The sequence below is a fragment of the Papaver somniferum genome, chromosome 4 (genome assembly GCF_003573695.1).
Source record: "Papaver somniferum cultivar HN1 chromosome 4, ASM357369v1, whole genome shotgun sequence".
Lineage (NCBI taxonomy): Eukaryota > Viridiplantae > Streptophyta > Magnoliopsida > Ranunculales > Papaveraceae > Papaver > Papaver somniferum.
In genome coordinates this window covers 96,740,579-96,812,667 of record NC_039361.1, presented here as the reverse complement: position 1 = coordinate 96,812,667, position 72,089 = coordinate 96,740,579, and the positions used below count along the sequence as shown (strand labels likewise).

Here is a 72,089-nt window from a genome sequence, read left to right as displayed (position 1 = left end):
ACCAATAATCCTAGCGGTTTCTCTTTCGATTCATAAAACAAGTTTATGAATTGTACTTCCTTTAAACGAATGTAAAACATTGTTTCCTATGACGAAATCTTCACCCATACCCATACAAAATCACAATAGCATTCATACGATTATGTTGATGTCTTATATACGAAGTTCAAAAGATAGACGTTATACTTCGTATTGTAATTCCTTAATACTATGTCTAACTAGAGTATGATCATTCAAAGCTTCGCATTTATGTTTTCAATATGCAAGACTTGAAAGATACATTAGGAATGAAACAGTTCAAGTCAAATATTACTAACCTCAAATGGAAGGATGATGTCGTCGATGTAGCTCTTTACTTCTTCACATTCTTCAAGTCTTCACGTAATACTTGTAAGTCTCATATCCTAGTAACTTTCTAGCTAACCTATACGAAGTTGACTATAGTAAATAATCAAGCGACTCTTTAAATGAGTTTTGATTCACTAAAATATGACAACCAAACTTGAAATACCAACGCTTAGTGGGTTCAACCGAGCTATGCTCTAACAAAAATCATATCTTTTGTTTAAACTGTTAGTTTTCTGCGACATTTGGATATGTTATAGGCAAATATGTCAAGAATTTTCATCTAAATTTTGAAGACGATCGGATCAAGCTATCATTACAAACCTTATAAAAATAAAATTCTAAGTTAGTGTGTTTATTTAAATGCTTAAAAGAATTACATCGTTATTGGGTTGTGAACTTATAACTTGTTGATAAAACGGTTTGGAATATCAAGATGTATATTGTATGATAAAATCATTTTATAAATAATTGTGAAAAAGCGGGGGTACAACAACCACACCTAATATTTCGATTAGCAATCTGTATGGACTAACTCCAATATACTTTCAAGAGAATCAACTAGACTCAATCTTAATAAAGTATATCAAAGAGTTCTATTATCTCTATTTCTCGATTCAATTCTTACTCAAGCAAATATAAATCTGCGAGTCTAATTGAATACAAGAGAAATCACTTGAACGGTACCAAAGACCAATGTTCAAGTGTCAATCAATGTAAATCAATAACCAAGGGTTGGATATTCTAATTGATTGATCCTAACGCACAACCTGTGATATTTCAATTATATAACAATATATAATATGGAAAAGAAACAACACTGAAAAAGCGGGGGTCTAACAACCACATCCAATATTTCACTTAGTAATCTGTATGGACAAACTCCAATATACTTTCTAGAGAATCAACTAGACAGTTAGATTCTATCAATATAAAAGTATATCAAAGAGTTTAAATCTCTATCTATCGATTTAAATCTTACACAAGCAAACTGCGAGTCTCAATTTAAATACAAGAGAGATAAACTTGGATGGTACCAAAGACCAATATCCAAGAGTCAATCAATTTAAATCAACAACCAAAAGGTCGTATATTCTAATTGATTGAAAAATGCACAGCCGGTATTATTTCAATTATATAAACAAATATAATGGGGAAAAGAAATAATACAGACACCAAAAATTTTGTTAACGAGGAAACCGCAAATGCAGAAAAACCCCGGGACTTAGTCCAGTTTGAACACACACTGTATTAAGCCGCTACAGACACTAGTCTACTACGACTGTAGTTGAACCCCAATCAATATCACACTGATCCAAGGTACAGTTGCGCTCCTTACGTCTCTGATTCCAGCAGGATTCTATGCACTTGATTCCCTTAGATTATCTCACCCACAACTAAGAGTTTCTACGACCCAAAGTCGAAGACTTTAATAAACAAATTTGTATCACACAAATATGATAATAAATAAATCTGTCTCCCACAGAAATACCTACAATTTTTTATTCCGTCTTTTGATAAATCAAGGTGAACATGAACCAATTGATAACCCGGACTTATATTCACGAAGAACAACCTAGAATTATCAATCACCTCACAATAATCTTAATCCACGCGGTGAAATAAGATATTGTGGAATCACAAACGATGAGACGAAGATGTTTGTGACTACTTTTATATCTTGCCTATCAGAGATATTAATCTCAAGAAAATTGTTACGATTATACTCAACACGATATAATCAGCAAGATCAGATCACACAACTACGAGAAAGTAGTATCGGTCTGGCTTCACAATCCCAATGAAGTCTTCAAGTCGTTAACCTGGTTTACAAGAAGAAACCTAAGGTTAAAGGAGAATCGACTCTAGCTTATAAAACTAGTATCACACAGGAGGTATGGGGATTAGGTTTCCCAGTTTCTAGAGTTCTCCCTTATATAGTCTTTCAAATCAGGGTTTGCAATCAATGTTAGCTTAGTAACAAAGCATTCAATATTCACCGTTAGATGAAAACCTGATTAGATTCAAGCTAATATCTTTCAACCGTTAGATCGAAAACCTAACTTGTTACACACAAATGAAATGCACGATTTTAGGTTTGTGTAACCGTACCCAAACATGTACATTTGTTGGTTCAACAGTAGTTAACCAAATGGTTAGCCATATGATCACTTTCATATCAACCATATTATTCTTCACCATAACTAATTCAAATGACTCAAATGAACTAGTTCGAGAGTTGTTCAATTGTATAAATCTTATATAACTATGCAAGACACAATCAAAGAAAAAACGATTTGATTCACTTGAATCGATTCATGAACTTTATAGCCACGGTTTGCAATTTGCATTCCTTAGTTAATATAAATATAAGTTCATAAATAATCGTCTTTAGATATAACCAACTCAAGTTCGCGGACTTAAGTTCCCGGAAGGAGTTCACAAACTCCAGCAGATATTCTCGGGATGAGAACCTCCGCCAGTTCGCGGACTGGGTTCGCGGACTGAGTTCACAGCTCTTGTTCCGGTTTTCCTGATCAACAAAGTACGCATACTTTGGTTCAAGGAATAAAGACTTATACATATATGTGTTGCCACATAATGATTATATCCAACAATGGTTGTATAATCTAAACTCTCATTTCAATCATTGAAACATTCTTAGAGGACGTTATATAGTTGTTATTCACAAACCATTTTTCGTCAAAGCCATTTTCAAAGTGAGTGAAACATAACATGACTTTCGTCACTAGGTAAAGATGAACTTGGCCAAAGCGAAAGCTTACCAACACATATTTCGAGAAATGAAACTCGGCTCAAAATAGAAAATGTGTATAATGAAAGTCTATATAGCAAAACGACTTTTTTCTTAAGATAGGAGATAGAGTAGATAGACTTTTTAGTGATAGATAAGTTCAAGTCTCCACATACCTTTTAGTCGATGAAGTTCCACCAGTTCCTTGAGTAGTTATTCGCCTTGTATGATGATCACCATGGAGTTCCTGATCCAAACTACACTTTCTATCCTTGTCCGAGACTTAGCTATAGTAGACTAGAAATCAAGACTTATAGTTTTGATCACTAACATTGACAAACATGCTTGAGATAACAACGCATGCGAGTTCGACCGAGCAGTGCTCTAACAATCTCCCCATTTGTCAATTTTAGTGACAAAACTATCAATACATATGGAATACAAAAATAAATAAACTTTTGTAGCTCCTATTCCACATGCCTAATCTTCAACATTACTCGAAATCTTCAACATTACTCGAAATCTTCGTCACTTCCAAGTACTCCAATGATCCCAAAGGTTGTAAGTTCAGCATCATCGTTGTTGAAAATCCGTAGCTATAACAATGAGAAAACAAGTATTCTCAATCATTGTTGTCCCATGTCATAGTATCATTATGCAGCATCAAAGTTCCATTGTATCACAACTTCGACAACAATACTATGGTGATATGTATCACTCCCCCTTAGTTAATACTCCATCTCACATGGAAACCACTCCCCCTTACATAATGATCCGAAAACCATATGTATTTGTAGTGTGAACTACATATTAATTCTCCCCCTTTTTGTCAATAAAATTGGCAAAGGTACGAAAACGGGATCCTAATGAAATTTCCAAAAGAGATATTTCATGACCAAAAGAAAGCATATATCAACTTGTTTAGATGCAATCATAAAGCCGAAGCTAAATGCTTTCATCAAGGAGTTTATAAAGATACAAGATAACCCATATAATATTCCACAGCCGCACTACCCACAAAGATTTGGCAATTAAGCAAAAGTTCAATTAAGAACTCTCCCCCATAAAATGTCATTCCCGAAAGAACAACAAGAGCGACCTTAATTTCAAAAGAAAAGAAGGATTTCTTTGTGCATAAAAAACCACATACGAATATGAATTTGAATCCAAAAGTACTCAATTAGATTAATCACAAGAGAACCCATAATTAATGTAATCGTAATTATACAACCAAATTAACCACAAAAAGTGATGAATTTAATTGATCATGCTCGACATAAGAGAACTTACGGAGACTCACAGTAATACATAAAATTATGGATCAGGGAAGATCAATACTGTGGAATATACAAGGATTCATTCTATTTTCCATCACTATTCGCATAATGACATACAATAAACATAATCCTTGTCAACAAAAGATTTTAACCTATCTTCCATCAAAATATGACATAATAGATATGAAAGACTTAACTTTTGACAAGGTATGGGACAATCACAGTTCACGGACGCAAACACCCATATCCCATAACACATTGCAATATATAAAACCATAAAGATTAATACTGCAAAAATTATCTTCCAAACAATTTTTTAGAATTTAAACAAATAAACCTAAAAACATGAAGATGAAAACGTTGCACATAGCTATGTGTAATCACAATAATGTCTATTCCAAACTCTTGTTATTCTTCTAAACAAAACAATAAAAGAATATTTACTAGGCAATAAGACCTTTGAAGAATTCTTTATCGTCCCCGAACTCCTTGTCGTCAACAACCATTGGGACATAAGGTTCTTTCAGATAGGAGTTGATATCAACAAACCTTCTTGACTGATGTCGAACCAGGGCCTTCTGAATCTCATGAGTCTTATACACAAAAGCATTTATTTGTTGAAGCTCCTTTTGCATCTCCTTTAACACTTCAATAACATCAGAAAACTTCTGAGAATTTGAAGGAACAACTCTAGGCTTCCTCACATTCCTTCTTTTTCTTTTCAATGTCGGAGCTAACGGAGATTTCTCTTTTTCCTTCATGATTGATGGCTTGACAATCAAATTAACATCTTTTCCATCAGAAGACATGATGCTTGGAGTATCCATAAACGTATGGGTTTGTGAGAGGAAATCACAATTTAGACTCAACAAGTAGTCTTAAGATAAAAAGAGGTTCCAGGGAAGGAAGAAGGAATGTAGGGTTACGCAATCCTAGAGAGAGTATAATTGTCGAGAATAAACCTCCATTATTGATAGACAAAAAACTAAGAAAAGAAGAAGAAAAAAAACAAACTTTTCTTAAAGACTGAGAGGTACACAATCTTGTCTCTTTTAAACAGGCACATGAGACAGGATTTACCAATCAACACAATCAAGTTGTGTTGCGGTGAACAACAATTTGTTCACCATTTTCCCGGTGAGAGGAATCCACAGACCTATGTCTATCAAAACGATTTGACCATACTTTCTTCTCTAATGGTCTTGTTTTATCCTTGGAAACTAACTTCGTAGACGAAGATAAAATCCTACATACCTCAGCGGTCTTCTGAGCAAGTTTAAGCTTATTTGCTAATCGATTTGCTCTTCGTTGAAGTTTTTGACATGCCTCAATTGGTGTTTGTACTTGTAACACTTTGATAGTCCATGACCCTTTATAGAACAATATGAGCACGTCAATCTTGGATATAAATCAGGCATCTGAGATGTGCAAGATGCTAGACACACGGTGGAACCTGAAACATCACATACAGAGTTTCCAAGAAAAGGGTCAATTTTTTCTTCCAGATTGGTTGAGTTTTCTACTGAAAGAATATCAAGATTGATGTATGTATTGCTACAATTATCAAAATCAATATTTTCACTAAGAAGTGCAACGCTTGATTTCTCGTCTTCATTAAAATCATAGCTGTCAGACATTTCATCAAGAGTTGCAGCAAGACCTTTGTTTCCAGTGTATTTCTTCCGATTTGGACACTCGTTTGCAAAATGACCAAAACCTTTACACTTAAAGCACTGAGGCATATCCTCGTCATCAGTTTCATTTGTGTCCCTGTTTCTAGGAGGAATACGATTATGAGGTTTAACTGATGACTTAGGTTTGTCTCTTGAAAACCGTTTACTTCTCTTCAATAGAAGATCTCTAAATTGTCTTGTGATCATAGAGACTGATTTCTCAAGATCTTTATCTGATGAATCGGTCTCAGAAAGATCATCCTCAGAGACATAAACACTTTTACCTTTGTCAAGTAATTTAGTGTTCTTTTGTGCTTTGAAAGCAACATCCTTTCCGACTTTGGATGTGTGCTCATGATCAAAGATCTTTAGCTTTCCAACCAACGTGTTTCTGGAAAGAGCATCAAGGTTATTTTCCTTCAACGATGGCATGCTTCTTAGAATCGTATCAAGATGGCAGCGATCTGAGAATTTTTATCACAATGTCCTTTTCAAGAATAGTCTTACCCAATGCAAAAGATGCATTAACAATTTCAGACACTTTGTCATTAAACTCATCAAATGAATCTTCATCTTCCATACGAAGGTTTTTCCAATCGGAATTAAGGTTTTGAAGCCTGGCTTCCTTTTCACTGGTATTACCTTCGAATACGGTTTCTAAGATATCCCAAGCATCTTTAGACCTAGTGCACGTAGTCACATGATGCTGAAGATCTGGGATAATGGCATGTATGATGGCATTCAAACCGTCAGAGTTTTTCTTTGCAGCAAGTATCTCGGCAGGACTGTATTCACCAATATTCTTGGGAACGTTTACATTTCCTACTGTCACAACGGGAGAATCATAGCCATTAACTACATATACCCATGATTGAAAATCACGTGCTTGAAGAAAAGCTCGCATAACAATTTTCCACCATAAGTAATTAGAGCCATTGAAGGCTGGTGGTACGTTAATAGAGGTAACACCTCTGTTCATAAAGTCAGATCGCTATAAACACAAACTTGTAAGGTCTTTAAAGTGTTTGCCTGCTCTGATACCAATTAAAAAAGAGGGGGTACAACAACCACATCCAATATTTCGATTAGCAATCTGTATGGAATAACTCCAATATATACTTTCAAGAGAATCAACTAGACTCAATCTTAATAAAGTATATCAAATAGTTCTAATATCTTTATTTCTCGATTCAATTCTTACTCAAGCAAATAGAAGTATGCGAGTCTAATTGAATACAAGAGAAATCACTTGAGCGGTACCAAAGACCAATGTTCAAGTGTCAATCAATGTAAATCAACAACCAAGGGTTGGATATTTTAATTGATTGATCCTAACGCACAACCTGTGATATTTCAATTATATAACAAAATATAATGCGGGAAAGAAATAACACATCCACCAGAATTTTGTTAACGAGGAAACCGCAAATGCAGAAAAACCCCGGGACCTAGTCCAGATTAAACACACAATGTATTAAGCCGCTACAGACACTATCCTACTACAAACTAACTTCGGTCTGGACTGTAGTTGAACCCCAATCAATCTCACACTGATCCAAGGTAAATTGCTCTCCTTACGTCTATGATCCCAGCAGGATACTACGCACTTGATTCCCTTAGCTAATCTCACCCACAACTAAGAGTTGCTACGACCCAAAGTCGAAGACTTTAATAAACAAATATGTATCACACAGAAAAGTCTATGATAATAGATAAATGTGTCTCCCACAGAAATACCTACAAGTTTTTGTTCCGTCTTTTGATAAATCAAGGTGAACAGGAACCAATTGATAACCCAGATTTATATTCCCGAAGAACAACCTAGAAATATCAATCACCTCACAATAATCTTAATCGACGCGGAGAAAAAAGACATTATGGAATCACAAATGATGAGACGAAGATGTATGTGAGTACTTTTATATCTTGCCTATCAGAGATATTAATCTCAATCCAATCATTACAATTGTACTCAACACGATAGAATCAGCAAGATCAAATCACACAACTACGAGAAAGTAATATCGGTCTGGCTTCACAACCCCAATGAAGTCTTCAAGTCGTTAACCTGGTTTACAAGAAGAAATATAAGGTTAAAGGAGAATCATCTCTAGCTTATACAACTAGTACCACACAGGAGGTGTGGGGATTAGCTTTCCCAGTTGCTAGAGTTCTCCCTTATATAGTCTTTCAAATCAGGGTTTGCAATCAATGTTAGCTTAGTAACAAAGCATTCAATATTCACCGTTAGATGAAAACCTGATTAGATTCAAGCTAATATCTTTCAACCGCTAGATCGAAAATCTAGCTTGTTACACACAAATGAAATGCACGATTTTAGGTTTATGTAACCGTACCCAAGCATGTACATTTGTTGGTTCAACAGTAGTTAACCAAATGGTTAGCCATATGATCACTTTCATATCGACCATATTCTTCTTCACCATAACTAGTTAAAATGAACTGGTTAGAGAGTTGTTCAATTGTATAAATCTTATATAACTATACAAGACACAATCAAAGCAAAAACAATTTGATTCACTCGAATCGATTCATGAACTTTATAGCCACGGTTTGCGATTTGCATTCCTTAGTTAATATAAATATAAGTTCACAAATAATCATCTTTAGATATAACCAACTCAAGTTCGCGGACTTAAGTTCCCGGAAGGAGTTCACAAACTCCAGCAGTTATTCTCGGGATGAGAACCTCCGCCAGTTTGCAGACTGGGTTCGCGTACTGAGTTCACAGCTCTTGTTCCGGTTTTCCTGATCAACAAAGTACGCATACTTTGGTTCATGGAATAAGGACTTATACATATATATGTTTCCACACAATGCTTATATCCAACAATGGTTATATAATCTAAACTCTCATTTAAATCATTGAAACATTCTTAGAGGACGTTATATAGTTGTTATTCACAAACCATTTTTCGTCAAAGCCATTTTCAAAGTGATTGAAACATAACATGACTTTCGTCACTAGGTAAATATGAACTTGTACAAAGCAAAAGCTTAACAACACATATTTCGAGAAATAGATAGGCGAGATAAACTCGGCTCAAAATAGCAAATGTGTATAATCAAAGTCTATATAGCAAAATGACTTTTGTCTCAAGATAGGATATAAATTAGATAGACTGTTGAGTGATAGATAAGTTCAAGTCTCCACATACCTTTTAATCGATGAAGTTCCACCAATTCCTTGACTAGTTCTTCGTCTTATTTGATGATCTCCATGGAGTTCCTGAGCTCAACTACACTTTATATCCTAGTATGAGACTTAGCTATAGTAGACTATAAATCAAGACTTATAGTTTTGATCACTAACATTGACAAACATGCTTGAGATAGCAACACATGCGAGTTCGACCGAGAAGTTCTTTAAAAAATTGGATATGTTAGTTCGGATGGCGGTTCCCGTATTGAGGATATACGGATAGGTGGGGCACGCCCCAAGGATACTCATGCAACAGTAGTGTGGATTTATAAATGAACGGATATACTTGTTTGAATGGCGTCCCCCGTACCGAGGATATATGGATAGGTGGGGGACGACCCAAGGATACTCGTGCAAGTGAGGTTGGCGGTCCCGTGCAGGCGGGGCACGAACCGAGGATGCTCGTGCATTTAAGAGGAGTTGATGGACGGTGAGTATAGTTGATGAACATAACTACAATTAAATCCTTGAAGTTGCACCATATACTCTTGTTGTACATATTCTGCTTGATTGGTTGACATGTTTTGATATATTTTGAGAAAGGGAATGCATTTTATTAAGCTGTCATCTCACCCCAGTTGACAATACTTGCAGATTTATGTAAGTTGGAAGTGGAAGCTAGAAATGAGTAGCTCAATGATTGCATTATTTTCTTGTATTGCTTGAAGCGTAAATTGAATTAAAAAAAAAAGTTTCCTCCCGTCAGGAGAGAGCCAATACTACACTGATATGTGGCAACATTGAGAACCTTTATGCAAGTATTACGTTGTTTAAGGTATTTAATATTGAAAAAGTGGGGGTACAACAACCACACCCAATATTTCGCTTAGCAATCTGTATGGAAAACTCCAATGTACTTTATAGAGAATCAACTAGACAGTCAGACTCAATCTAGATAAAAAGTATATCAAAGAGTTTATATCTCAATCTCTCGGAAGGAGTTCACAAACTCCAGCAGATTTTCTCGGGTCGAGAACTTCCGCCAGTTCGCAGAATGGGTTCACGGACTGAGTTCGCGGACTTAGCTCATGCCACTATTCCAGTTCTCTTGATCAACAAAGTTCGCAAACTTCGGTTCAAGGAATAAGGACTTATACATATATGTGTTTCCACAACAATGCTTATATCCACCAATGGATATATAATCTAAACTCTCATTTCAATCATTGAAATATTCTCAGAGGACGTTATATAGTTGTTATTCACAAACTATTTTTCGTCAGAGCAATTTTCAAAGTGATTGAAACATAACATGACTTTCATCACTAGGTAAAGATGAACTTGGATAAAGCGAAAGCTTACCAAAAGATATTTTGAGAAATAGATAGGCGAGATAAAATCGGCTCCAAATACCAAATGTGTATAATCAAAGTCTATATAGCAAAACGACTTTTGTCCCAAGATAGGAGATAAATAGACTTTTGAGTGATAGATAAGTTCAAGTCTCCACATACCTTTTAGTCGATGAAGTAACACCATTTCCTTGAGTAGTTCTTCGTCTTGTATGATGATTTCCATGGAATTCTTGAGCTTAACTACACTTTCTATCCTAGTCCGAGACCTTAGCTATAGTAGACTAGAAATCAAGACTTATAGTTTTGATCACTAACATTGAAAAACATGCTTGAGATGGCAACGCATGAGAGTTCGACCGAGCAATGATCTAACATATATGCTTCAATTTATGTATAAAAGTTTCAATTATGTTTGGTGTAAAATCAAATAGCAAGAATGTTTGTCAATATTAGTGATCAAAACTACATGTCTTGATTTCTAGTTTACTTATGACTAAGTCCCGGTCTAGGATAGTTGAGCTCCAGAATTTATGGTGATCATCTTATGAAGACGAAGAACTACTCGAGCAACCAGTGGAACTTCATCCGACTAAAAAGGTATGTGGAGACTTGAACTTATCTATCACTCAAAGTCTACTCTATCTCCTACTCTTGAGACTATAGTCGTATAAGTATGATAGTTTTCATACATATACATTTGCTATTTCGAGCCGAGTTTGCTCGCCTATATTTTTCTCAAAATATGCGTTGGTAAGCTCTTGATTTAACTAAATTCATCTTTACCCGTGACGAAAGTCATGATGATGTTTCAATCTTGAATATAGCTTTGATGACGATAGTCGTGAATAACGATTGTTATAACATTATAGGAGAATGTTTCAATGATTGAAATGTAGAGTTGAGATTACCAACTATGGATATAAGCATATATAGTGTGTTCGCACATTATTGTATAAATCCATGTGCCGGAAACCAAGTGTGTGTATACGGTATTGGTGAAGGAGACAGGTTGGCTACGCATACCAGCGGAAGTTTTCAACCGAAAATTTCTGCTGAGTTTGTAGTTTGCAAACTAATAAACCAGTCACCTTAGGTACGCATACCTGTAAGTGTATCCACGGAAGTTTTCGAACTGAAAATTTCTGTTGAGTTTCTAAACTCAAATCCGGTAGCTAAGGTACGCATACCCGTACGCGTACCCAAGCTGGTTATTTCTCAAATCGGTAGTTCATGAACTTAAAACAATAAATTATAAGGAATGAAATCTTTGCAAACCGTGGGTATATTGTTCATGAATTGATTCAAATGGATCAAACATATTTTGCTTCAATTGTGTCTATGAATAAAGACCTAAGCAATTGAACAACTCTTCAACTAGTTCTTATGAGTCATTTGAACTAGTTATGTGAAGAAGATGAATACGGTTAGTATGAAAGTGCTCATATGGCTAACCATTGGTTAACTATTTATGAACCAACTAAGTGTACACGTTTAGGTACGGTTACTCAAACCTAAATGAAATACATTTCGTTTGTGTGTGACAAGCTAAGTTTCGATCTAACGGTTGAAAGATATTAGCTTGAATAAATCAGGTTTTTCATCTAACGGTGAATATTGGATGCTTTGTTACCAAGTTAACTTGGATTGCAAACCCAGATTTGAAAAGTATATAAAGGAGACATCTAGCAACTGGAAAAACTAATCCCCACACCTCCTGTGTGATACTAGTTGGTTTTGCTAGAGTCGATTCTCCTTTAACCTTAGGTTTCTTCTCGAGACCCTGTAGGTTAACGACTGAAAGACTTCATTGGGATTGTGAAGCTAGACAAAACTACTTCTCTTTTAGTTGAGCGGTCTGATCTTTCCATTTTCTATTGTACGAGTTCAATTGAATAATTGACTTGAGATTATATCTCTGATAGGGCAAGATAAAAAGAAATCACAAACATCTTTGTCTCATCTTTTGTGATTCCGCAATATCTAGTTTCGCTACCATATGATTTAGATTATTGTGAGGTGATTGATAATACTAGGATGTTCTTCGGGAATATAAGTACGGGTTATCAATTAGTTCTTGTTCACCTTGATTTATCAAAAGACGGAACAAAACTCATAGGTTTATCTGTGGGAGACAAATTGATCTATTATCGTAGACTTCTGTGTTATACAGATTTGTTTATTAAAGTTTTCGACTTTGGGTCGTAGCAACTCTTAGTTGTGGGTGAGATCAGCTAAGGGAATCAAGTGCATAGTATCATGATGGGATCAGAGACGTGAGGAGCGCCATTGTACCTTGAATCAGTGTGAGATTGATTAGGGTTCAACTACAGTCCAGACCGAAGTTAATTTGTAGTAGGCTAGTGTCTGTAGCGGTTTAATACAGTGTGGTGTTCAATCTGGACCAGGTCACGGGGTTTTTCTGCATTTGTAGTTTCCTCGTTAAAAAAACTTCTGATGTCTGTGTTATTTCTATTCCGCATTATATTTTGTTATATAATTGAAATATCACTGGTTGTGCGTTGTATCGATCAGTTGTGAAATTCAACCTTTGGTTGTTGATTGGAAATTGATTGATCCTTGGATATTGGTCTTTGGTACCATCCAAGTTTATATCTCTTGTATTTGATAAAGACTCACATATTTCTATTTGTTTGAGTATAGATCAAATCGAGAGATAGAGATATTAACTCCTTGATATACTTTTTATTAAGATTGAGTCTGACTGTCTAGTTGATTCTCCTAAAATTATATTAGAATTAGTCCATACAGATTGCTAATCAAAATATTGGGTGAGGTTGTTGTACCCCCACATTTTCAAGAATTGTTGATAACTGCACCAATTATCAAGTCATCGGATTGGAGTTTTCCGTTTGAATTAATGTGTGAAGCAAGTGACTATTCTCCCTGATTTTCTCACTGCAACCTATTCCATCTACAACACCTTCTCTGCTCCCATACATTCCAGCACCAACGAGACATCAATGGCATCAACATCTTTCTCTTCTTCCCTTCTCACCATCAACTCGAACTCTACTCGTCAAACTATGACAAACTGGTAACAGTTCCAACTCCATTTTTATTCTCATTCGAAAATACCGCAGCAAACATCTCCATCAATCACCGGCAGCAGCATATCACCATTCTGTGGATCTAAACCATCATCGTCAACTGCCGGAATGAACACTTCCAAGCTCTTCTCAAATTCTTCCTGCTCGATAGCCAACAACACCACCGCGATCTCAAGTCCAACACGAGCATCATTCTTCTCCATCTTCTTAACCAAAAACTACCAAAACTCACATCACCTTCCCTGACCTTTAATGGAATCTCCACAGGGACGGAGGAAACAAGGGACAAATGGGGTCCCAAGACCCCACTTGATTTTGAACTTTGGATAGAATAGGCTTGATATTTTCATAATTTTAACGAGTTGCGGGGGCAAACATTGTGGTAGAGTTGAAACTTCTATATCTAATGGGTCATAGTGCAACTAATACCGGCTTATATCTCGTTTTATCACCCGACTAAATAGATCATCTAACTGGTCTTCACTTGAAATATGCTGCAACTCTAGAAATCCACTCTCCACCAGCTCTCTTACAATATGATATTGTATCTCTATGTGCTTTTTCCTAGCATGGAAAACAGGATTAGATGCTAATGCCAAAGCACTTGTATTGTCACACAAGAGTAAAGGCGGACTGGTAACAGAAATATGTAAATCATATAATAAATCCACAAGCCATTTTAACTCAGCTGAAGCAACAGATAAACACTTATATTCTGCCTCAGCAGAAGACTTAGAAACAATAGGTTGTTTCTTAGAAGACCAAGAAATCAAATTAGAACCCAAAAATAATGCATAACCTGAAGTGGATCTCCTTGTATCTGGACAACCTGCCCAATCTGAATCAGTATATGCTCTTAAGGTTGTCAAACTGCTCTTCTTCAAAGTAATACCAACACCAAGTGTGCCTTTAAAATACCTCAAGATTCTCTTTACTAGTTGCATATGAATGTATGTAGGTTTATGCATGAACTGTGACACATAATTCACAGCAAAACAGATGTCAGGCCTAGTAACTGTTAAGTATTGTAAGCTTCCCACAACAGTTCTATATTCACTAATATTGTCTAAGACTGTACCATCATGTAAAGAAACCCTTGGATCCTTGACTACTGGTGTGTCACATGACTTGCAATCCAACATATTAGTTTTATACAATAACTCCGATGTATACTTTTTCTGGGTTAAAACAAGAGAATCATTATTTCTAACAGCTTCAATTCCAAGAAAATAACCCAGATTTCCAAGTTCATTCATTGCAAATTCTTGTTTAAGAGAAGTTATCAAAGCATCAATCATCATAACAGAACTTCCAGTTAATAAAATATCATCCACATAGAGCAATAAAACAAGTATTCCAGACTGAGAATGAAGAACAAACATAGAATTATCTGAAACAGATTTCTTAAAACCATAAGCAACAAAAAAGTACTAAATATATGAAACCAAGCTCTTGGAGCTTGTTTCAACCCATATAGACTCTTTTTCAGATGACAAACAAAATCTGGAGGATAATCAGGATTTATGAACCCTTGTGGCTGAGACATGTACACATATTCATCTAAGAAGCCATGTAAGAAGGCATTACTTACATCCAATTGCTTGACTTGCCAATTATGAGTAATATCCATACACAAGACAACTCTCACTGTTGTGCACTTTACAACCGGACTAAAAGTTTCATTAAAGTCAATACCATCATATTGATTGTAGCCTTTTGCTACTAATCTAGACTTTAATCTATTAATAGACCCATCTGATTTCCTTTTGATTTTATACACCCACTTGGAACCTAAAATATTCATATGTGATTCTGGAGCTACATACTCCCATGTATCATTATCGTTTCCCAGACGAACAACTTTTTTCGATTGAAGATTCAACACCTTGGTACGCGGATATAGTGAATTACTTGGTAACATGACAAGTAACTAGTACAATGTCTAATTTTAAAAATCTTAAGCTTAAGAAAATAGCTAAGAAATATGTGTGGGATGAACCATACTTGTGTAAAGACGATATTGATCAAATTATCCGCAGGTGCGTACCTAATTCTGAATTTCAATATATTCTTATTTGTTTGTCATACTTATGCGTGTGGTGGTCACTTTGGTTCTAAACATACCTCTTTCAAAGTACTTGAAAGTGGATTTTATTGGCCGACTCTATTCGAGGATGCATATATTTTTTGCAAATCTTTTGATATATGTCAAAGAACGGGCAATCTAGGTGCTCGAAATCAAATGCCACTATCACGAATTCTTGTTGTAGAAGTATTTGATGTGTTTGATTTTATGGGTCCCTTTGTCAATTATAATGGAAAATTTTATATACTTATTGCAGTGGATTATGTTTCGAAATGGGTGAAAGCTAAAGCCCCTTACTAATGATTCTCAAGTTGTTTGTGAGTTTGTGAAGGAATATATTTTCTCTATACATGGTACACCAAGAGTGGTTATCGGTGACGAAGGCTCACATTTTAAAAAATCCTTATATGTGTTACTCAAGAAGTACAACATAACACACATGATTGGTACACGTATTATCCACAAACTAAATATCGAACTGTGAGATTACATTCATTCTTGAGAAAACCTTAAACATTATACGGAAAGATTGGAGTTATAGGCTTAACGATGCACTTTGGGCATATAGAACGGCGTACAAAACACCAATTAGTATGTCCCCATATCGGTTGGTTTATGGAAAAGCTTGTCATCTTCCAGTTGAACTTGAACACAAGTCATATTGGGCGATAAAGATGTTCAACATGGATTATAACAATACGGGGAAACAAAGGAAGTTACAACTCAACGAGCTAGAGGAGATACGAAATGATGCTTACGAGAGTTCTCGTATTTACAAGGAGAAGACAAAAAAATTCCATGACAAGATGATTTCTCGAAAGAGTTTTTTTGTGGGTCAAAAAGTTTTTTTATTTAATACTCGTCTTTGATTATTTCTTGGGAAGTTAAGGTCCAGATGTATTGGACCGCATGTTGTTACTAATGTTTTTCCTTATGGTGCAGTTGAGATTACTAGTATGACTACTGGAATAACTTTCAAAGTCAATGGTATAAATTGAAGCCTTATTATGAAAACTTCTCTAAGGAGAATGTAGAAGTAACGAGACTTGAAGATTTTCTCCCTCTGGAGAAGTAGCATAATTGGAATGCCAAGTCGAGTTGAGGATATTAAACAAAGCGCTACTTGGTAGGCAACCCATCGGTTTTGTATTTCTATCTCTTATCTTTTAATTTTTTTTTATTTTTGCATATCATATTTGAATTATTTGGAACTAGTGGTATGCGTAATATTACCATCATCGTCTTCTAAGGATGTTTCAAGACGATTAACCGAGATTTTTAGAACTACCGGATACATGGAAATTAATCATGTAATCAACGAAATGAGTGCAACCTATCATCATTATTTAGCGTCAAAAAAACTCGATGAGGTTCTCTACACTTGAAGTGCAGTATGTGAGTGTTTTCCCTGTCTCCATCGCCTAAACAAGCGTGGAACGCAAGAACTATCACATATTTGCTGAAAGGAAACATCCTCTTAGAGTATCTAATCATGTTGTCGAGTAAATGGTTGCTTATCTTAACTATTGCGTTAAATATATATAAAAATCCTTTAACGACATTCATACAAGTATTGTGGGTAACATCGTTCATTTTTGTCAACATTTGCACACACCATTATTCTATTTCCATTTTCTCATCTATCCATGTGATTTCAATATGCGAATGTTTCGGCAAAATTGTTGAGAAACATTGCAACAAGTACGATGACTATCTTAGTAGAGTTATGCAATCAGGCTGAATGTCACACGTAAGTAATTGCTTATGTGTGATGATTGGAATGTATGTGGGATGTTTGTAGCTAAAGAATATTTGTAGGCTAATTATCTTATTTGATACTACTTTGTGTCTATCCTTAGTAGTTCTTCCAAGGCGATAAATTGGAGTACGTTTTGTGGGTATACCTCTTGTAAGCCCTCACGATACTATAACTCGTCTGCTAGGGACACCTGAGGGTTTAAAGGCATGTTGCATTAGCTAAGTGTAACCGTACTCTCAACGAAAGGGAGTTGTTGTATTTAGGATTAGTTTTATTTTAGTTTGCTCGAGGACTAGCAAAATTTAAGTGTGGTGGAATTTGATAAGTGTATAATTCATATGATTTTAGTGTCAATTCTGTACTTGTTTTAGCTATTATTCTTGCATATTTTCGTATTATTACTCTTGTCTTATCTTATTTGTATCTATTAGGTAATAATCCAAAAAGTATCTACAAAGTGCTAAAAATCTAAGAATAGAAGTATTCCAAGTATCCAAGTGCCCCAGTTCAAGAGAAGTGGAAGAAGTGCAACGAAAAGAAACAAAACGCTCAAAATCAAGAGACGGGACAAATACCAAGATTAAATCATTCAAACTAAAAATTTATCATCACTATATTGAATAGAATTCAATTACAAAAAGAATGCAAAAATAATGAGGTCATTCCGAGTTTGGACGAAGAAGTTATGCGCAAAACGAGTTTATCGAATACCGACGACAATCCAGTTCGCAAACCGGTGTAACTGAAATTTCAGTTTTAAACAGGGTTCTCAAACGAGAGTACCTGGATTTTATTTAAGGCATGGTTCGCAAACCATGAAGGCCAAAATTCCCGAACTATTTTTAGGGTCTTTCATTCGTAGCTTTGGGTCGGGTTCCTTAACCGACTTAGATACTTGAAAGCCAAGCAATGTAAACCTATATAAAGAGGTATTACGTCATGAATAAAGATATATCAAGGGATCACGAAATTCTAAGTCTTCGAGAGAAGAAACAACACACGGAACAAAGGCTAGGGTTTCAGAGCGGTTCTTCAATCGTAACGATATCTCTAAATTTTTCTTATATGTATATCATGGGTGTTTATACATCCATGAGTATCTAAACACCTATTGATTGAGGATGAATTCTAAGTTGTAAATAAGATTTCATTTAGTATGTGAATCTAAACGTGAGACCTTGCAGAGGGATTATGTAAAGCAATCGCGTGTGAACACAACCTTAACAAGTAGACCGAGCGTGCTGAGTCTAACTACTAGGATCAAACCTAAATTCACAAACCCTAAAGCATTCGACTGAATTACATCTTGTAAGCGCACCTTAAGGTGGTTCAGACGGATAGAATCTGGTGACTAAGCATAACTGTTATCCAGTGACTTAAGGAACTTTGAGTATAACTAAGCGTAGATGTTATTCTACGCTTGGTGATAATCTATGACTAATGACGAATCGATGAATATACTACTTCAATGAATATTTACTGACGAAGAAGGATTCCTCGATCATATCTCTCTCTATTGCTTACAACTTAATACTTTCAACTGCTTTATTTTATTTTATTTATAATCTAAAACAAACACCGCCACACCCCCCACCCCTTTTTGACACTTTGACAACTAAAACTCACTGCTCTTGGTGGGAACGATCCTTGTTTCCATTATATTACCAGTTAATTGTATGGAAATAGGTGACTTAATTTGTTGTGCCTAGGATATCCCGTACTATTTTTAAGGATATTCTATTTCTCTTCTAGTTTAGTTGCCTGTTTATTTACTTTCCAACCCTGGGTTTGTAATTTTGTTGCTCATGAGCTTGCTTAATGGGCTAAAACGATCAATTCCTTTATGTACTGGTTTGTTCCTCCACTCTGGCTCTTAACAATTGTTGAGGGGGATCATTAGCCTTTTTGAAGGCCACTGTCTAAATAATAATAATAATAATAATAATAATAAAAAAAGACGATGTTTTTCCAACAACCTAAATCATAATATTTATTGATATGAGGGCCTAAAATCAATCCAAGATTGATATTTTTGCAATATCATTGAGGATCTTCAATGTTTCTCAGTAGCAAACTATATATATCATTTACTAATTTTCTATAATAACCTTCATCTTATCTCATACTATAATAAAGAATAGAGGTCCTTTCTCCCGTCAAAAATTTTCTTCTGTTTCCAGTGAAAGGATTAAGTTACCCCTTCATCATTTTTTTCGCCTGCACATGTTTTCATTGATTTCGAAAAACCAGGGGTTAATATAAACGTCTTGTTTCTCTTCTTTATTCTTATCGGCACAAAGATCCAATCCCAAGTACCAACCCCTTTCTTCATCATCATCAAATCGGACCATGCAGAAAATTCGACATCTAAATCAAATCAATTCAATTCTAGGGATTTAATTAATTTTTTTTTAAATAAACCCATTTCAATTCTTATGATTTCAATTGAAATATGGGTTTCACTCTAACCTAAATTTGTATCGACTCCAATTTCACAATCAATATTGTTAATTCTAAGTAACCTATAAGGACATGCTACACTAATTCATTTAATTGCTACTTCCTTTATATTGGTTAGATACTATGAATATTCTTTTGACAGTTAAGTATTGGTTGTGATGGTTAAATTGTTAAACCATGTATGATGTTAGCTTGAAAAAACAAAAACAGACTAAAAAGCTGTAGATGGTGGATTTTCGACAAGGGTTAAAATCGTAAAACCATAATTATACATGCTCCTGATCCAGCAATCAGATGAGTATTGAGGCTCATGTCTCTCATTGAAGCATGAAAGCTCATGCCATGAAATCTCTGACTGAGAATACTGTCTCTCAGAGTATATGTAGATGTGTAGCCTCTCAGCTGAGGAAACGGCACATCTCATGAATACTGAGCCATTTCAGTAACTACTTCTATATAGAATCGAAATATTGGACGGCTCCTAGACAACTTGCCTGCTAGTATAGAGAAATAACGTCTTCAGGGTGCAACAAGGTTTTCCCTGACTATATAAAAGAGATATGACGTTTCAACAAGCTCATATTTCTCAATTCTCAGGTAATTAATGCTCCTGGACAGCATGCCTGCTAGTATAGAGCCATCAATTAATTATCTCTAATCATTAACTGAATATTCAGCAATATTCTACGATTCTTCGTAATATTTCGTCACTTCAATTCATGGTTCTTCCCAGCAGAATTCCATGGGTTAGTGATAAATATTAAACGTACGGGCATCTGAGACGCTATCGAGTAAGCTCCGACCAAAATGGTGCAAGTGTACTCAGCAATAATGCACAAACGAGCACTTGAATGCACGAACGAGCATTCCAAAACACAAAGGAACGACGAACCTATGCAAATTAGGAAGAAAATGATAAATAATAAAATATTAATTGAGGCGCCAGGGGACTGGGCCCACCGGACGACCGGTCGTGCCGTGGCCAGTCCCACGTCCAATTTTATATTTTATCATATTTTTATTATTTTCCTTGATCTCATGAAAGTCCTTTTATTTGAGAAAATCTCCTTCGTCTCAAGGAAACTCCCTAGTCTCATGGTGTTTCCTCATGTCAAAGAAATAATAAAAATAAGGAAAGGTGTCGTGGGACCGAGCTCACTAGCCGGCCGGCCATGCCCTAGCCGTGGCCGGTCCCATATATCATGGTTCCTTATTATTTTATTATTTCCCTCATCCCATGAAAATTCCCTGATTTCATGATATTTCCCTAAACTCATGAAAATTATGTAAAATTAGGGAGAAAATGCACGGGACCGGGCTCATTGGCCGGGCGGCCATGCCCTAGCCGTGGCCGGTCCCACATGCCCGTGTCTCATTATTTTAATATTATTTGTTTCCCTCATCTCATGAAAACTCCTTCACTTCAAGGAAACTCCCTAGTTTTAGCAAACTCCTTGATTTCATGATATTTCCTTAAAATCATGAAAATAATATAAAATCAGGGAAAGTGACATGGGACCGTGCCCATTGGCCGGCCGTTCATGCCTTCGCCATAGCCGGTCCCACACTTCATGACTCCCTGTTTTATCATTATTAATTACATAATCTCATGGAAATTCCCTAACCTCATGAAATTCCTCAGTTTCATGGTATTTCCTTCACTTCAGGGAAAATACATAAAATTACATAAAATTGGGAAAGGTACTGCGGGACCAAGCTTTCTAGATGGCCGGTCATGCCCTAGCCGTGGTCGGTCCCAGACCTTGCAATCCTCTATTTTATTAATTATATTTCATCATCTCATGAAGATTCCCCAGTTTCAGCAAAACCCTGAATCCTTCATATTTTCTCAAAATGTTGCTCAAACGCGCATCAGAAAATATCGAAATTCTCAGGACCGAGACACGAACATTATGGTGACCCGGGCATGTCTCCTTGACCGACAAAGGATGAACCTAAGGCTTTCAAGTAGCCGGTCCCGTATGTTTTAATAATCTTGACCTAATTTGCTCAACTGCTCATATTGGGTCCAAACTTTTCTCAAACAACTGGGAGTTTGCTTAAACGACCATCAGCTGGTACCACGACCATCAAGAGTGATGTAGTTTTAAAAGTGGTAGTAAAGTTCGTTCAACTCGGACTCGATAAGATTGGGTTCTAGATATAAAATATATAAAACACTAAAAATAAAGAAAATATACATACAAAAGGTTTGTCGCAATATCGAGAGAGACTGAGACTCAGGATTCCACCAAATTCCATTCATGTGATTCAAATAATAATTCCAATCAATTATAGTTCAAATATGGACTCTTGTTCTTTGCCAAAAATAGATTTTTGAAAAGCAATGACTGTAAATCACAAGCATGATGTATCAAAAATACATAGACCAAGCATACACCATCAAACGAAATCACACCCATTCAATAAAAATCATAAATCGATTAAAAATCAATGCAAATAGTCATAAAAGAATTATTAGAATTACCACATGCGTGAAATAGGGCTTCCTCCGTCATCCCAGTGTTAGGGTCTAGCTTCTCATATCAAAAACAGGCTCAAAAGAATAAATCATGGCTCAAAAGTTGTTTTTATTGAAAAGATGATATGATTCAGAATATGCAACGACGTAATGGCGTTACAGAGTTCACTGTTACAGGAAGTGTGGCTAACTGAAGATAAATGTGGTTGTTCAGCTGTTACAGAGAGAATACTGAAGCAGTGTTGCGAATTTGAGACGTTGTTCTTATTTGCAACGTTGTTCTTCAGCACCAGCAGCAGCAGCAACGACATGCTTCATGTAATCTCTGATTCTCGCCTCCTGAGCTCTCCTCTCGACCCCAAACTCTCGACACCTCTTCTAGGGACCCTAGGAAACCTATTTATACACCACAAGGCGAATAAATCTCTCCCAAATCGCTTCGAAATCTCTTCTTTCCTTCCTTGGCAGTCACGGAAATAATTCCTTCCCTAATTCGTTTCACGTGTTTCTGAGCTTTCCCACTTATCTCAAACTCTCCCTTAGATAGATACCAATCTTTGGGAAGTTTTGTCTCACTTTAATCTCCCTAGAATTCCAAAAATAGCACCAAACAGGGACCCGTGTGTAACTTAACCTTGATTTCCTTTTTCCGGCTATTCTAGCCAAATTCAGCCCATGAAATCACCCATATTAGCATTGTATATCCATATCACGTCCATCCCATGAAAATAGGCCATTGAATCTCATTAAAACACGTCCAATAATTAGGGATGGCCATTTGCCCCACCCAAACCCATCCCCGTGGGTACCCGCCCTTATTGGGTAGGGTTTTACCCGTACAAACGGGGTTGGGGTTGGGTATGGGTAATACCCGAAATTAGTGAAGCGGGGATGGGGCGGGGACGGGATTCTAGGTCCCCGCCCCGTACGTTCCCATTTTAGGATTTTATTTTTTTATTAATTATTTATATTATATTTAAACTAAGATATTATATTATATTATATTATAAAAGAAAAGGTAAAAGTATAAGATATCATTAATTATTTATATTATATTTAAACTAAGAAATTATATTATATTATATTATAAAAGAAAAGGTAAAAGTATAAGATATCATTAATTATTTATATTATATTTAAACTAAGAAATTATATTATATTATAAGAAAGATACTTGATAAGACATAATTAAGAACTAAAATGAGTGATGCTCTTTTATAGACCAATTTGTTTTTCTTTGCTTGTTTTACGATGAATTTATGAGTTTGAAATTTTAAATTATTATTATTATTATTGGTTGAACTTAGGTATTGATTATTAAATTAACTCATCATATTTGAGCTTAATGTTATGGGTAACCCGTAAAAAACCCGCCCCGTACGAGTATTTCCCATACCCGCCCCGTCCCAGATCAAGCGGGTAATGGGGAGGGTGTGGGTTTTTTTTTTTGAACGGGGCAGTGACTGGGATACAAGATCCCCACCCCATACCCGCCCATGACCATCCCTACCAATAATCCAACCCTAAATCTGCCAGGCGTAAAAGCTAGTTTTCCCGCCAATTTTCTTCTTTTGAATTTGGGAAGGAAAGTGACCTCCCCTTTATCCAGTCCCGGTCTCCCTTTAGCACATGCCCGAAATGGGTTACCCTTATCCAAAGTGAGGGTCCGTATAGTAATTTTCTCCCACGAGCGCAAAAACCATTTTTTTAGCCAATTTCGCCGCAAAAGCTTATTTCTCCAAAAATACCTACAGGGACATAAAAAGCCATAATAAATATAAAATCGAGCACTAATAATATATACAATTGAGATTATATAAGACACATAAATGCGTCTATCAAATACCCCCAAACTTATTATTTGCTAGTCCTCGAGCAAATCAAATAGAAAATAAAATCCTAACTCACTGTCGCAGGCATCGTCGATTGCATTTAGCGTATGCAATAAGCCTTTAAACCCCTAGGTGTCCCTAGTGGCCGAGTTATAGTCTCGAGAGGGCTTACTAGAGATATACCCACAAAACCTTTATACTCCAGACCCTAGCTATCTACAACGAACCTTGGAAGGCACTAAAGAATCTCCTTGGTTGGCATACTTATTGACTACATGAAGAAGTACCCTGATGCGAAATTCCAATTGTTGTACACGAGTTTGCACTCAAGCATACTAAAATTCATATAAAGTGACAGATCTCTACTCAGATAGTTGCACTATGGACATCATATTCGGAGTCAAACTAATCACATGGAAAGATTAAGAGATGGATATAGAAAAACATAGATGGTTTTGATGTTTAATAAGTGAACGGCGTTTCCCATATCTGTCTGAAGGCCTCCGCCAAAATGAACCGTTCCTAATGGATTGAGATATTAGCCTGACTAATATCAACACACTGGCATATACAAGGGAACCAGTGGTCGATAACCTAACTCTAGGTCAACACAACTGGCATATACAAGGGTACCAGTGGTCGACTTTATTGAATTTATTCCTTTTGGTCAAATGGTCTGGTATCAATATTTTCTCACTTTTTTTTCTTCTTTTTTTTCAACTTTTTGGTAACTACCATTTTTTTTCATCTCTTTTTTTTTTTTTTTTTTTTTTTTTTTTTTTTTTTTTTTTTTCTGTATCTCAATCACTCTAATTCACCCTAGCATTGGTAACAACTTGAACCGTGAGCCCCACCTAATCACTTAGAGAAACATAGTTTAAAAACAAAATAAAATAAAAATAGAAGTGAAAAGGACTCAACGAGATATGGTGAAACTATCATGTTATTTCTAACACCTGAGCTATGTGCTTTTATGAATAGACTCTTCTAGATGTTTCCATCTAATCAGATTGGTTCCTCAACTCCTACGATCAAAATGCTTCCATCCACTTAGATTAGTTAGTGCAATCCTCAATAGGCATAAATTTCTAGGTTCTGGAGTTTATTTATTCATACTGCAATTAAAAAGTTTCTCCCATACCCCCAAACTTAAATCTAACGTTGTCCTCAATGTTCTAAAGATGAAATTAAAAGCATGAACAAAGAGAAAATGTTACCATTTGAAGCAAAAGAGATAAGGAAAGATATTACCGTGTCGCATGAATGTTGGGTTACCTCCCAAGAAGTGTTAAGTTTAATGTCTTCAGCCAGACTTAGAAAAGGATTAGTCAACTCGAACCGTATAATAGTAGTCGAAATAACTGTGGGTCTTTAAAATCAAAAAGAGATGACAAAAGGAAACTGCAGTGAACCAAGAGAATGGACAAGACTAGCATGCCCTTACCTAGTTTCCTGATAACTATCGCTAATTGCGGTTCAGGTTTAGGTTCTATGAAAGGGTCTAAATAGAATATTTTCCTCGGACGCATTTCCTCATAGGTTGGATCCAAATTATTAGGTCTTAGAGTCTGGAAAAACTCAAATAAGAACTTAGAATCACAAAATAATAACCTAAATAACTGAGGATCCTCTAAATCAATCAGGTTTGACTTACATAATTGACCACAATGATAGTAGTGGTCATTCTTAGGAAAACGTGTCGATTCTATTAACCTAAAGTACTTAGGCTTAGTCTCAGAACTTAATATTCGACTCATTTTAAATACAAATGTTCCCACATTTGGAAGAAAACTATTTGGTGGGAAAACAAAATCGATCTGGGTATCATATCCTGGGTAAACCACATCAACCAGAGGATTGGTTTCTAACGATTGAAATTCCTTATGGACATTATGAGGTTCGGGGGAGCGAGTATGAAGATAATCTTGTACGATGGTTGATGCATTGATGTCAAGTCCCAAGTGAGGGACCTTTCTAAGAGTTAAAGCATATGGAGAATTATACTCACCCCCAAACTTTGAGTTTTCAGTGTCTCTAGTTAGACTAGTCACAATCTCCCTAGTTTCTAGGTCATCAGATTTCTGAAAATGGGCAATTGATTCTTCTAAGTCAGGTTCATCCTCATTAATCTCTACGAGTTCATCTAAGACTATTGTTTCTAAATCGTACGACTCTAAAACAGTATTCTTAGGATAAAACCGTTCCTCGAAACCATCATCGATTACAGTTTCTAAATCGTTCGACTCGAAAACAGTAGTCTCAAGATAAACCGGTTCCTCTAAACCTTTATCGGATTCGTAAACAGGACATACTACATCGTCTAAAATGGGGGTATCTCTAGTCAAATCCTCGTCCTTTTGAATAGGTGAATAATTGTTAAAATTATTAGAATCTGAACCAGAAATAATATAATCATTATAAGGCTCAATTGGGGTAACAAATTCCTGATCACTATTCCCACATATTTCAGATTCTTCATCAGCACTATTCTCATCATCATCATTGTAACATGAAAATGGTTGAACCTCATCTAAAAAAGTAGTGTTACCAATTCTAACCTCGGCATCTTGATTATGCAAATAACTATCCTCATTTTCAAGGGTACTATTGGAAACACTATATTGGAAATTAAGACTATCTTGAGCAGTTATGTTCTGGGCCTCTAATAAAATCTTTTGAATCGACTCATATGACTTCCTTATGGTATCGTGTATAGAAGGTTCACTCATGGGTGCATTTTGTTTATTCATTTCTAACACAAACCTATTTGTATTCTCAGTTAATTGTTTGAGAGACTCTTCTAGAGGAAGAAAAGGTTCAGAAGGATCATAATAGGGACTAGTTTTCAACATTTTCATTATATTGTCCAAAGACGAGGACCTAGTACTATAATAATCCTTATTTTCTTGCTCTTATGACCGGTGTGTGTGTGTATAGTAATTGGGCTCACTATGGTATGAACCATAACCTTGAAAAGGTTGGCGTTCCCAAACACTATTCTCACTATGCTAATAATACTGATGATGTTCATATTCAAATTCGGGTCTATATTCATTGTATTGGCTTCTATCATACCAGTTCGACATTCTTAATTGCAAGGAAATTCTACACAATCACAAACAAGGCCGACTCGACTTCACCAAAGCAAACCTAAAGATTTCTAGCAAACAAAAAGCATGATGGCTCCACTTAGATTGTTTCTAGACTAGCTTCTATCTCTCGAAGGGGAATTCGTTACAATCTGAGCAAACCCCTCTGGAATCAATCCGAGTCAAAGTAAGTTGAATCAAGGCGAGGGAAGCTCAGTGGAGATTTGATACCCAAGGCCTCACCGGTTACAAGGCGGCGCAGTCACGCATTCAACTCACAGAAACCGTCAAGAACTTCGAAGTATGCTCAAAAGAGTAACCAATATTCTTCGAATGACTTTCCTATTAAGCTCGTTATCCTATAGGTCTCGTTCTAGTCAAAATTTTAGGCTTAGGTTCGCGTTTTGTTTCGTGTTCCTAAGGCGGGCAAGAAGAGAATGGTGATGAAATCCGAACCCTTATCTTGTATGGCCAGTCCTTGCCCTTTACTAGGAATTAAAAGCAACCGTATTCAAGTCCTCAGCATATATTCACCTTAAGGAATACAGTAAACCCGCTGACAGGGGATTCGCGGGTGTTTCGAAAAACTTACCTCCCGTACCAGACGGGCGAAGAACCGCTGAAGTCGACTCGGGCCACAACTCCTATGTTATGTACGAACCCGAGGGGCCGAGGTGATATCGTAATCACCGTCCTTCCCTGCACACAGTTTGTATTTAAACCAACCCTTCCTTAGGGTTTAAAAATAATAATGTCCAAGAATGTCCAAAAAGTTCAAAAATAAAAATGTCCCAAAAAGGAAAAAAAAAATTACAAAAATAATACCCTATTTACAGTTTCTAAAAATAAAACAAAATAGCTATATACAAAATCTTCTTCTTCACTCCTTTCGAATTCCTCTTTTCTTTCCTTCTTTGGCGATGCTTTCCTTTTATAGCACTTTTTCTTTCCTTGTAGCTTCGCTCGAAATATGAAAAGAATCAAAAAAACCAAAGGTGTAAAAGAGAACAAAAATTCTAAAGGAAATAAAATAAATCTAAAACCTAAAACCTAATACAAATCCGCGTCGGCGGCGCCAAAAATTGATGTAGTTTTAAAAGTGGTAGTAAAGTTCGTTCAACTCGGACTCGATAAGATTGGGTTCTAGACTTAAAATATAGAAAACACTAAAAATAAAGAAAATATATATACAAAAGGTTTGTCACAATATCGAGAGAGACTGAGACTCAGGATTCCACCAAATTCCATTCATGTGACTCAAATAATAATTCCAATCAATTATAGTTCAAATATGGACTCTTGTTCTTTGCCAAAAATAGATTTTTGAAAAGCAATGACTGTAAATCACAAGCATGATGTATCAAAAATACATAGACCAAGCATACACCATCAAACGAAATCACACCCATTCAAAAAAAATCATAAATCGATTAAAAATCAATGCAAATAGTCATAAAAGAATTATTAGAATTACCACATGCGTGAAATAGGCTTCCTCCGTCATCCCAGTGTTAGGGTTTATCTTCTCATATCAAAAACAGGCTCAAAAGAATAAATCATGGCTCAAAAGTTGTTTTTATTGAAGAGATGATATGATTCAGTGAATATGCAACGACGTAATGGCGTTACAGAGTTCACTGTTACAGGAAGTGTGGCTAACTGAAGATAAATGTGGTTGTTCAGCTGTTACAGAGAGAATACTGAAGCAGTGTTGTGAATTTGAGACGCTGTTCTTATTTGCAACGTTGTTCTTCAGCACCAGCAGCAGCAGCGGCGACATGCTTTCTGTAATCTCTGATTCTCGCCTCCTGAGCTCTCCTCTCGACCCCAAACTCTCGACACCTCTTCTAGGGACCCTAGGAAACCTATTTATACACCACATGGCGATTAAATCTCTCCCAAATCGCTTCGAAATCTCTTCTTTCCTTCCTTGGAAGTCACGGAAATAATTCCTTCCCTAATTCGTTTCACGCGTTTCTGAGCTTTCCCACTTATCTCAAACTATTCCTTAGATAGATACCAATCTTTGGGAAGTTTTGTAGCACTTTAATCTCCCTAGAATTCCAAAAATAGCTCCAAACAGGGACCCGTGTGTAACTTAACCTTGATTTCCTATTTCCGGCTATTCTAGCCAAATTCAGCCCATGAAATCACCCATATTAGCATTGTATATCCATATCACGTCCATCCCATGAAAATAGGCCATTGAATCTCATTAAAACACGTCCAATAATCCAACCCTAAATCTGCCAGGCGTGAAAGCTAGTTTTCCCGCCAATTTTCTTCTTTTGAATTTGGGAAGGAAAGTGACCTCCCCTTTATCCAGTCCCGGTCTCCCTTTAGCACATTCCCGAAATGGGTTATCCCTTATCCAAAGTGAGGGTCGGTATAGTAATTTTCTCCCACGAGCGCAAAAACCACTTTTTTTAGCCAATTTCGCCGCAAAAGCTTATTTCTCCAAAAATACCTACATGGACATAAAAAGACATAATAAATATAAAATCGAGCACTAATAATATATACAATTGAGATTATATAAGACATATAAATGCGTCTATCAAAGATCCGGTCCCATGACTCCTTGGTCGGTCCCTCATCTCTCCATAATCAGGTTTCGCTACCTAACGCTCACACAAGCATTATTTTAATAAATGATTAAACCAGCATTTAATCATCCTTTCACCAACTGGTCTTCAAGAGACTTTGGTATTTTAATCATTTGAGCATCTGGGCATTACATGGTCGACTCGTAGCCAGTCCCTCCTTCACCCTGTGGTTTATTTTCAATAAATCGTCGATTGATCAAAAGTTAGGGTTTCGAATCCAGAGCTCTGCAGAACATAATTCTGAGTAGATTAAAATACTAATAATTTTATGATGATCCTGTGATCAAAAATTTTATTATTATGCTTGGCCTAGCTGCCAGTATCTTAAATTAATATTTTATTTTATCTGGTCCTGACACCAACAATTCATCAGAAGAGCAACACTTGCTCATACGAGCAATATTTGCTCAGACAAAGGAATATTGGTTCAACTATCAATATTCAAAAATTCAGCAACATTTGCTCATCTTAAAATTATCAACCTTTATTCGACAATATACCTTTGTCTCAGCAGACATGTTCAATGCATGAGTCTCATAACATTTGCAAATTACGTTCGACTCAATAATATAAGGACTCATCGTCCCATAAAGTCAGCAACTGACTCCACAATCACGAGATGTCAATCGTGTCACATGGGGGATTTTAACTAGGGTTTTGGTCTGGTGGTCTACGACACGTGTGTTCATGCACACAACGAGAATGTGAGCAAGTCGTGCAATCAGTTGGAGGAGTTAGCAAAGTGGTGGATGGGAAATCAACTAAGTCTCCACACGATGAGTAACTGGTTTTGACACGGCTTCCCACTTCTCCACTCTTTGACTTCAGCAACTGTCACACTTCATGAGATCAGGGTGTTTATAATTCCAGCAGTATAAATGTCTCTGAATCATGATTGAAACAGACAAGAGTTTCTCGTCAAGTTCAAACTGAAAATATTTCTTCTACACGAACTCATCGTCTGAGCAATCACTCTCAACTAATTAAATTCGATCATTCAGAACTTTCTTACGCAGAATACACAACACACCTACAATCTTCGATCACCATTGATCTCACGCATTTCTCAGCTTCCCTCCTACAGATCGACCCATCCTCTCTTGTGACTGAATTGACTCTGGAACGGCCATTGTCTTGGTTTAGGACGGAGTCCTACAGATTGATCTCTCAAACTTAAAGCACTCCCTTCTTGTAGTGCATCTGTGTGAGGTTGAGCATTTTCTCGGTTCAAGGAGTCTCCTCCGCACGGTCATCTCCTCGATTCCGTAAAAACCAGAAAATCGTTTTTCCCCATCTACGTATTTGTGATCACAGTGGGAGATCATTCTCTCGGTTGCAATCTCAGTTCTCACAAAGATGGTCGATCTTAGGTCTGGTTCAGTCACCAACCCAGGATCAACACCTAACCCTAACATTGCAAGCTCTAGTGGTACCGCTAATACCACTCTTCTGGCGCAACCTGCCAATAATACTCCTCCGAATACTGGTACTCCAGTGATAGATGGTACTGGAGCCATCAACAATCCTCTCTTCGGATGGTCTCCTAAAGAAGTCAGAGAAAATCCGCCTACAATAGGTGATCTCATGAAAGTGCAAGAAACTCTTGCCAAGAATCAGGTTGACATGGCTTCCACTCAGAAGGAATTATGCAATTATCTCAAGTCTCTTACAGACAAAATGTCAGAGAAAACTCAATATAAAGGAAAAGACAAAGAAACATCTTCGGCTGCTGATCTTGAAGTCACTCCAATCCATGTAGTAGATGATGAGGAAGTTCCTAAGGCTGCAGACAACCCATCAGCAAAAGAACCGTCCAGTTTCATCACTTGTGAAGACCTGGAACGTCTCTTGGAGGATCATGGAATATATAAGACGTCCTTTGTCCACCGTCACCAACCTCCATACCCTGCTGCTACACAAAGGATTCCTCTGCCAAAAGGTTATACCTCTCCAACGTTCACCCTTTATGATGGAACATGCAATTCTCAAGAGCATGTTTCTCGGTTACTAGAATTACTGGGTGAACACGAGCACAACCATGTCGTCCGTTTGAAGGAATTTTCAAAGTCTATGACAGGCAGAGCGTACACCTGGTACAACAACATCGCACCAGGAAGTATTGCCAGTTGGGGAGAGATGAATAATTCTTTCTACAGAAAATACTTTTTCGTTTCAGAGCAAGTCACTCTCTCTGATCTAGGAAGGATTATCAAAGGATCAATGAATATCCCAATGACTATGTGAAAAGGTTCAGAGTTCAAGCCTTGGATTGCCACGACCCAGATGTCATATAATAGCAACTTTTAGACTTATGCATCAACGTAACGATCCCGGTCTACAGAGCTTTACTGGAAAATCTTCGGTTCCAGACTTTTCAGAACTTCATGAAGCAGCTAAGCGATCAGCAACTACCGCACCTGCTTTACTTAAGGAAGCAAATGGAAAGCTGAGTCACAACGCAAGCACGCTTCTCCAGCTCCTCTGAAAGCACCAAAGAAAGACAACCAATCTTGAAATGCACAAACCTTGACCCGGCATCAACGAATGGGGAAATGATCGGACAGACTCAACCTTTTCTCTTCTCATGAAGGAGTGATCGAGTTACTAGAAGTATGGGTTCAAGATGGTGCAATCAAATTGTCGTTTATCAGGAGAGAGTCAACTGAAGAAGAAATGGAGAATCCCAGGTACTGTCACCTTCATAGATTCATCAATCATCCAACAAGCAACTGTAATATTTTGGAACACATTTTCAAAGAGAAGGTTGATCCACATTAGCTTCAACTGGTGACTGAAGGAGTACACAAGAACCCTCTCCCAATCAGAATCTTTACACTCTCTGAACAACCTATCAAAGAGGCAGTTTAATCCTTGGTCGAACGTGAATTGCTCTATCTGTCGAAGACACAAAGGAGAGGCATGTTCACAGCACTGAACCACATCGTGTCAAGAAGTATATTCCGGAAATACTTCTTGAGCCTCCAGCCACAGACCAAGAGATCTACGACTGGGGACTTCTTACCACAGTCAATCTCAGAAACTAATTTGGAAGAACGTTGATCGATGTTGGCACCGCCATCAACAACATTCCATTGAAAACCATCGGATCCACGGGCATCACTCGACAAGAATCTATTCATGCTCCCATCTCAATCAGAGACCTTGAAGGAACGCTCGGAAATACTTATGGCTACATCACTCTCAAAGTGAACATAATTTGAACTTGGACGGAAACCAAGTTTCACAAAATCAGGAAGATCCAGGATATGACATGTCCTTCAGACGAGCATGGATCCACGCTGAAAAGATGGGTACTTACAAAGCGCATTTGTTTACACATCTCTCCAACGAAGAAAGTTCTGATCCTGAAGATTTGGCGGACGTTCCATCATCAGAGCACTTGGAGGAATTTCGAACTTTGACGAGGTTGAAACAAGAACCTGCAAAAGATGCATAAACATTCATCAAAAGGTCTTGCACTCAGGAAAGTCTCATTCCTCGCATGTCTATGTCATTTATTTCCTCACATGTTATTCTAGCATGGGGACTCAATTCTGCTAGCATCTCTGCTATTGCAAGACGCTATAAGTGGATAATCTCACTTCAGCAATATTTTACCAAGTGCTTGAATCTGAAATTTCTCCGTATCGAGCATCTCACTAAGACATTCGTTACTGAGATGATGTTCAAGCACGAAAAAGAATAATTTGGGAATTTCTCCATAGCCTTGCAGGAGTGTTCATGTGTGCCACAAAACCAGAAAGCTTCGATGTCTACACAAGTGTTGAATCCCACTACCGCGACTAAAGGAATGCTGAATCAACAGAAGATATTTGGGACCCAAACGATCAAATCTAATACATGCTCAAGGGATATGACGCTTCAACGCTCAAGCATCTAAGAAGCCTTCAAATTGTACTCCTAATCAAAGAGTACACCTCCTATAACGGCGCATCTAGCTTCAGCACAAATATCTCGACGATGACACACTGATTCAACACCAGCGCAATCAAAGTGTAACTAAATTACAATCGCTAATTCTTCATTATCCCATGATAAGACTTCTGAAGCAGATGCAACATCATTCATCCATGGATGGCACAAACTCCTTCAACATACACTGGGGACTTAGTCTTATTGGAATTTGCAATCTGATGTGATTCCATGAAACTTCATCAGCGGAACCTCTCTACATCACAAGCCTTTCACGACCAAGGAACTTTTTCTCCTCACATCCAGAATGGCGACTGCAGCTGTTATCTGCCACGATAATATCGATTCCCTGACGAAGCCACTTCACAGTAAAGTCATATTCAGAGAATTTGGGTCGAAGTCCTAGAACATATTCATCTTAGGAATGCTCAACTCACCAACTATTTCATGAAAGGCTCACTGGATGAAGGAGCAAAGCCTATATCGATAATCATGGTTCTAGCCTTTTTCGGTCTTTGGAGAAACTCCAAACATAGTATCGGAATCAACAAGGATATGTGGAGGAGCTCCGTTCATGGTCTCAGTATTAACAAGAATTTCTGGAGAAATTTCAATCGTGATCTAGCATCAACGGTCTCAAGAGCAACATCCAGGGCTTCATCAATTAACCATTTTCTGAAGTATTGCTCGACGAAGCGGACTTCTCCAAGCAATAATGATTCATATCAAGGTGTGTAGACATGAAGTATGTTCACATGAAAGTCTTTCCGAAGCTTGCACGATGGGCGGGCACAATCCCAAGTCTTTCCACAAGATGTTCTCATCACCTCTACAAATGAGATACAATACACTTCAGGCCATGGGTTTAGAAAAAAGTACCAATGGGTGATGAATGGGACGATTATTCCTGAACTAAAGATGTTTGTCTATGTCTCTTCTACAACGTACCAAAAGGGCGCATCAATCGGATATACGATCTGAAAGATATGGCCTTTACCGTCAGGTATACGAAATCTGAAAAATTTATACGGGATTACAAATTATAAATGTGCACGCTTCGTTGGCTGACCTATACAACTCCAAATTGATTTATTATTGTCTAGTGAGATAACTAAGTCTCTTAGCTTCAAAAGTTGGGATCAAGCATCAAATTTAGACGTCGTATGAGGTTCCTGCAGCTTCCAGAGCATACAATATGCAAGCAGCAATTCTTAGACGAGATTCATAACTTCCACAGTCGATCAGTGTCCACCGGGTCTTTTCCACTAAGTCCTTCATCAAGGTACCTTCAACTTCTACCACCTAGGTATTTACATCAATTTTTCTACCTGGGTCCGATAGGGTGTAGAATACATCCTATTTATTATCTATTGTTTATGCTTTCTCTGCTATTTTTCTTGTAAATTATGTATTTTACGCATGTTTTTGAGTTATTAGGTATTTGGAGTCGCATGGAGGAAAAGAAGAAGAATCACCCAATTTTTGCGAAATGGGAAATATTGTCATTTCATAGGCGACTCAATTAATGAAGAATTTTCTAGACTCATTTAGACTCATGGGTTTGAAGAATTGGGCTTGGATTTGGAAAGACAAAATGGAAGATTTGAGAAAGACTTAAAATTGGAATTAGGCTCAAATTGGGAAAGTGGTGTTATTATGGAATGAGGATTCTATTCCTAAGAGGATTGATAGGAAATTGAAGCCTATAAATAGAGAAGTTCTCTACATAACTTTTTACACTTACACACCTTTTACACACACAACACTTCTCTTTTCTTTATTCTTTGTGTGAACTTCTTAGCATGAGTAGATAATTTTATTGATTGAGGATGAATTCCTAGTTCTTGATATGTTTTGAGTTTTGTTTTAAATCTACTTTGAAGTTTTCACATGATTATCGTTTGTTTTTACTAATAGGAATGTTTATGAATTCATGGTTGATTGATAGGTTGTTTAGGATGCATACTAAATTGATTTGTAAATTGATCTATATCTAGTGAAAGTTAGGGGATAAGTAATCGTTTCTTGACTCTTTACATAAGTAGCAAACACGAGACCTTTCAGAGGGATTCCGTGGAGCAATTGTGTGTGGAAACAACGTTAGCAAGTAGACCTTGAGCTAAGAGTCTAACTACTAATATCAACCTAATAAATTCATAAATCTTAATGCGTTTAACTAAATTACATCTTGAGTGAGCTACTACTAGGTGGTTTGGTGAATAGAATACGGTAGTCGAGAACTTCCGTATCCGGTGATACTAGGGATTTAGGGGTTTAACACTGAGCTAGATGCTTTACCTATGGTTGGTGATAATCTGTGACTAATAAAAAGTGGAAAATAAAATAACTTGAATCATTGTTTTGCAACGAAGAAGGATTCCTTGATCTAATCTCTCTTATTGGTTTCAACATCTTTTTAATTGCTTTGTTTATTCTTTTACTTTATAAAATCTAAAACCCCCTTTTTTTGTGACATTATAAGACAACTAAAACCTCTTGCTCCTCGTGGGAACGATCCTTACTATCACTATATTATTTGTTAATTAGTGAGAAAAATATTAATTAATTTGTTGTGGTTACGACACGCATCAAATTTTGGCGCCCTTGTCGGGGAGCAGCGGAGCAGCTTTAGTTGTTTTTATTTTCATTTTATTTTTGTTTTTAACTTTGTTTTCTAGATTTTTTATTTCAGGTACCAGTTTTCCATGTACGGTGGACAAGAGCAAGCATATTACAACAATCAATACGGTTTTCAACCTCAACATTATGGCAACTTCCAACCATCTTTAGGATACAATCAAAACTAATCTTTTGGCTATGATCAATTTCCTACAAAACCTTATGGATATTCTCATACATATCAACAACCTTGTAGTAGGTATGTAAGTCAAGCACCAAGGTGGGATAAGTCTACTTCTAAATGGATTCATTCGAGTTGTATGCAGATTATGAAAGAATTGCAAGATATGCGACAAATACTAGACCAACTTGACCGTGATAAAAAGAACGTCGCACAAACCAATTTCTGCAACACTTTTTCTTATCTGACTATGGATCGTAGTTATGATCATTCACCCATTCAAAGGGAAGAGTCCTGGGAAAGAGAACCTATTGTAGCCAACGGTGGTAAGCGTGTGAACGTCAAGAAACTTGCACAGAAATTATACAAGTTGGAAGATGATGGAACCTCGGAAGAGCTTGTCGCAGAAATTAGTAGGACCATTCATATGGAACTTAAACGACGTCTGGATAAAGGTTATGAAACCGATGAAGATTCTTATTATGGTGAGTCTGAAAGTGAAGATGATTGTCTTGAAAAGGACCAACCTTTGGAGACTTTTGATGACGCTAGTGCAGCTACTCGAGCCTTGATCTTAATAATGATCAATCACCTATTCAAAAGGTAGAGCGAGGAAGATGCAATTAGTGCTTTTAAAAAATTCCTTAGGGAAAGAAATGAGTCCGCGGTAGTGTATGAGCGTTGCAACAATGAGGAAGTTATTCCAACTCCGGATCATAATAACGATCTTCACTATTCAAAAGGGGAGATTGGGTGTGACTTACCTATTGTTATAAACGGTGTAACACCCTCACAAGATCTTACAATTTATACCGATGAAAATCATTTTAGTGAATGGCCCGACTCCGATGATGAGAATGTTGAAGATATGATGCTAGAGGATGATACCAAATTCATTGATATTGTGGAAGACCCAATTGAATCTGCCAATGATTTTAATGATGCCAAGACTTTGGTTACGGAAGAAAACGACGAAGAATGGTTGCAAGGTTTGATAGAGGACCATGATATACAAGAGGTAAGTAATTCACTTGAATTTTTTAAGGATGAAGAGGATTCTGTAATACAAGAGATTGTGCAAGGTTTGTATAACACTTTGCATATTGATTCTTCTCCTTTACCTCTTATTGGTTTGAATGTATGTGCTTCAAAAGTATTTTTGGATGATTTTGTTTCTAGATATCCACCATTGGAAACACTTGATGCTAACACTATGCAGGTTTGCCAAGAGAAATACATGGAAATTCCAAAATTCTATGTTCTTTATACACTTCCGAGTGTGGACAAGAATAAGTGTGGGGGAAGTTTCTATCGAGCGATAATTTCACTATTGTTTTCTTGTGCTAACATTTGTATGGAGTTATTGTTTGCAAAACAGGTACTGTGGGTGGATCCCCAAATTTTCAGATTGTTAGTATATGGGGAGTGAATCTTACAAGAATCTAAGTCGGGCCGTCGACTTTAAAACAAGCGCTTAATGGTAGGCAACCCATAGGTTTTGTATTTATTATCCTTTTACTTTTTATTTTCTTTTTGTTTGGTTTATTTATTTTTCTTGTTCTATATCATACTAGGATTTCCCATCTTCACTTTACTTGGACGATTCAATTACATTGAGGAAAATGTAAGGTTTAAGTGTGGGGGAGTGGTTAAGCATTTATTTAAAAAATTTTTTTGCATAAAACCTCTAACTTTTAGAGATTTTAGAGTCACTAGCATACTTCTAGGTATGTTTACATAGAGAATTCTGATCGACATAACTGAACGTGGAAGTGTTAGGGAACTACGTTCGGATTTCTTGATTGTTAGAGTGTTAAATAATGGATTTAATCATGCCGGAGATGCAGATTAGGAGCAGGGAGACATGCATTATTAGATTTGTTGATCAATCATTAGTGGAGACTACCCTATTTATATCATGCGAGGCACCGACCAGATTTCTTTATAAATAACTAAAGAGCTTTCTTTTGAGTGTGTGTCACCGTATGTTAATTTTGAGTAGAATGGTGAGCTACCCAACCTCCCACCAATAGAAGCACTACTCTTTGATCTCTTGAGTGCTAATTTTGTCAATCATGAGGGTGACGTCTATAGATGAAAGCCTCCTTCTTGTAGTTCGATTTGCAGTTAGCACCATTCTTTCTCTCGACAACAACGGATCCATAGAAACACCATCATCATAAACAAGGGAGCGACATCAAAATCTACAAGGAAAGTTGAAAAAGTTCAAGGTTTACAAGCAACGGAACAAGAAAAGAGCAAATTTCATATCCAAGTAAAGCAACTAGACAATGAGCGTAATTTTATATCCAAGTTGAAGACTTATTTACAAGAGAAAAGAAAAGCAAAAGGTGAGAATTATTGAAGTTTATGATTTCGAGACGATACAAGTTGTGAAAGAATAAAGCGGTAAAGTACTTTTCCCACGGCCATGGTTTGTTTTTATTTTCACTTTGTTTTGTATTTTATTTCTCTTGTCTCTAAAAAAAAAGTAAATTGAAAAAAAAAATGAGACAAGAGAAAAATTTATCATTGGTTTTATTTATTTAATAAGCCGTGGGGAAGGAAAATCTATAAGGAAGTTTCAAGCGACAACGATTTTGAGGAAGAAAGTTACAAATTGTCAAGGATCTATGAAATTCAAAAGTTTATCATCAATAGTTGAAGCCGATGACGAAGACCAAGAAGATGAAAACGAGGAGCGGAATACGTTTCTATTGGATGCCGTGAGAGTGGTGTTATCATCATTGGCGATCGGATGTGAAGGTGAGTAAGTAATCTCATCCTCGATAATAGTGGTTGATTTCCTTTCTTAGAGATCGTCAGAAAAATGGTTTTTCAAAACGTTAAAAGATGTGGGGTTTTAAAATATTTCGGAAGTTGTCCTTCCCACCATTCAACGTGTTGCAGGAATTCTCTCTTCATTCCTACCTACACGCATGTGAGAACCATAAAAGTACGTCCTTTGAGTGCAATTTCATAAACCCTTTTTGGTGAGGCAGAAGTCGAGGCGAAATGCTTATTGATCGCTCTCAAACATGCGTTCTCTCATTATGGTGTGGTTATTTCTCACTCAACATTTAAGAATGAGAATATGTTCTTTAGTATTTCTAACTTCTTATTACTAGCATGCAGAAACTCTATGTCCTCATGACTCTTTGGATGCTTGGGACGCTGGAACGCTTTGAAGTTGTAAGTTTTAGTTTGATTTGCTCGAGGACTAGCAAAGTCTAAGTGTGGGGGAATTTGATAGGATGTAGAATTCATCCTATTTATTATCTATTGTTTATGCTTTCTCTTCTATTTTTCTTGTAAATTATGTACGCATGTTTTTGAGTTATTAGGTATTTGGAGTCGCACGGAGGAAGAGAAGAAGAAATCACCCAATTTGTGCGAAATGGGCAATATTGTCATTTCATAGGCGACTCAATTAATCAAGAATTTTCTAGACTCATTTAGACTCATGGGTTTGAAGAATTGGGCTTGGATTTGGAAAGAGAAAATGGAAGATTTGAGAAAGACTTAAAATTGGAATTAGGCTCAAATTGGGAAAGTGGTATTATTATGGAATGAGGATTTTATTCCTAAGAGGATTGATAGGAAATTGAAGCCTATAAATAGAGAAGTTCTCTACATAACTTTTTACACTTACACACCTTTTACACACACAACACTTCTCTTTTCTTTATTCTTTGTGTGAACTTCTTAGCATGAGTAGATAATTTTATTGATTGAGGATGAATTCCTAGTTCTTGATATGTTTTGAGTTTTGTTTTAAATCTACTTTGAAGTTTTCACATGATTATCGTTTGTTTTTACTAATAGGAATGTTTATGAATTCATGGTTGATTGATAGGTTGTTTAGGATGCATACTAAATTGATTTGTAAATTGATCTATATCTAGTGAAAGTTAGGGGATAAGTAATCGTTTCTTGACTCTTTACATAAGTAGCAAACACGAGACCTTTCAGAGGGATTCCGTGGAGCAATTGTGTGTGGAAACAACGTTAGCAAGTAGACCTTGAGCTAAGAGTCTAACTACTAATATCAACCTAATAAATTCATAAATCTTAATGCGTTTAACTAAATTACATCTTGAGTGAGCTACTACTAGGTGGTTTGGTGAATAGAATACGGTAGTCGAGAACTTCCGTATCCGGTGATACTAGGGATTTAGGGGTTTAACACTGAGCTAGATGCTTTACCTATGGTTGGTGATAATCTGTGACTAATAAAAAGTGGAAAAGAAAATAACTTGAATCATTGTTTTGCAACGAAGAAGGATTCCTTGATCTAATCTCTCTTATTGGTTTCAACATCTTTTTAATTGCTTTGTTTATTCTTTTACTTTATAAAATCTAAAACCCCCTTTTTTGTGACATTATAAGACAACTAAAACCTCTTGCTCCTCGTGGGAACGATCCTTACTATCACTATATTACTTATTAATTAGTGAGAAAAATATTAATTAATTTGTTGTGGTTACGACACGCATCAGGGTCCTCTATCCAAGTCTTGCCATAAGAAGAGAAAACGAAAAGGAGAGATTTAACAATATACTGGGGACTGACAGTCCACTGATCATGATGATCAGTTTCACAATCCGAGACCCGTGACACCGGACTCTCATGTGCTAATCATCATCATAAAAGGAATGCTACCACCAGGACATGCTACCACGCCTGAGATGATTTTACATTGTCACGCACAAAGCAGCGAGCTGAGAGAAATCGGTGAAGAATCTAGGTATGGGTCATATACCATTATCTTCGTATGGATGTCCTCTACAAAATATCCAAAATTCATAGAATTGAAGAAACGAGAAAAACGATGCGGCCAAAACATTGGACTACATACCAGCTAAAACAATTCTGGAAATCTCCTGGAAGTTTACTGTCTCGTCAATTTCGGCCCTTAAACGTGCTCAAAAGCCGAAAATCTTCTTCTCTAAAGCTTGGAAATTTTCTGAGGATGGAGAAACATGGGTAGATCACGAAAATCCGACATCGGACGAAGATTCTACAGCATTTTCAATGAAAACCCGACTTCTGAATTTTCTAATGACAAATTATGACGAAATTCTTCATTCATCTACATGTGAATCAAAAGCTACGCCTTCCGCGCGAGATCATACTTCATCTTCAGCCGCTAGTCTCATTTTCTGAAGCCAGCGGCGTTTTGCTGATAAGCTGCAAGCCTTTCATATTCATCTTTCCTTTTCAGTAATAACTCATTTCGTCCCTGCCAAAAAAGCGTTGATTCCATCACGGACGACTCCCAGATGATCGAGAGACATACAATGCATCAGCTTTCCAGCATCTCTGAAAGGTTGATTCACCTCGGCATGAACATCTGCAGAAGTCTTCATCTTTGACATGATATTTCTGGAGCATTCCCCGGAAGGGCCAGAAGAGTGGTTATAACCAGAAGTCACCACTATCTGAGGCGAATGACATGGAGTCATGGATATACCAATAAAAAACACATAACAAAATGGTAACAACACAACTCTTACCTGTTTACAATTTCACTATCTGTAGTGATTATAACGTCATAATTTCGAAAACTTGCTCGTTCCCTCAAACCTGCAAAGACGAGCAAAATTCATTATTCAAAATCATGACTTGATTTTCATAAAACCGTGAACAACCCATGTGAATTTTAACATCCATTGGTTTTTCAAAAACTAGACAGACGTCCATTCTACAATTGTGAAAACTCACACACAGACATTATTTCACCATGTATAATGGTATACTTTCAACAGTTGTTCAAAATCAAAACATGATTTTACAAAATATATAAATATTTAACGTGAAACTCACGTAAATTTGAAAAATATATCTATATATTTTTGCTTCCTCGCACGAGCATCTGTCTTTGAAGCGAGAGTATATTTTCAAAGATTTCTGAAAGCTCGAAGATAAAGAATTTTCATGAAAGCTCATAAACAAAATTTTATTACTAACAGACGCACGTCTATTAAAAAAAAAACTTTTCTCTCGTACGAGCATCCACCTTTGAAACGAGAGCTTATTCCACTTTGTGAAATCTCACATATTTAAAAAAAATAAAAAAAAATTGGTTTTCGTGAAAGCTCATAGACAAAATTTATGTCATCAGTCTGAGATCTATTTTGTTTGTTCCTTAAACTAACAAACGAACGAGCGTCTGTTCCTAAAACAAGGATTTCTTTTCTTGGGCCCGGCCCGTGAATCCTAAACCGACCAAGGTTCCACTATCAAATCGTAGGTTCTACACCAATTCATGCTCATTAGACGACGCTCTATCATGCCACTGGGATCTCTGTTCAAGCCGAGGTTCGCTCGCACGATCAAAAATCCAGTAACATCTTATCTTACGACTAAGTTAAATTAATTATTTCGTTCATAACTGGAAAATCACCATTCGGTGCTGGCTGAGGAACATGACTGTCCCTCACTAATAAAAGGAATTAATGTAGATGGTGGATTTTCGACAAGGGTTAAAATCGTAAAACCATAATTATACATGCTCCTGATCCAGCAATCAGATGAGTATTGAGGCTCATGTCTCTCATTGAAGCATGAAATCTCATGCCATGAAATCTCTGACTGAGAATACTGTCTCTCATAGTATATGTAGATGTGTAGTCTCTTATCTGAGGCAACGGCACATCTCATGAATACTGAGCAATTTTAGTAATTACTTCTATATAGAATCGAAAGATTGGACGGATCCTAGACAGCTTGCATGCTAGTATAGAGCAATAACGTCTTCAGGGTGCAACAAGGTTTTCACTGACTATATAAAAGAGATATGACGTTTCAACAAGCTCATATTTCTCAATTCTCAGATAATTAATGCTCCTAGACAACATGCCTGCTAGTATAGAGCCATCAATTAATTATCTCTAATCGTTAACTGAATATTCAACAATATTCTACGATTCTTCGTAATATTTCGTCACTTCAATTCATGGTTCTTCCCAGCTGAATTCCACGGGTTAGTGATAAATATTCAACGTACGGGCATCTGAGCCGCTATCAAGTAAGCCCCGACCAAAATGGTGCAAGTGTACTCAGCAATAATGCACAAACGAGCACCTGAATGCACGAACGAGCATTCCAAAACACGAAGAAACGATGAACCTATGCAAAATAGGAAGAAAATGATAAATAATAAAATATTAATTGAGGCGCCAGGGGACTGGGCCCACCGGCAGGCCGGTCGTGCCGTGGCCAGTCCCACGTCCAATTTTATATTTTATCATATTTTTATTATTTTCATTGATCACATGAAAGTCCTTTCATTTGAGCAAATCTCCTTCGTCTCAAGGAAACTCCCTAGTTTCATAGTGTTTCCTCATGTCAAAGAAATAATAAAAATAAGGAAAGGTGTCGTGGGACCAAGCTCACTAGCCGGCCGGCCATGCACTAGCCGTGGCCGGTCCCACACCTCATGGTTCCTTATTATTTTATTATTTCCCTCATCCCATGAAAATTCCTTGATTTCATGATATTTCCCTAAACTCATGAAAATTATGTAAAATTAGGGAGAAAACGCACGGGACCGGGCTCATTGGCCGGCATGCCATGCTCTACCCGTGGTTGGTCCCACATGCCCTTGTCTCATTATTTTAATATTATTTTTTTCCCTCATCTTATGGAAACTCCTTCACTTCAAGGAAACTCCATAGTTTTAGCAAACTCCTTGATTTCATGATATTTCCTTAAAATCATGTAAATAATATAAAATTAGGGAAAGTGACATGGGACCGTGCCCATTGGCCGGCCGGCCATGCCTTGTCCATAGCCGGTCCCACACTTCATGACTCCCTATTTTATCATTATTAATTACATAATCTCATGGAAATTCCCTAACCTCATGAAATTCCTCAGTTTCATGGTATTTCCTTCACTTCAGGGAAAATACATAAAATTGGGAAAGGTAATGCGGGACCAAGCTTGCTAGATGGCAGGCCATGCCCTAGCCATGGCCGGTCCCATACTTTACAATCCCCTATTTTATTAATTATATTTCATCATCTCATGAAGATTTCCAAGTTTCAGCAAAACCCTGAATCCTTCATATTTTCTCAAAATGTTGCTCAAACGCGCATCAGAAAATATCGAAACTCTCAGGACTGAGACACAGACATTATGGTGACGCGGGAATGTCTCCTTGACCGACCAAGGCCGGCCCTAAGGCTTGCAAATAGCCGTTCCCGCGTGTTTTAATAATCTTGACCTAATTTTCTCAACTGCTCATATTGGGTCCAAACTGTTCTCAAACAACTGGGAGTTTTCTTAAACGACCATGAACTGGTCCCACGACCATCAAGGGCCGGTATCATGACTCCTTGGTCGGTCCCTCATCTCTCCATAATCAGGTTTCGCTACCTAACGCTCACACGATCATTATTTTAATAAATGATTAAACCAGCATTTAATCATCCTTTCACCAACTGGTCTTCAGGAGACTTTGGTATATTGCTCATTTGAGCATATGGGCATTACATGGTCGACTCATATCCAGTCCCTCCTTCACCCTGTGGTTGATTTTCAATAAATCATCTATTGATCAAAAATTATGGTTTCGAATCCAGAGCTCTGGGGAACATAATTCTGAGTAGATTCAAATACTAATAATTTTATGATGATACCGTGATCAACACTTTTATTATTATGCTTGGCCTAGCTTCCATTATCTTAAATTAATATTTTATTTTATCTGGTCCTGACACCAACAATTCATGAAACAGCAACACTTGCTCATACGAGCAATATTTGCTCAGACTAAGGAATATTGGTTCAACTATCAATATTCAACAATTCAGCAACATTTGCTCACCTTAAGATTATCAACCTTTATTCGACAATATAACTTTGTCTCATCAGACATGTTCAATGCATTAGTCTCAGAACATTTGCAAATCTCGTTCGACTTAACAATATAGGGACTCATCGTCCCATAAAGTCAGCAACTGACTCCACAATCATGAGATGTCAATCGTGTCACATGGGAGATATTAACTAGGGTTTTGGTATGGCGGTCTATGGCACGTATGTTCATGCACATGACGAGAATGTGAGCAAGTCGTGCAATCAGTTGGAGGAGTTAGTAAAGTAGTGGATGGGAAATCAACCAAGTCTCCACACGATGAGTAACTGGTTTTGACACGACTTCCCATTTCCCCACTCTTTGACTTCAGCAACTTCACACTTCATGGTATCAGTGTGTTTACAATTCCAGCAGTATAAAAGGTCTCTGAATCATGATTGAAACAGACAAGAGTTTCTCGACAAGTTCATACAGACAATCTTTCGATTACACGAACTCATCGTATGAGCAATCACTCTCAACTAAGTAAATTCGATCATTCAGAAATTTGTTACGCAGAATACACAACACACCTACAATCTTCGATCACCATTGATTTCACGCATTTCTCATCTTCCCTCCTACAGATCGACCCATCCTCTCTTGTGACCGAATTGACTCTGGAACGACCATTGTCTTAGTTTAGGCCGGAGTCCTACAGATTGATCTCTCGAAATTAAAGCAATCCCTTTTTGTAGTGCATCTGTGTGAGGTTGAGCATTTGCTCGGTTCAAGGAGTCTCCTCCGCACGGTCATCTTCTCGATTCCGTAAAAACCAGCAAATCGTTTTTCCCCATGTACAAAAGCCATCTTGATTCTTTGGGTCAGAGAAACATACATCATCAAATATTATTCATTTTTGTATTCAAACCATATGCCGATTTATTTTTCCTTGAAAATTGATTTATATATTTTCCTTTATATTGGTTGTATCAAAATGTAGATTGAAAATGACAGCTTTTGTATGACAAGAGAGTACAAAATCATTTATGTTCATTTGTGAAAGCATATATGATGTTAGACTGATTGGAATAATAAATTTATAATTGTGAGTAAGTGCTCGGGATGGGAGGGTTGGACTCGACTTATATTACTCTTATACTCTCTAGCTGGATCACAACATTCCTGACTTATGGGCAGAGAGAGGTAGAGAGAAAGTAAGACAGATTAATGGAAAAATGGACATGTTTCTTCTAGTTCTTAGGTTGTAACCTTACTTTTTTTCCTCAAGATTTGATATGACTTTTGTGAGTGAGTATTAGTAGTACATTGAAATGTCATAATTTTGATGAATCGCCGATATGAGTATTACTTATTTTCGGACTAATGTATATCTATATAAACAATGTCAAAGTACAATTTTTTTTCAACTCATTTCACATTACTTTCAGTTCAACATCCAAAAGTATGTATCCACATATACACATTTCTTTCGCAGTAATTTTATAAGCTATACTTCCTTAAGTAGGCCTATGTTGAGCCACTGCAGGTAGTGGGATTGATAAGAGTTTTTTTTTTTTTTTTTTTTTTTTTGTATCCTTTTTAGCACATTCCTTAAGTATTTTTGTGATAATGACACACCTCTCGCAAATGTTAAGAACCGACACATGTAAGTGTTAGAGCATTGCTCGGTCGAACTCACAAGTGTTGCTATCTCAAGCTTGTTGTCGAATTTAGTTAATCAAAACTATATCCTGATTTCTAATCTATATTCAGTCAAGTTTCGGATTAGGATAGAAGCGTGTAATTGGGTACCAGACATCACTGCGTTTCCGAAGATCAACCGAAGCTTTTGGAGAACTTCATCAACAAAAGGTAAGTGAAGATTGAACCACCTATTACTCAAGGTTTCACCTTTCTATCTATGAGACAATGTCGCATGACTAAATTGGACTTTACATGCACAACAGAAATTTCGAGACAAGTTTATCTTATTAATTATTCTCGAAATATGTTTACTAAGCTTAAGATCACTTGTTCATACTTGATGAACTTGGTTAAGAAGAATTTATTGTTTATGACAAAAATCGTGTTAATCGTTTAAAAATAGCCTCGAACATTGATATGTGTCATTGATGTTATCTGGGAATGTTTCAAATTGATTATTAGAGAGATATAGAACTACTGTAAATATGGATACAGGACAGTATATGTACTAGCTTACATACATGCGCAACTGTTATAGATCCGGACCCGTAGTACATGCACCCAGTACACGTACCGGCGTAACTATAGTTCGGCAACGACTTTTGGTACACATACCAAGTATGCAAACCCAAAAAGTTTTATTGACTCGTGAACTCAGGATGGTACGCATACCTAGTATGCATACCTAAAAGTTTTGTGGGCTCCTGAACTCATTTTGTCTTAAGGGTATACAAACTAGGTACACGTACCATAAAAAAATAACTCACGAGCTGGAAGTAAATACACGTACCAAGTACACATTACTTACCTTGTCGAATATTTTCAGATGCATCAGAATTAGTTCTATGAGATAATCGGCACTTGAATAACTCTCTAAGAACACCTATAGACATACTTGATAACATTATAACCTATGGTTGTGAATCAAGATTAAAGTCTTAAAGTGTTATATGAAAATGGTTAAGCTTATAGTTCTTCTGGCTATTTTCGGCTAACCTTTCATGAACAGGTCATTGTGTACGGTTTGGTTACGGTTCATCCTAACCAGAGTGTATATTCAGTTATGTTAATCTCAAGTCAAGTTTTCATCTAACGGCAGATATTGATTGCTTGATTCTAAATCTACCTTTGCTTAAATCTAAAACAACCTTGATGTTGAAAGTCTATATAAGGAGAACCTCAAGCAACTGGGATATTTGAATCCCCAACATTATTCTTGTATGTTCTAGTTGTAAACTAGAGTCGTCCTCTCCTTTACACCTTTTTAGGTTTAGAGAATAAAAAGACTTTGCTTAGGGATTTGTAAATCCAGGTCCGAATATCTTTATCTTGATAGTTCGTGTATCCTAATCTTGCTACTGATTTTTGAGTCTCACTCCGATCAGGCGAGATAGATATAAATCACAAAGTTTCTGAGTCTCAGACTTTGTGATTCCATAAGTATATTCTTCTAATACGATTCTTTATTGAAATCGGATTAGGTATTACTTGTGAGGTGAATAATAATCTAGGCTGCTCTTCGGGAGTCGTAAGTACAAGATTTTGAGGTTTCTAGACTTTGTCTATTGCAAACGATTTGCTATCTCACCTTGATCTTTGATAAAAATGGAAATCACATATAGGATTATTTGTGGGAGGCAGATTGGTTTAATGTCTTCAATTGAGTTGAAGCAACTCTTAGGATGTAAAGACGTCAGCAAAGGGAATCAATTACGAAGAGTCTTGCGAGATTTAAGAGGCGTAAGGAGCGCGACTGTAACTGCATTACTATAACGTTGGATTCGGTCTCAACTACATTCCAGTCCGAAGTTTTGATAGTAGGCTAGAGTCTGTAGCGGCTTAATACAATTTGGTGTTCAAATCTGGACTAGGTCCCGGGGTATTTCTGCATTTGCAGTTTCCTCGTTAAAAAAATTTCTCGTGTCTGTGTTATTTATTTTTCCGCATTATATTGTTTATCTTTATAATTGAAATATCAAAGGTTGTATGTAAATCAATTAAAGTAGATACGTCCATCATTATTGTTGGATACGAATTGATTGATCTTGGATATATATTGATATTTGGAATCGTCCAAGAACTCTCACGGTATAATCAGGTTCAGGGACTTGTCTCTGTTTACATCATGATTGTGAGAGAGAGATATAAACTCTTCTTATAATTCTTGATTGAGATTCACTAAGTTGTAACTCTCGGAATTGTATTTGAGTTTAGTCTAAACAGGTTGCCTAAAAAAAGTTGGTGGTGTATTCTGGCACCCCCCGCATTTTCAATTGGTATCGGAGCAGGCAAACACGGAAAACCTAATAATTTTGTGTTTGGTTGATCCTAGAAGTATATCCTTATGGGAAACTACTTTGGGAAACTTTTATGTTCACCTGTAACATACACCAGAGTTCCTTAAAGATTTTTCAGAGTTTATTTTCCTCAGGGTCATCTGTCCCTCATAGAGCTTTCGATTCAACCAATATCATGGTTGAGGGTAAAAAATCTACAGGAAAAAATAAAGAATCATTTGCCAAATTTTGAAACAAGAAACGTCATGTTAAGAGTAATAAGATACGCTATCTTAAAAGATTGTTAATCAGTCTCTTTAAGGAATGCGACAAAAAGGGGTTCGTAGCCGAAGATCTCTATGTAGATTTTGAAAAAACTTTTAAGTTCTTGGAACACCTTGCATTGATCTTGAGAAAGGATAAGTCCTTGCAATTTTCAGACACTGATAAAATTTGCTTTCATTGTAGAGAATTCGGACATGTCAAAAAGTCTTGCACGTTTACTGCAATGATATTGAGTGCTCTTAATGATTACGGAGTACCATCTCTTGATCACAACAAGAAGGAAGAAACAAATAGGAAAGAATGTCTGGCCAAGATGGTCTGTGAGTATTTTGCTCACCCAATCTCTTGTTAACAAGATCTTGGCATCACCTCATCATGTAATTATTTCTTGGGATGGGCCAAGCAGTAGTAATGGTTGTTTCTGTTTGTACTATAATTAATTTCATGATTTATCCATCAAGTATCTGAGATACCGATAACAAGGTAATTGACTACGGATAAAAGAAGGTCCTTAGTAATCAGTATTGACCAAAGTAAAACATCACATATTGTTGAGCTGGCTCCAATTTCATGGTGTTATAAGGTCATAATAGATTACAACGCTTCTAATCCCGTGAATATCAATTTCACTTGTGATTTGAAATTCATTGAGCTAAGAATAAGATGAATCATCTTATTATATTGATACTCTAACTTAGGTGTTATTCTTGTCAATTATTGGTGTCATATGGAAATCATAATACAGTCTGATTGTATACATCAAACAGAATATGTACGATATTGTTTTTTTTATCCAATGTATGGGTTACCGCATCCGAACCGACGAAATCCCATCAGGGTAATTATAAAGAGTACACGTACTCCGCCTTTTCCTTCTTCTTCCTTATGCATTCACAAACGGGAATTGAAGTTATGTTTAGGATTACTGAACCGGTGCGATGTCCTCTTGAATCGGGGGTTGTTTCTTCGTAGTTTTTATTTTTCTACCTTTAATATCTAGAAGTCTTGTCAAGAAGGATTTTAATTGAGAAATTATATACAAAGGAGATCTCCAAGTAAGATTTTTCCTCTTCTTCTACTTTGAATTTACTATTGTTACAGCATATCTCGTTTGAACCCACCAAACATTGGCATGTCAAGTTTGGTTGTCATATTTTAGTATCAAAACTCATCTAGAGTCACTTGATTAAATACTAGAGTCAACCTCGTTTAGGTTATCCTAGAAAGTCTAGGAATGTTGAGACATACAAGTATTACTCCGAAGACCTGAAGAATGAGAAGAAATAACGACTACAACGACGACAATCATCCTTCCACTTGAGGTTAGTAATATTGACTTGATCTTGTTTCAATTTGTAACGTATATTTTAAGTCGTGCTATATTAAAAACATAACATGCAAAAATTATATATTTTATATAATACTCTAGTGGTGAAACCTGGTCATAATAGTATGATCAAAGTATCAAGGAAAACATATTACGAAGTATAAACGCTTATGTTTTGGAACTTCGTAAATACGACATCGACATAATCTATTGTATATAGTTATTTGATTATGTGTGCAGTATTTCATCCTAGGAAACTATGTATCTTTACACGAGTTTAAGGAAGTATATGTATGAACTTGTTTTTTACTCGAAAGAAAAATCATGATTGGTCTTTCTATTCATTCAATATCTTTTGGATGACTAATGGAAGATGACTATGGTAGAACCTATCTTAACTTTATTGAGCCTTGAGGTATAACCGGTCATAGCCTATATAATATAGCTAGTTGTAATCGGTCATGAGCTACATTGGAGATCAAGGTATAACCGATCACAAGCTATATTGGAATGCAAGTTGTAACCGGTCATAAGTTACTTTGGGAACCAAGGTATAATAGGTCACAAGATGAATTGGGAAGTTAGTTGTAATCGATACCTAGATACCTTTGGAAAGCAAGTTGTAACCGATCACAGGTTAACTCGGGAAGCAAGGTGTAACCAGTCACAAGCTACTTTGTGGATCAAGGTGTAACCGATTACAACCTGTATTGGGAATCATGTTATAACCGGTCACAACATATTTCGGAGTGATGGTTTAATCCGCTCCTTGTACAAAAACAATAACCATGGTTCACATATTTCTTCATGGTGTGTGTGAATTAGGGTTTTGGGTTTGTCAAGTTGAGAAGCTTCCAGATGTCGACACATTTGAACATGTACATTATTGTTCAAAGATATTCCTTGATACTCAAGGTGATCCCTGGCCCGAAAAAGTGAAAAACATATAATTACGATTTCCATCATATATGTTTTAATTACCAACAATTGCATTTTCTGGTGGAGCCGTCTATTCTGGTGGAGCCATCTATTCGGAAAGGAAAGTATCCTGATTAGGCGAAATCTCTTACGACCGCTCGTTTAAAGACTTATGTTGGACCAGAAGCTCTACGAGTATGGTTGGTAAGAAACTAGATAATTGCAGTATTATTAGTTTTCAATTATTGATTTGATTGACTAACGGTTATTGTAACTTTCATTCTACCTAGTTTGTTTATTTTTGAAAACCTTCTCTTTTGATATAAGGCTCATTCAAACTAGATCAAAGTATCGAAGGGATCATTAAAACCATCTTTGGATAGAAATAAATCTTGTGATAATCCATTGTTAACAGACTCCGTTTTGTGCGTGATTGATCACAAGAGGATTCAAGTGTTGTGGTGCAGGTATTTGAAGGCAATAGAAGTTTTGAAGATGAAGAAGAATTCTTATTAGTTTTCGTATCTTGTTGATTTAGTGCACAAACCTTGATCGGCTGGGATCCAACTATAATCGGTTTATCTTTGACAGACTTGATTGATTAGTTGCGTGAGATTGGCATCACTATATAGTTTCTCGTTGAGATCTATAGTGAATCTGGAACTTGATTATTTCGGCAATCAATATTTAGATTGATCTAACCAGACAAATGAGTTTATTAGATTAAACAGAATAGTCTTTGTCAACAACTAATCACATATATTCTAGCAAGATTGATTAGAGTGGTTACCAAACAGATTCTTCCTTTGCTGTTTGGAATACGATCAAAAGGACTTACTATTCACGTGCGTGACTCTAGAAGTCGAAGGCGCATGAATACTGACAAAACGAAGTATCTAGGGGTAGTCTGCTTGGTCTCAACTATACGAAGTTGGTATTAGATTTTGTATATCGGCTTAATTCTAATTTATTTTTTTGATAAATCAAAAATGTATTAATAGATATCAATATTTGCAAGACAAGTTTACAAGAAAAGAGGTAAGAATGACCCCAAAAACTTGAAAACTAATTGAATCTATAACAAGTAACATTAGGATATTCAACTGAAATCAAAAATTGAGGTCTTCTATCATGGTGCATTCCAACACCATTCTCAAGATAACAACCCTTCTTAGCCATGGAATCTGCTGCAAAGTTTGCTTCCCTATAGGTATGAAAAAACCTTATTGCATCATAACTTCTATTAATAACTAACAACCTTTGTCTTGAAAACCAAGGTAATTTGGACTTCTTAAACGCTTCAACAACACTAGAAGAGTCATACCGAATGCAAACTCTCCTTACTCCCCACCTAGCAGCATCCCATTCTAGTCTAACAATAATCACATATATTTCATCCAAGTAGTTTGTAGTAACTCCCAGACCGATAGACCATCTCTTTACCATTGGCAAAAAAACAGGACTAGGTCCCAGGGTTTTTCTGCTTTTGTGGTTTCCTCGTTAATTCTGAGAGTATTCAAAACTGAATTAACGTATGTGTCATTTACTTTGTTTTCCGCATTATCATTGTTATTATAATTAAGTAAATTACACGCATACGTTAATTCCATAACACTTGATATTGATCCTATAGAATTTCGGTTATTACCAAACCTATTATCAAGTGCATACTTTGTTGTCGTATCTTCTTGATCTTGTATCCATAGTCAATCACACAAATGATCTTGTTGTTATATTGTCTCGATCTCGTATCCATAGACGATCACACAAAATGTGAACCGAATCTGTTGTATTGTCTCGATTCTGTCCATAGACGATCACATTAGGTAAAGGACTTATAGGTTGATAAATAAAGATTATGGTGTATTTGGGTACCCTCGTCTTTTCAATTGGTATCAGAGCAAAAAAACAAGAAAATATCTAACAATATGTGTTTGGTGCGATCCAACCTATAAGATTTGAATCTAATGGATGATTCAGTTAACGTAGTAACAAGATTTGACAACTTCAGAGACTCGTGGTGGAATACACGAATGAAGTATGTAATACTCTCATTTTATAAATTTTTTAGGAATATGGATTATGTTTGTGCACGTCTCCACTGACATACATAATCTCTTTATTATCATAGAATTGTATCTCGTGGTATTGAATACTAACAAATTTAGTAACACTGATACAATTTTCTATATGACATGTTTTATCTCGAAAATGCATAAGATTCCACTTGAGATTTTTCTATGTACGAACCATGACTATTATGATTTAGAAAAATATAGGATCTTAAATATATTTTGGATTTGTTACCCAAATATATGTATGTACATTTTCAGATCTTAGACTGTCAATGTATCACTGATCAGACTGTGATTTTGGAATCCTTGTGACTATGCAAAGGATGATTTTTCAGTTAATAATTATATTAACAAAAGACTGCTTCATACACCCCACAACTTCTTTAACGAAGCAAGTGATCTTTTGAAACATTATTGGATTTATAATTCTAAAGATATTTTTTTATAAATATCTTATTATGTTAAATTTTGTATACTCTACTGGAAATTCCTTGAGTGAGTTTCAAAAATTATTATTAGATTCTGGTAATTATAAAGTTGAAAAATATTTGGACATGGAAATAGAATTAGTCACTTGTAAAGATCCGGTCCAAGAAAAATCAGTTTTCCAAAAGAAAGACCCATTACCGAAATCAAATTTTTTTCCATATTATATAAGATTTCTGATTTCAGAACGATTTCCTAAAACCGGTTATTTTCGAAAAATAATGTTTTTCTTCCTTTAAAAAGGTGTGATTGTGTACGTCTTCTACACACGTTTTGGAATAAAGTTTTCGAAAATAAAACTAGGGTTTTCCATATGACTTCGTTACAAGGAAGAACTATGAAGAAAAGGAAATCAAGAGGCAAAAAAACTCCCGAAGAAGATATGATAAATCCTTTCATTCCTATGAGTGATCTTCAAAAGATCCGTTTTCTCAACATGATCAAAGACAAAAATGGACTTACAAATTTTGTGGATAGTGCATTTTTCAACAAGTTTCAGATTCTTCAAGGAATGAATTTCACTGCTGAGAAAAGATTCGATTCAGAAGTCTTAGAAGCTGAATATGTAAAGTTTGTTCAAGACCGAAACAGGGGAAAAAATTTTGGTTTTGAAAAATTTCTCCTGAGATGGTAAGAATTTTTTATACTAATATTCACCATATTGACCATAAGAAATTTACCTCTGTAACTATTGTTGGATGTAGTTTTCTGTATGTCAACCATGGGGTGATTTCAGATATTATCAAGTATAATGTGAAAAATAATCACTTGATTACCGGTATTGAAATTTATCATGATACCATTTCAAACCGTCTTACTGGAAAAAGGTTGATTGAGAAAAAGGAACGTTACCAACCAAAGAGGTATCCTTGTACTTAAGGGTTTTCTAGAAACTTGCTATCGCAATCCTCTTTGCTTGCACAAGCGACATATCACAATGGAACAAGGAATTTGCTGAATTTGTATACTTTCTGCTGGAAGGTAACAAGCAAATTGATTTATGTGGAATGATTATCAACCAGATGATCATGATTTCTGAATCCATCACTTCCCGGACGTCTCAAAGGAATCTTGGATTCCCCTGTGTTATCACCAAAATTTGTGAGAACATCATGGGAAACAATTTTGAAGATGAATAATTTACTAAATCTGTCACCTACAAAGTTATTCAACATATGAGTGGTAGACAAAAATTAAGACAGATTGTTTCTTCAACTACTTGTAGCAATGGGGATCTCATGTTTCATATCATGTAACTTGGTAGATAATCAAATTATATTCAGAAACAAATAGCCTTTGTTGTTAGAAAAGATCTAGAAACTCTACAAGGTATCCTGAATATTGATGCAGAGTTTTGGAAAGGCGAAGGAGACCAATAGCCGGAACTAGAAAAAGAATGTCAAAAGTGGTTCAAAGGTAAGAAGTATTTGACTTCTTAAATCTTAATAGGCATAGACATCGATATTTCGATAGTTTGTATAAGGTTTATTTCGAATAAAACTTTCAATATTATTATGAATGAATAAAAATTATTATTATAATCTTCGTTTCATTATTTGATAGTTTCCGATTGCATAGCCTGTGTATGAATGTTTGTATTTTGCGGGATTAAGTTCTAGTCCATGCGATTTCGGATTTATGAGATGTCTGATTTCGGATTTTATTTACCTTAATATTCGATCTCATATGATGAAGACCTTATGATTTGTGTGGCTTTTTGATTTAGCGAGATCAAGTTCTAGCCCATGTTGGTAGGCTTTATCAAAGGATCATAAGGTGTTACGATTGAAACTCATATGTGAAAAGTCACAATATGTTGATAATCAATTTATGTTTACATAACTTGTGTTTGGCATAACATATTTTTTTCGGGTTTCAACTTGTGTTATTGGCACGTATTAGTTAAAATCGATTCAACCTTTCTCTGGTAAAGGTTGTTTTTGTTTTTTTTTTCTTGCGAGAGGATGATAACAAACAGGGGGAGAGTTCTTATTTGAACTTTCGCTTAATGATATATCTTTCTGGGGAGGAGTGGTTGCAGAAATTGAGGTACTGCTATTATTTGTTAGTTAATCATTTTTCCTGTTTAAGAAAAGCATGTTTATATTGCATATACTTTGCTTTTGCTTAACAAAATTTCGGTACAATTGATATGTTCCATTATTGTGTATGGATTGCTTTATATGATTCAATTGTGTCTGGTTAAGAAAAACTTTGTCAATTTATTGGCTTATGAATTGGTATCTTCTTTATTGTTGGGTATCAAGTTTTTTTGCTTAACGAAATTCGGTGCAATTGCGGTGCTTTTATATTTGTTTCAATTGCTTCCGGTTAAGAAAAATAATTGCAAGTCAATTTATTTTGGTTTGTATATATTATTTTTGGCTTAACAAAATTACGGGGTCATTTGTTTAGTCCATGTGATACCGGATAAGAGATACTAAGTTAATTCTGATCTTAGTTAGACTTATCAATTGGAGGATTCGGTTATTCAAGTCTAATCGAATGCCTTGACAAGAAGAACTAGTTAACTAACCTAGTGTTTGTCTTGTCTAAAGGGAAATGTCTAAGTTATTTTCTTGAATAACTAGAGCATGATGAGAGAAATAAATTTAATTCTGATCTTTATTTTGGTCTTTTCGAAACAAGCGATTGTACATACGCAATCGGTTCAACAGTAAAATTAAGTATCTTAGTCGATTTTTTGGACTATAGGGAAAATTTCTTCAGGCATTTGTTTCCTCGATAGCATATTAATACTAAAAATCACTTTTATAGTTTCGTTTTTAATATCGGTTATCTAAAATGGTATGTGAAACCTTCATGTGTAACTCTTATAGGTTGTACAAGTCTTATAGATTTGTAAGATCCTTTCGGTTTGTCCTTTGTTTGCTCGAACCTTTATCATTTTTGTAATAAAAAGGGGGAGTGAAAAGACGAGGGTGCCCAAATGCACCACAATCTTTTATTTATCAACCTATAAGTCCTTTACCAAATGTGATCGTCTATGGAAAAAGCTGAGACAATACAACAAATTTGGTTCACACTTCGTTTGATCGTCCATGGATACGAGATCGAGATAATACAACAACAAGGTCACTTGTGTGATTGACTATGGATACAAGATCGAGACGATACAACAACAAAGTGTGCACTTGATAATAGGTTCGGTAATAAACAAAACTCTATAGGGTAAATATCAAGTGTTACAGAATTAACGTACAAGTACAATTTACTTTAAATTATATAAACCAAATATAATTGCGGAACAAGACAGTAAATGGCACAACAAGATTTTGTTAACGAGGAAATCGCAAATGCAAAAAAACCTCGGGATCTAGTTTAGTTTTGAATACTCTCAGAATTAAGCCGTTATACAAAATCTAATACCAACTTCGTATAGTTGAGACCAACCATACTACCCCTAGCTACTTAGTTTAAACACTTATCTTTTGGAACTTCATAAATACGACATCGACATAATTTATTGTATATAGTTATTTGATTATATGGGCATTATATAGGTGTGATTTCATCCTAGAAAACTATGTATTACATGAGTTTAAGGAAGTATATGTATGAACTTGTTTTCATAATCGAAAGGGAAATCATGATTGGCCTTACTATTCATTGAATATCTTTTGGATGACCAATATAAGATGAATATGGTAGAACCTATCTTAACTTTGTTGAGACTTGAGGTATAACCGGTCATAGCCTATACAATACATCTAGTTGTAATCGGTCATGAGCTACATTGGAAGTCAAGGTATAACCGGACACAAGCTATATTAGAATGCAAGTTGTAACCGGTCACAAGTTACTTTGGGAACCAAGGTATAACCGATCACAAGATGAATTGTGAAGTTATTTGTAATCGATCACAAGCTACCTTTGGGAAGCAAGTTGTAACTGATCACAAGCTAACCCGGGAAGAAAGGTGTAACCAGTCACAAGCTACTTTGTGGAGTAAGGTGTAACCGACTGCAGTCTGTATTGGGAATCATGTTGTAACCAGTCACAACATATTTTGGAGTGATGGTTTAATCAGTTCCTTGTACAAAACCAATAACCATGGTTCACATATTTCTTCATGATGTGTGTGAATTAGGGTTTTGGGTTTGTCAAGTTGAGAATCTTCCAGATGTCGACATATTTGAACATGTACGTAACTCTTATCATTTATTATTCAAAGATATTCCTTGATACTCAAGGTGATCCCTGGTCCGAAAAAGTGAAAAGAATTTGATTATGATTTTCATTATATATGTTTTAATTACCAGCAATCAAAGCATATCCTCTGGAAAATATTATTAGTTGATGTGCTAGACTAATAATAGAAGTTTTTCTATGAGAGTTTTCGGAAATGTTGGTTAACATTAATTGGAAATAGGAAAACCGTATTTAGGTATTTTAATGAATATCTTGAGAATATTTTCGGTTACTTTGGTCTATAAATACTTGAGTTTGCATTTCTTGCAAACTATCCTAAGATCCAGGAAAACTTCATTGATTGCAGTTTCTGGTGGAGCCGTCTATTCGGAGAGGAAAGTACCCTAATTAGGTGAAATCTCTTACGACCGCTCGTTTAAAGACTTATATGGGATCAAGAAGATCTATGAGTACCGTTGGTGGGAAACTAGATAATTGCAGCGTTATTAGTTTTCGGTTATTGATTTTATTGACTAACGGTTGTTGTAACTTTGATTGTACCTAGTTTGTTTATTATTGAGAACCTTCTCTTATGATATAAGGCTCATTCAAACTATATCAAAGTATCGACGGGATATTTAGAACCATCTTCGGATATAAATACATCTTGTGATAATCCATTGTTAACAAACTCCGTTCTGTGCGTGATTGATCACAATAGGATTCAAGTGTTGTTGTGCAGGTATTTGGAGGCAATTGAATATTTGAAAATGAAGAAGAATTATTATTAGTTTTCATATCTTGTTGATTTAGTGCACAAACTTTGATCGGTTGGGATCCATTTAGAATCCGTTTATCTTTGATAGACTTGATTGATTAGTTGCGTGAGATCGACATCCCTTTATAGTTTCTTTTTGAGATCTATATTGATTGATTGCGAGTCTAGAACTTGATTATTTCGGTAATTAATATTTAGGTTGATCTAACCAGACAAAGGAGTTTATTAAATTAAATAGAAGAGCCTTTGTCAACAACTCATCATATATCTTCTAGCAAGATTGATTAGAGTGGTCACCAAAAAGATTCTTCCTTTGTTGTTTGGAATACGATCCAAAGGACTTGCTATTCACGTGCGTGACTGTAGGAGTCGAAGGCGTATGGATGCTGATGAAACTAAGTAGCTAGGGGTAGTCTGCTTGGTCTCAAATATACGAAGTTGGTATTAGATTTTGTATAACGGCTTAATTCTGAGAGCATTCGTACTTTAACATCCACAACTAATTCATGAGTTTGTTCAATTCAGTTCGATTCATCACCACTAATTTAAGATCATACCAAACTTGTGCTCAGATACTGCAATATTGATAGTTCAACACATTTACAATTTCTCTATCAGTTCTATAAGATACAGTTGCATCTCGAGTCAGCATAATAATCACCATTCATTCAATCTTCATCTCAGATAACACTGCTCATACAATCATGTATGTTTATCAGCCCAATTAAAATAATCTTGCATGCCAACACAACAAAACAAGTTAAGTAGTATTCCAACAACTGAACCCTTCACCTCATATCCATACCCATGTCAAATAAACCCTAAATTAAAATAAACATATTGACGGTGGTTTTTAATTCATGTTGAAACCGTAAAACTCCATATTTATGTACCTTCATTATGCAAGGAAGTAGAGCCACTAAAAGCCAATGAGTGCCTATGCCCCTTTTTCTACGTATATATAACTATATTTATGAACTTTTCCAGGCCAAATTCTGAATACATATATATGCATGCACGATTTATATTTACTGTATGATTCAGTATCTACATCTATGAAAATTATTAGAATGATAGTGCATGTTGCAATAATATCAGGTTTTTTATAGTTTTATTACACTAAAGTTCGATCTCCTAGTTGCATTATTCACAAATACAGAGCCTGTTGAGTATCCATTTTATGCTGTGTTCCCAGCTGAACTCTTAATACTGACATGATATGGCGTTTAATGTTCACTCTTAGATGAGTAGCATCAATCTACCGAAGTGTCTGAATTAATTAGATATGCATGAAGGTACCTGATCAGAAGCGTGCAAGCTGTGTCAACAAGACCCTAGTTGCACTACTTGCAAGAGTAAAAATTAGTGATTTTGTGTTAACGCAAAAAATTCACCTAAACTGATTAATTTTATGTCAATTCACAAAATTCAACTTTTTTAATCTAATTTGTGTTAACTCACAAAAAATTAGATTTTTTCCCTAAAATGGAGCATGCACGATCTCTTGATCCCTATTGGTCGAGACTAAACCTAGGCAATCTAGGAATTGGCCGATCATAGAGCCAGTAGAAGTAAAATCCTAACATAAGTTGGAAAAGTTAAACAAAGAGGAAACCGTGACTTATTAGGTCAGTCACAAATGGAACACGACCGCGCCACTTAGTCGGTCGGTTTTCCCTAGATCGTGCCCCCATGGCCGACCGTCCTTGCTCCATGTTGGCCTCCTTGCTACCCTCTTTCCTATTGACCAATCACGTCGCTTCTAGCTTACAAGCTCCGCTTTAAATTGGTAGCCAAAGTAGGATGGTCGAACTGCTTGATTTCTTAAGGAATAGATCTTGGACGCCTAAGTCAGTCGCAAACTAATCATGACCACACAACTTGGACGGCTCAATTAACATACCAAAACTCTTACATGCTCGGAAAATAAGGTGTTGTTGTGATGACCGGCCACCCACCTATTTCCTCGACCAATAACATTACTCCTAGCCTACCCGTTCCTCTCCAAATCATTGTCCAAAGTAGGCTAGTCGAACTGCCTCTTTATATAAAGAATTAAATCTTCTTCGTCAAAGTCGGTTACAGAATGATCATGACCACACGACTGGCCGGTCTATTTAACAAGCTTGGCCCCCTCCTGGTGTGACCGAACAAGCTCCATGATAGCTACATGTGGCCCTTCTATTATTTCAGCCAACCAGATCGCTCCTAGCCTACATGCTCCACTATGAATCATCGACCAACGTAGGCTAGTCGAGATGCCTATAAGGGTCTTAATTAGGTAACGACGACCAATAACTGCCGCAATTCATCTCGGCCGTCCAACTTCGCTAGCTGGTTTGGCCGGCCTCGATGCAATTTCAGGTGACCAATGAGGTACCATGATCGTCATCTCCCATCCTTCTTCTTAACAGATCAATCATGTTATCCATGGCATACATGTGCAGCCACCAATGGCCGGCCAAATAAGGGTGGTCATGACACTTTTTTAAATTATGAAATCTGCGAATAATTCAGGAAGGCTCTATGCAACGATATTTTACATGCATCGAATATTTTGAGCTACTTGCTTGAAAAAGATGCTTCACATATATCGTTTACAAACGATATTTTTAGGGCATCGATTACATAATTTTATTATTTAACCTAAAGCACCATGTGCTATTTTTTGAGCAATACTCACAACAAGTCCCATTATTTCGTCTTGACTTATCACTTATGACCACCTGCTACCTAGCTTGCACGTGACTGGTCGAAATATTTCATTATATGTAGGTTTAGCACATAAAACCCATAATACATGTTAGTTGCTGGAATAATCATGTATTCATTCTCCATTCTTCATGACCACTTTTCACATGTCATGGTGGTGGGCCCACTCAGCAACTACCACGCCTCATATTATTAGTCGTGATACGACTTGCTTCATGTCATATGGAGTTTACCATGTAAGTATGCCTAGTTGTGCAAGTAATATGGCCATGAAAGTGACGACTAGGTATTATGTTTTACAAAAACTCGATACACCAAACATGTCACAATTGGGGGATGTTTATCGGGGTATTGGTCTGTCGGTTTACAACATGCAGTGTGCAACACACCCATTAAAAGAAAGTGTCAGGAAAGGTTGACAATTGACAAAAGTAGAGGTTTAGTGGATGTAAAACCGGCTAGTCTTCCCTTCATAATAGGGACATGGTTCTCATCACTCTCACACGATATCCACTTCTTCACTACTCAACTGCCTCCACTTCCTACAAGATCAGGGTGTTCATTATGACTTACTATAAAATATATTTTCCATTTATCTTGAAAACAACTAACACAGGTATCCAGAGAACACGAAACTTACATTTTAGCTCTATATTCTGATACAAGTCATAGACAACCACACTTTATAAAGCTCGTTTCTCTGATCTCAACACCTTATCTTCTTTCCTCCCTAAGATCAACCCTTCTCCTTCATTTTATGACCGAAGCAAGACTGGAACGACCATTTCTTGGTTTAGACCAGAATTGTACAGACTGGTCTCTTGAATTTAAAGTACTCATGTGCAGTACATTTATTTAGGGTTTAGACTCGTTTCTCATCAACCTACCCACTTTTACTCTTTTCTCCAGAATCAGGTTTTGCCCTATTACAAAACTCAAATTCCTGTGAAATCAAAATTACACCTCATACAAATATTTATACTTCCGACCTCACTAAAACCCATCTCGAATATTAATTTCACTGTCAATTCACCTATACAAACAATAAAATTGAAAGACTTTACTGAATCAATTCATAGAAATCAATTACCCCAAATCATTCACCCGAGTAATTAGAATCAGATTTTCTTATTACTTTGACTCGATCTTGCAATTTATCTTAAAACATCCTCAAACTATCAGTTCAAGTCAACCAACAACCAACTATCCTCATCACTTTCATTGATTCACTTTGAAACCCTAATTTAACTCCAAAGTATATTTTCTCGACCCAAGCATCAAAAATCAACCTAATTCTTCAGATCAACCATACCCTTATGTTAATTTCTTCTTATCCATCTCCAATCGAGTTACCAATTTTATTCTCAGAAACCTTTATTTTCACCTTCTCAAATTTACTTCTTCTTCTGAATCCAAATAAATTTGTAGATTTGTACATAGTTGTACACCCATTGTCATGTCTCGTAAATATATGGCATGTTTCACGGGTGTGAATGTTGGATTTTCCAGATTTACACATGTGTACACTGTTGTACGTCTCACGAATATATTGCATATTTGTGAGTATGGACGTTTACAACAATGTGGTGCACATGTCAAAGAATAATTGCATAACCGTATGAAATTTCTGTGCATGTGTAATTTTTTGTACAATGAGATAATGATGAAAAAAAAATTAAAAATGAAAATTATATAGTCATATGGGTACTCCCTTCGTAGATCTCGAAAAGAGATATCCAAATATATAAAGTTTATGAATTTTGGACGATCAATCTAAAAGATAAACCATATTTTTCACTTGGATGAGCTCAAGGGCCAAGCACCTGAAATGTTAAGACGAGCTCAAGTCAAGGAAGTTTCGAACGCATTTTTCGGTCAATGCTTATGGACAGCCCGTCCAATTGAACGATTTTAAAACCTCATAGACACAGTAAATGTGAGCCCCGCCCCATTGAGAAAAACAGGAGGTCCCACTCCCAGGTACATTATTTATATGTCTTTACTTTTGTAACCCAACAAATATATCCTTTCCCAAAGTAAATATATCCCTACTAATTTTAGAAATTAAAAACCGGAATTATTATATTACTAAAATGCCCCCTATATATTTCACATTATACAAGATCAGACACATTAAATTTTCAATTTCAGTTTCTCTCGTTCCCAGTCTTCTCTCGCTCACTCTCGATTTTAGATCTGCACCTGGAAAACTGAAACTGAGAATTAATCCACTAGCCGTTGCAGAGAATTGATCCACTACTTGTTGAAACTGAAAATCAACCATATAACTTCGTTTATTCTCTCTCTGATAACAGACCACGATCTGAAAAACTGAAAAAGAAACTGAAAATCAACCATATAAATTAGTTTTTATCGGAAAACCTAACCGAGTTTCACTTTCGTTTCATCATCAACGTTTCATCATCAAAAACCTAATTGAACGATTTGAAGATTGCAAAATTGAAGGTAAAACCTAATTTTGATGTCAGATTTAATTGATGCATGTATGTTTTGGTCTTGATTTTGTTAATGTAATGATTATATGTTTATATTTTCCAGATTTTTACACTGGGATTTACTGATTAGGTTTGATTTTGGTCTTGTTTAGTTAGTTTTGAGTTTTGGTTAGTGTTCTTGGGATATTTTTGGGAGGAAATGATTTTTCGTCAAATCTGAGTATTTTGTTTGTGACTAAAACAAGCATAATTTGGTGATTTTGAATGTTTGCTAGTTATGTTGATATTTCTCTTCAAACTTTTAGTATTATTTTGCTCAGATGCAAATTTTTTCTACTGTTAATGGGTGAAAATGTGTTTCTGAAGGATTTTTGTATCAACAACAGTAGTTGATCCAAATAAAAATTGGATCAATAGTAGAAGTTGATCCAATTTAGGGGATAAACAATAGCAGCTGATCCAAATAAAAATAGGATAAACAATAGAAGTTGATCCATTGTATGCAAATTTGTTCTACTGTTAATGGGTGAAAATGTGTTTCAGAAGGATTTTTAGATATTTTTATATCAACAGTAGAAGTTGGTCCAATTTAAGGGGATAAACAACAGCTGTTGATCCAAATAAAAATAGGATAAACAATAGAAGTTAATCCATTGTATGCAAATTTTTTCTACTGGTAATGTGTTTCTGAAGAATTTTCAGATATTTTTATATCAACATAAGTAGTTGATCCAATTAAAAAAAAAGATCAAAAGTAGATGTTGATCCAATTTAGGGATCAATAACAATAGTTGATCCATAAAACTAAAATGTTTGCTAGTTATGTTGTTTTCTAATATGAAAATCTGAATGCTAATTATAATAATTGTTGAACTCAAGTTGAGAAAACATAATGATTAGGAGACCTCCAAGGATAAAAAAGCAGAATCAAGATGAAAATGTCACGCAAGAGATTAAGAAAGCTAAAGAACCAAAACGAAATGCGAAGAACAAGAAGATAATTGAAGAAGAGGCAACAAGAAAGAGGAAGAAAAAGAATACAAATGAAGAACAACAACGAAAGGTGAAACGCAAGAAGATAGTTGAGGAAGAACCAGAACAATCAGAATCAGAATCCGAATAAGAAGGGCAAGAAGAATCAGATGAAGATGATCAAGAGTCGGAAGAATAGGAAAATAAATATGAAAGAGAAGTAGAAAAGGGAAAACCGAAAAAAGTCGTCAAAGATAAAAACATAGATTGTAATATTTGTGCTGGTATATGCAACTATGTTGTTTAAAAAATTGAAAACAAAATGAAAATGATTGAGTTTCATTTATGCAGGCGGGTCAAGGGTGAAAGAAAATAAATTCAAAGCAGAACCACAAAGAAAGGTGAAAAACAAGAAGGTAGTTGAGGAAGAATCAGAAGAATCGGAATCAGAATCCGATGAAGAAGAGCAAGAACAATCAGATGAAGAGAATCAAGGATCAGAAGAAGAGGAAGTAGCAAAAGAGGGAAAACCAGAGAGAGATCTCAAAGGTAGAAACATTTAATTGAATACTTGTGCTGGTATATGAAATATTTTGTTTAAAAATCGAACATGAAAATGAAAATGATTTGAGTTCCATGTATGCAGGCAAGTCAAGAGCAAAAGAAAAGAAATTCAAAGCAGGTCTCTAACCATTGGTTGAAATGGGGAATTTTCTATGCAAACTATTTGAAGTAGAAGATGTAAATAATACGAAGAACCCAATACTTGCACAAGCACTGAAGGAATCTCCATTCTGGGACTTAATCAGCCCATTTTACATAACAGACACAAGTGAAATTATGAGTGGTAAATGGTTGAAGAAGAATAATCTTGCAGTGCAGCTGCTGATGAGTGCATTTAATAAAGAAACCAAAAAGTTCAAATTTGGAGAATCTGAAGAGTGCTCTCTAGAAGCAAGAGATTTCGCTTTGATATTCAAGATGAGAAGACTGATAGAGAGTGAAGATTTGAAGCAACAACTGAAACCGAAGAAAGGACTTTACTACAACGATTTCTTAAATAAAAAGTTCAGACCAGAAAGACCAGCATATTGTCCAGCCGCAATATTGAAGAATGAAGTTGTAAGCAAACTGAAAATGGCAGCAGAAGATGAGTCTGATCCGGTGCATTTTGTAATACTTTTCGCTATGTGGTTATGTACGGTTTCTTATTCCCAAATGCTGGAACTACAATCTTCCCAAATAAATTTTTGCCTCATATCTTACTGATGGACAAAGGGTCATGGCCAGATCACGTTGTGGAATATTTGATTTCAAACTTGGAAAAAAAGAAAGCGGAACAAGGAACTATTGCTGGATGCACAACTCTCCTAGTAGTAAGAAAAAATGTTAATTTTGCAAAAGTAAAATGTGTATTGTTGTAGAGAGTGAAATGCATACTATTGGATAAAACTAACCTTGTTGTTTATATTATGTAGTGTTGGTTCTGCGAACATACCGATAAGTACATCGACAAAAGGGAGAATTTTTAAGATGCAACTCCGAGATTCCTACGATGGAACCAACACACATTGTGCAAGAAGCTTGTAACTAATTTTTGCAACAAAATCAAAAAAAAGGAAATCAATATGACTTGGTTCGACCATCAGGTAATTTTTTTTTACTATATTTATCTTTACTATTGCAAATGTGCCATTTTTTGTGTGGATCAACAAAGAAGTTGATCCATGTGAATGGGGTCAACAACCAATGTTGATCCAGTTTTATTATCACTTTTTTGTGTATCAACAATGGAAGTTGATCCATGTGAATGGGGTCAACAACCAATGTTGATCCAGTTTTAGTGTCAGTTTTTTGTGGATCAACAATGAAAGTTGATCCATGTGAATGGGGTCAATAACCAATGTTGATCCAGTTTTAGTATCAGTTTTTTGTGGATCAACAATGGATGTTGATCCATGTAAATGGGGTCAACAACTAATATTGATCCAGTTTTAGTGTCTACACTATTTTGATTTGTGTTGATCATGCTTCACAATTTCATCAAGACTTTGTTGATCCAGTGTCTGCTGATGAGAACTATTTAATTGACCTATTGGCACCTGCAAGAGAACTAGAAGAAGAGAGGCATAAGATAAAGGAACTATAGGAAGAAAACCTGCTTCTTGAATGTGACAAGCACGAAATTCATTACATGGGAAAGGCTCAAATTAAACTGTTTGTCAGCAGCACGATATTTTTGAGATATCTGTATGAGAGGAACAAATACGAAGTAGAGTTGCAAGCTGGAGAACCGGAGCGACTTGCTAAGATTGACAAGAACATAAAGGAATGGCAAGAAGAGGAAAGGATTTTCCAGGAATCAATGAAAACAAATAAACCAAAGTATACAGGGAAGGAATTTGAATATTTGGATAATGTGTTCACAGAGACACAAGACGGAGAATCATCCGGAAAAGAAAATCAACATGAAATGAACTCTGCGGCGAATGATCAACCAACATATGGGAATGAAACGAGAGTAAACATGGAAGTCAAAGATTCAGTGGCTGTGAACAATGAAGACACTGAAGAAATGAATGAGTCGTTAGGAACTCAAGATGGAACTCCAAGAACTTTGGGAACTCAAGATACTTTGGGAACTCAAGAAAAGTGTTGGCAAAAGGGTTTTGAAACTGGAATGAAGTTTCCGGAAGAACCAAAAAGTGGCAAATCTTTGGAGAATTGGAGGGACGGATTTCATGTAGGAAGAAAAATAAGAGAAGCTGATGATTAGAGCTCAATTATGTGGTCGAAAACATTACAGAGCTCGATTTTGTGGTCGAAAACATTGCAAAATCGGCTGGAATAGTAGAAGAGAAAGATGACATACAAATGGAAGAGAAGAGTCTGTTTGTTGAAAAAACTGATGAGAAGAACAATGATGACATACAAATGGAAGTGGTTGTGTTTGAAACTCCTCCAATTATAAAAATAAAACCTGATGAATTTGAGTATGTGCATACAGGTACCACACCGAGTTTCGGTGCAATAATGGACGAGGTAAATCGTAAGGCAACACAAGAAACATAAGAGGATTGTTCTGACACTACATCAGGAGCTCCAATACCGGAAGGGTTGAGGCAATTGTATAATGTGGATGCAGTTGAAGAGCAAACTGAAGAGGAAACCGAATCAGAGGAACAATTCGATGATACAAAAGCATCAGAAAGACAATAACATCAGGTCAGTTCTCTTGTCAAACGGGTGAATAAGGGAGAAAGACCAAAGAAAAAGACGTATAAATTTCTAAGCCAAACAACTCCTAAGCGTAAAAGGCCACAAAGGAAAGGTGGAAAAGGAAAAAAGAAGAAGCAGGAGGAGCAAAGGGAAATAATTGATCTCGACAGTCACATTGATGTCACACCACCCGAACCCAAAAAACTGAAAATGCCACAAAGACTAAAATTGTGGAAATCATGCAGTGAGAATGAAAAAGAACTCATTTAGCCTTTCTTTGAGAATGCAACTGAATGGTATGTAATTCACCTCACATCACACAATTTTTTTTTTGGGTTATACTAGTTCTTTTTAATAACATATTCATTTGTTTTTTTTTTGTTGTTTATGCAGCGACAAAGCTTATAGTTTTTATTTCTGCAATCTTGGTTTGGAAGTAATCATCAATGGAAAGCATATATAGTGTCTAATGGATAACCAAAACATTCACGGTGAGATTATTGATTACTACATAAAATGCTGAAATTAAAGATGGAATCGCCGCATAAACCAGAATACAAGGACCACATTATTCTCTCAACAAATGATTATGTAAGTAACATAAAATCTTGGTTTGTTCAAATGTATCGTCCAGTTGATTGTTTATAGAATTGTCATAATAATCTTGGTGATTTTATGTGTGTACAATGGTAGTTGAATTTTATGTAGGTCTAGAGAATGATAGGCAAATGAAATTTACTGGTTACAATATGTTGTTCTCTAGTTAAGATGATTCATAATATGGAAAACTAATATACTTGAAACAATATTGATACAACCGTTACTGGAAGCGCAATAGCCTAGAAAAATATGGCAAAGGTGGAGAGATGTGGGATTCCGGAAAAGCTAACGAAGAGTTACACATGGAATGCATACCTCATTATACCAATATGCTTGACTGATAAGGACGGTGTTGGATACCATTGGGTGGTGCTGGCATTGGTAAAAGGAAAATGTATAGTGTACAACTCTGTAAGGCGCAATCCGGCTTACAATTAGCAGTATCTTGTGATGATAGTACCACTGACTAAATTGCTGAACGAAATGGGTCACAAAGATCTAGAGACAAGTGGTGATATCGAGACAAGCTTTTCACATTACACTGTACCAGCACAAGACATGTGCGATTGTGTAACGCACACTTGCATGTACATGAAGAATTTGATAAAGCGTGGAAACTGTGAAAACCTATCTGAAATCACTAACTTAGATAAGAAGTTGAACAAGAAGAGAGTGAAGATTGAATCAAGAATCTTGGCAGAATAGGGTTCATGGAAGAAACCAGAACAACTTCCTGATTCAGCTACTGACTCTATTGAAGAAATAATCCAATTGCAAGACTCAGTTGAACCAGTAGTTGAACCATTAGAGTGAGCTTGATGTCATAGTCTGTTCATGGTCTGTAAAGAAAATCTAACTGTAGTTTTAAAAATATATATCTTAGTAAGTAAATCTTATTGTAGGTATGATTATGAATGAGTTATTATGAACCATTATGAATGAATTATTATGGATGTATCTGTGGTCCGGTTATGAATAAATGTTACAAGTATGTATAGCTTGAGGAGTTTACTAGCAAATACAGATAGGACCATGCAAATTTTCTGTTTGTTTTCTGTGTCAACAACCATTGTTGATCCAAATAAGTTGGATAAACAACCATTGTTGATCCAATTAAGTTGGTCTGATTATGAATGAATGTTACAGGTATGTATAGCTTGAGGAGTTTACTAGCAAATACAGATAGAACCATGCAAATTTTCTGTTTGTTTTGTGTGTCAACAACCAAAGTTGATCCAATTAAGTTGGAACCTAGGAACAATGTTTCCATACTATAGTGTCAACAACCAAAGTTGATCCATTTAAGTTGGAACAACAATGGAAGTTAATCCACAAAAAAAAGGATCAACAAATGCAGTTGATACCATTTATATAAGTATGTTTCCTATAAAATCAATAAACCTGGAACCTTCCAACTGACATATACTTAAGAAACAAAAGAATAAAATTCATAACAACAAATAAGAATGTATGTCATTAAAAAAAAAACAAGTGCAAACCAAAAAGGCATAAAAAAGAAAAAGAAACACCCAACTAGTAGGAAACCTAAAACAAGTTGTTCAAAATATGAAAACACCACAAAAAATTCAGAACAACATCCCCTTCAAGAAGTTCACCATCCTGGAATGAGACTCCTTGCGAAACGTTGGTGCACGAGGAGCCAAAGGAGCTCTGCGTCATGTTCGACGGTTGTGAAAGGTGAGCATCCCATATTGGACACACTTTCTCTTCTTGCCCACCTTTTCACGAAAACCCCTATACCTAATAACTTTAGGCCTTCCACCTTGTTATCGAACACCATTGGGAGGCAAAACATACCCATTTTCATTATTTCCAGGTGGCTTCTCAGAGTCCAGAATATGATATATGGGTCGAGAGTACAACCTTCTATAGTAGTCAGAAGTATAGTATGGACTAATGTAGTTGTACGGTTCATCATTTCCAATATGCAACACGACTTTCATTTGCGGCTGCACATTCTAGAATCCAAGTCAACAGTATGCTTTCCTGTTGGAGAAATGATCTCAAATACTTTCTCACTTGATCTCCGAAACTTGTATGAACGGCAGTCGGTTATCCTCTTGTTAAACCTAGCTTGCATACGAGGAGTAATCCTTTTAGTCCACTTGTTAGACTCCAATAACCTCTTGTAATTCTGCTCCATTACTTTAGCACGAATAACATCGACAAACTCAAGTGCTGGAAGCGGCTTATCATGCTTAATAACGTTATTAAAACTCTCAGCAATATTAGATGTGTTCTCACCCCCACCTTTGTCCTATAAATGCATGAGCATCCCAATTCTCGAATGGAATCTTTATCATCCAAGCAATCCTTGAATCCAGCTTTAGATTACTCATAGTCTTCGCAGCAACATAAATTTTTTCTTTTGTTAATGCAGTGTAGCACTCTTCGAATAACTTGAATGCAATTTGTCTACTCTTGCCCTTCGGAACAAGGAATATTTTCTTTCATATGGTACAAACAGTACGAATGGTAAGCATTTGGGAATATTTCAGGCACATGCTTCAAAAGACCGATTCGACGATCTGATATGATGGTCAGTGGACGATTTTCACGAATAATACCCTTCAAATTGGTTAAGAACCATTGCCAACTCTCATAATTTTCACAAGGAAC

General features: G+C 36.1%; 2 protein-coding genes across 2 annotated transcripts; one reads left to right on the top strand and one right to left on the bottom strand.

The window, feature by feature from the left end:
- Positions 1 to 14,058: 14,058 nt before the first annotated feature.
- Positions 14,059 to 15,266, bottom strand: LOC113272854 (uncharacterized mitochondrial protein AtMg00810-like). Its single transcript, XM_026522648.1, has 2 exons — positions 15,135 to 15,266; positions 14,059 to 15,039 (listed from the first exon to the last, which is right to left on the bottom strand). The coding sequence occupies exons 1-2, from the start codon at positions 15,264 to 15,266 to the stop codon at positions 14,059 to 14,061; spliced, it is 1,113 nt and encodes a 370-aa protein (XP_026378433.1).
- Positions 15,267 to 31,306: 16,040 nt separating this feature from the next.
- Positions 31,307 to 66,320, top strand: LOC113272853 (histone H3.v1-like). Its single transcript, XM_026522647.1, has 3 exons — positions 31,307 to 31,454; positions 65,982 to 66,179; positions 66,277 to 66,320. Exons 1-3 carry the CDS (start codon positions 31,307 to 31,309, stop codon positions 66,318 to 66,320), a joined length of 390 nt encoding a protein of 129 aa, XP_026378432.1.
- The last annotated feature ends 5,769 nt before the right edge of the window (positions 66,321 to 72,089 follow it).

Excerpts from the sequence above, each read along its gene's own strand:
- LOC113272853 (XM_026522647.1), top strand. The coding sequence starts at position 31,307 with ATGGTCGATCTTAGGTCTGGTTCAGTCACCAACCCAGGATCAACACCT. Across the intron at positions 31,455-65,981 it reads TGGTACTCCAGTGATAGATG|GCGGGTCAAGGGTGAAAGAA; the intron begins GTACTGGAGCCA and ends TCATTTATGCAG. Across the intron at positions 66,180-66,276 it reads ACCAGAGAGAGATCTCAAAG|GCAAGTCAAGAGCAAAAGAA; the intron begins GTAGAAACATTT and ends CCATGTATGCAG.
- LOC113272854 (XM_026522648.1), bottom strand. The coding sequence starts at position 15,266 with ATGGATATTACTCATAATTGGCAAGTCAAGCAATTGGATGTAAGTAAT. Across the intron at positions 15,040-15,134 it reads CTGATTATCCTCCAGATTTT|AAATCTGTTTCAGATAATTC; the intron begins GTTTGTCATCTG and ends TATGGTTTTAAG.